Here is a 72,089-nt window from a genome sequence, read left to right as displayed (position 1 = left end):
GTTGACCTCATCCCGGTACCAGAGGAAACTTTCATGATGAAGTACCGAGGCCTGCAGAAATATAAAGGAAAAAAAAGGCATGAGAGATGTCAAAAACTAAATCCAAAGACGAAAGAGTGTAACGACGCCTTACCCGGTTCAGCGCTTGCTGTGCTTCGTTAAACAAGCACGTCGTATCCACCTCGTTCATTTTTGTCTGGTCATTTTCGGTTACCAGGAACCGGAGGTAGTTAGCTACTCTATTGGGGGTGGAAAGAACCCGGGCATCCTACGGGACGGTGATGATTATTGACCGCTTTCGGCCGGGATCCATGCTCGGGGCAGGGAGCCGGTTGATTAATTTTGGGCTCAAGTTCAGCCCGCCAACCTCTGAAGATGGGTCTTTCCTCGGCACCTCCAAATCACCCAACCCGGAGAAGTCTTCCAGGACAGCTGAGTCCATAACTTCAAAAAAGGAACGGAGGGGATCGTCCACACCATGAGCCCCTTCGTTGGACCGCTCCTTTGTCGTTCGAGCCTCTTCGAGCATAGAATCGGTATAAGAAGGCGACTCTGAAATGTCTATTACACCGGGTGTCTCCTTCGGGGCATGACCAGCATACCGGGAAGGCTCGGCTCCGGTCTCCTCATCGACTTCCCTAATCTGAGGGAGGTCGGCCTCATGAGTCTCTGGTTCAACAACCACCCGCTCTTAGGGGGAGATCGGTCTGCGGGCCACGATAATATCATCCTCCTCTGACTCATCCCTGAGCCGATAAAGTAAGCCTGAGTCGGGTACTCGAGAGCCGGAACTCTCGTTTGGCTTGCAGGCCAATCTTCTCCTTGGTTTCTTATTCTCCGAGCTCGGGGAACTCGGAGCCTTTCTTTTCTTCTTCTCTCCTGCAGCAGCCCCGGGCTGTCCCGAAGCGGAGGGATCAACGGACAAGTCCTCGTCCCCCACTGAAGGCCTAAGCTCAATGGTCTTAGGCAAGCTTGCGAAAAGAACAAAAAGGAAATGAGAATGTGATGCTAAAAGGGGAGCCTAATGTTACTTATCCGGGAAAGAAATCTTACCATGAGAACGAGCCTCCCAACGACCCTTCGAGAGCTCGCGCCATGAGCGCTCAGAATAAGGCATTTGCGAGCAAATGCCCTCGATCCACTCCTTGAGCCGAGTAATGGCATTTGGGACTCGAGCAAGGGTTGCACCACAACAAATACCGATGAGAAAAAGGGAGATAAAATATAAAATCGACATTTAAAAGAAAGTTATGCTTATGTGATACATTCTGCTTCTCGGGGAATGGCCTGAACTCGGCAGGGATCAAGTCTGCAGTCCTCACCCGGACAAAACGTCCCTGCCAGCCCCGATCACGGTTCTCATCGATGCTTGACAATGGGGCGTTGCTGGCCCGTCATACGAGCTTTATCAGTCCCCCTCGGAAGATTCGGGGACTGTACATGCAGAGTAGATGATCGATGGTGAACAAGAAGGAGTCGATTTTGTTCACAAAGAATCGGAGGAGGATTACGATCCTCCACAACGATGGGTAGATCTGACTGAGGCACACTTCATACCTCCTACAGAAGTCCAGAATAACCGGGTCTACCGGGCCCAGTGTGAAGGGGTAAGTGTAAACACTTAGATACCCATCCACATGGGTAGTAATATCGTCATCAGGCCCAGGGATTACTATGTCCTTATCCACCCAGCCGCAGTCCTTACGAACCACGGGAAGGAGGGCCTTGGTAATGGGGCAAATGTACCTAGATATCGCCTCACATCGGCCGTGCACCGATGAGGGTTTTTCGACCTTAAAGTCGTCCGCGACCGAACACCCCCCGGGGACAAACATTTTCAAGGGAGGCTCGGCTTCCGATTCATCGGTAGCCGCGCCTGGAGCGGACCTTTCGAGGTCAACCACATCGGGAGCGGTCTCCTCGACTTCGCCAGTCGGCTGTGAAGAAGAAGTAGCAACTTTTTGGAAAACAGTCTTAGAAGTCTTCGCCATTGTTATCTAGAAAAAAGTTAGAATAAGAGAGGAGGAAGATTGGGAGATGAAGGGTAAAAGCTTGCTGAGAAAATCAAACGTGCTGGTTTGGGTAAAAGATAAACGAAAACTTGCAATTTGCTGAAAACTCTTGAGGAACAAAGGTAAAAATCTTAGGGTATGAAAAGAGGCACTGATATCCTGAAGGTACGAGGGTAGAAGCTTGGTCAAAAAGTAAAAAATGAACGAAGGAGGGGAGTATTTATAGAGGCTTCGCGTCGTTTCGTGTCCAGGGACAGCCTGCCGACGGCTGACACGCGTTTGAAGTCATTATGACACGATTGACGGGACGTTTCGAATCTTTTGTCGTTTCTGTTACGGCGTGTTGGAGAAGGAATCGAGGTGTTCATGTCGTTTCTCGTCGTTTCCGTAAACTTACTCTCTGAGAAACGAGAGGACTATATGTATACGGGTGAAACCAAGCCCATGAGACGTCTCGGCTTCCGATGGAGCAAACAGAGTAAGAGGCGTAACGACAAAGAACCGGAATCAAGACAAGGAGCCCCTCGAGTCGAGGTCCGGGCAAAATGCCCCGCCTCGGGAGTATCGGGGCCATGGCCCCGAGTTCAGTTCGAATCCCAAAGGCCTCGGAGAGCACTACCAGGTAACCGAGCACGACCAACAAAAGGTCGTGATGTCCGTGACCAGCCATATATAACGGCGTGGATCTCGACACGTATCGACAGAGAACCGGTGATTAGTTAAACAAAAGATTTTTTACCTTTTATAGAATTGTACTTAGGGTAAAACTCTCATACTATATAAAGGGGGGCTGATTATTCATCAAACACACTATAACACACATATCAAGGCAATATACTCTAATTTTCTTTGTTATTCAAAGTTCTTATTCTTGTTCATCAGTGTTTCGTTATTGTGAGTCCGGGATCGAGGGCAAACATTTCATTAAGGCTGTTATTGAATCCAGAATCACCCTCCTTAAGCGGTTTGACAATCTATTACGTCCTTCATCTGTTTACTCTAACGCAATTTATCGTTTGTATTGAATTGATCGACGTATCCTTGAAACAACATACAAATTTAATTGTTATTCGTTTTTTAGGGTAAACATATACCAAAAAATAAAAGCCTATCAATGCAACAAGGTAGTTGAGCAAGCCAAGTTTTACCATTCCATTCATAACAAATTATTAACAATCATTAATCAAAGTCATTTGTTGCTGAAAAGGGTCACTGGTTCCAAGAAGTACAACAGTTAAAACATAAACGCGAAAAGGTATCCCCAAATCTCTGAACATAAGCCAGAAGTCGTGAACTGTGTCGTCTCATTGAAGGTAATTTGCCTGAAGTCAGTTGCAGCCACCCAACTGCCAAAGAGTAAAATAATTAGACAGTTGAACTTACTGAATTGAAACGCACAAGGAGAGGCAAATAACATATGAAAATGTCAATTCAAAACTATTTATTAAGAGTTGATATTTTACCAAAATGGAATCAATTTCCTCCTGAGACACTGGTGTTCTTTTGGGTTGGTCAGAAGCCTTCCCTGCAACAGACATGCTAGTTGGGGACCTTGAGAAAAACGTTCGAGGAGCTTCTTCAGCTGCTGAAGTTTTCTGATGTTGGGAATTCTGGGATGTGGAACCTGCAGAACAAACGAACCTCTCGTTTAGAAAAAGAAAATATAAAGAGTACAAGCAAGCAACCAGATACCCAGCTAAAAGCTAAACGCAGTAGTAATCAATATAACCTATTATATCCAGCTAAAATCTAAACGCATTAGTAATCAATATAACCTATCATATCAAGCTAAAAGCTAAACGCATTAGTAATCAATATAACCCATTGTCCATCTTAAACAAACAATATCCACAAGTCGCACTACTTTACCCAGTTCTGTGATGACAGAAAATAATTCCAAGAGGGAAAAAAACAGGTCCGTTATGCATCATTTAATTGAAAAAACTAAACTAAGATATTAGTTACAAGCAAGCATGAGCAATGAAGAGCAAAAGACTTAGGCAGCAAGAAGAAGAATAAAAACAGTTCCTACTCCAGGATTAAAACGATCAAACAGAAATAGGAACAATGGTATATTATTAAACACTGCCACAATGGGTTGTGGTCAGTTACACCACAAGACTTCTAGACAGGCAGCTAGCAGTGGTGCATTTGGAATTTTGCTACAACAGGATAAACCAGAGTCTGATTTGTAGTGAACAGACTGGAGTATGTTCTTGGATCAAATAAATTTTAATAAGCTTCAGTTGTTGTTTCAGAAGAAACAAAAGGTAATAGTTCTCTGGACTTGCAAGCCTATACGACAATCAATTTCCTGCCTTGGACTAACAATTTAATTTGCTTTAGGAAATAATAGAAACATTCAAGGATTGATCAGAACTCTTAGAAGTTAGAACATAACCAACCTACCTTTCAGGCTACATATTCATGAGATGCTGGAGGGTTAGGTAAATACTACCAATTTTAAGTGGAGAAGGGTAGAGGGGAGGACCCATCATCCACCAAGTTTCGAACCGTGCACCACTCCTAGATTTTTTTGGTTATAAAAAAAAAACTAATACATATCAGAACTATTTTTTGGGGGTAATGTTGATCCGAGACATCTTGCGCGCACCTCAAGTAATTCACAAGGTAGCTGTTACTTTCAACCAGCACAGATACTTGAATCTCGTCTATGAGCTAAAGCTTAGACAAATGGGAAGAAATCAACTAGCATATTTTAGTACATATTAGGAGTTGTATCTTCAGATCGTAGCACAAATGCATATTTGATGAGGCAAAATACAACCTTGATCTTCTGTTTAGTGCGTGAGGAGAAGCCTCAATGTCCAAAGGAAGATATTGAGCTTCAGCCACACATACCATTACATAATACATGTAAAAGTTTGGTGAGAGCAAAGAGCAAACTTGATCTTCTGCTCGTTTTATTAGGAGAAGTCCTCAATGTGCAAAGGAGGCTATTAGACTGAGACCAATGATCAGCATTTTGGCACAAGAAACAATGGTGATTATTTGGGGTGCAAGTGCACAAACTAAAACTACCAGCAACCTGTGAAATCACAGTAGGACGTGAAACTGTTCACTACAACTCCTTGGACTACACGCAAATTGGTGAATTTTGACAATCCTGCCTAAATTGGTGAATGATGTTATCTAAGGTGTGGCAAGTAAAGCACCACCGGAGCTGCAGTTGATTAAGAGCCTCCAAGGCACTGCTAGATATAGCACAACAGGGCAGGTTTGTAGGAGGATATGCTGAGAGTTAAGGGCCAGCTTAAGTTAGTAACCCTACAAGTTTCACCCAACTTACTAACAGCCATTAATCTCCATCAGCATTCAAGGGCCATATTCTAGCTACAGCTAAGACGAAACTATGAATACGAAGTCAAAAGAACTAAGTGATACAGAACACTAATGAGCAAGGAGTAGATCAATCAGACTTTCCATAATAAAAGCATCAGTATAATGAATCTTATTAATTGTTTCCAATATGGCAGCCTTTGTACTCGACAACATAGCACTAAAAAGTATACCTTTGCGCAGTTTTCGAGAAAATAGTTTTTTATTAAGTTCAAGAAAACATTATTTAGGTGTTTCTGATGGCTCAGTGTAATTCCATTGTTAAGCCATTATTTGCGTGAAGTTTATGTGGCCCCAAACCAAAGTGGTGTTATAGATCATTTCTTGCATTTGAATATTTTCAATTCTATCTAGCTCTTCATCAACCTGTCCTCTAGTCCAGTAGTCCCTCAATTTTGGCAAACACATCTTCCTTCAGTTTTCAAAATTTGCTTCAGTGGCATCAAACTTTCCTGCCAAAAGTTCCATAATTTGTCTCATTCCGCCGAAATAAGCAGGTGGTTGTTGTCTCCTGTTTCTCAAAAGTAGTTCCTCCTCTCTTATTTTTGGGCCATGAGGTTTTGCAATTTTTGACCAGAAATGTTTGTTAATCATCTTGCTATAACGGGTCATAGATTTCAGATTTGGATTTACCCAACTTCCCTGGCCAACCAAGTTATGGTTGATGGAAACCACAAACTCCCCACAGTAGGGTCAAACCTACACATCCTGATATTAGCATTGATAATGTTACCAACATCTAGAGGCATCCTTGAACAGATGACATATAACAGAGCCACTCTGTTCAAGTATACCGCTAAGATCTTAGTATTCGGAATCAGCGTGCTACTTATTAAACTGAAGAAAGGTCTTGCCATGTACATAAATTCTTTCCTTTTAGGCATACCTTGTCTCCAGATGTCTTGTAACCCCAATTTGCTCCAAATGAGCATAGCCTATGGTCTATTTCATCCACGTCAGATTTGTTAATGAGAGCCAAAGTTTGGCTATCATCTGCTGGTTGTGGGAGATGGCATAGCTTATTGATGGCTTGGGTAAAGTAGTCAATTCTTCTTCCTCTAACAGTAGAGAAATTAGAGTTTATGTCCAGGTTTTTGTAAAATACTCACATAATTTCTAGGCAATAAGGTCCTAGTTGTTTAGCAAGCTCACCCCAATAATAGAAATTTCGAACTTGAGCAAAGAATTCATCTTCTTCCACATATGCTCATAAAAAAGTGAATGGAAGAGAAAGAAAGATGCTTCTTATTTGTTAAACTACTCGCTATTGATCTTAATTTGCAGTTTTTCTTTGGATGGCGATGGTATTTGGGCCAGCTTGCACACACCTCGACTATTCTACCGGGTATCTGCTACCTCTCACCAGCACAGTTATCGGGTAACTCTGACCACCAAGACTTAGGCAGAGGGGAAAAAATAACGTGATACCTCCTGTTTCAACCTGAGACCTCAAGGTTCTAGTTTTTGAATAACAAAGATACAAATTTTAGTATTTTTCTAGAATCATAGACAATTTCTAATTTCGACCAAATCTGATAACCAAATACTCATCACTGCAAGCAAAATTAGGTATCCTAAACCACCATCCCCCCCCCTCCTTCCTCGCCAACAACTTCTTTCACAGTTATATCATTAATTGAAACAAAACACAACTATAAGGTAAACAAAATAAATCAATCAACTTTGCTTCAATCCCAAACTAATTGAGATCGGATACGAAAAATCTATACTATACCGCTCTAAAACGTAAGCCGAAAAAAAAGAGGCTCAAACAAGTGAAGAATCCATCAAAATATTCATAAATACAGAGAAAAATTACACGGGCGAACGAGTAGAAATAGAAGATATAAGGATGATGAAATACCAGAAGGCTTAGAGTGCCTCTGTGGAAATTTGATGCGTGGGATTCTCTTCATTGCTTGAGCTCCGCTCATTTTGCTCTCTTCTTCGATTCGTCTCTTCTATCCTTTCGAGGGTATAAGAGAAAGGTATAAAGACAAAAACTGTTGTGATTAGACTTTTTAACAGCGGAAATTGAGAAAAGTATATGTCGCAATTGTCTCAGCGATAATAAGTCGCAATCAGTAATGCGATTTATTATTATACGTTGCAATTGGAGAACCGATTTATAATTAGCAATTGGAGGATGCGATTTATAATTCGCAATTACACATGCTCTTTTATAAATCGCAATTAAAATATGCAATTTATAAGTCGCAATTACAAAATACAATTTATAAATGTAAGCCCATTTCACCAAGTTCGATTTATAAGAGCATTTATAAAATGAGATTTATAATTCAACAACAACCTACCTAGTGAATTTCTATAAGTAGGATTTAAGTAGGGTATAATGTATTCAATGTCGTAGGTTCAAATCCTACATAGCGTAATTTTTTTCTTCTTAGATCGAATTAGAAAAAAATAGATTCATTCAGTAACTTTCACAACAATCGGAATTTGACCTCCTGTGCTTGTGAATTAAAGATAGAAGGAGGTCAATTAAAAAGAGATGTTAATTAATCAAAGGTCCAACTAATCACAACGCCTATATTGTAAATATGCAGTTACGAATAATCCAGCCAAAGTAATAGGAATTAGACCTAACACGATTCCAAATAAGAAGTCATTTTCTTGCTTTTGTTGTCAGCTCATGATCTAAATGAGTCGCACATACACCCTTGTACATGTTCCTCGGTGCTGAGGGCACCCCCGAAGAATCTCTCATGTAGAGAACTTGTTTCTCATAGACTCTCGGCTCAATTAAGCACAGTTAGTAAATAAATGAATAACAAATGAGGAAAACATTATGAAAAAGAGACGGAGGCAACAACAAGATAGTAACATACCATAATAGAAGCAACAACATGTAATAATAGGGATCCTAGGTGTCACGACCCAAAATCCATAAAGGTCGTGATGGTGCCGGACACCGCTGTTAGACAAGCCAACAATAAATACTAAATAAATTCTTATTTTATTATTTTTGAAGTTATAGTTGTTCCCCTCAATTAAATAGCAGAAGATGATGTTTACAAAATACGTAATAATATCTTTAAAAATTTCCAATACAGTGCAACCCATAATCATCCCAAACCCCGGTGTCACAAGTGCATGAGCATTTACTAGGGAATTAAAAATAAAATACAGTATCTGTCCAGAATACAAATTAGACAGGAAAATATAATATTTCTGAAGGAGACTCTGTTGGCTGCGGATCGTAATACATAATGCAACTCACATATATCCCCACAATTATTAGCCATACCTTTGCGCCCACAAGACCGCTAGACAAATATGTACCTACACAATAAAATGTGCAGCAAGTGCAACATGAGTACGTAAACAACGTGTACCCAGTAAGTATCAAGCCTAATCTCAAAGTGGTAGAGACGAGATGACCGACTTTGACACTCACTAAGGGTCAATAATAATAAATGAAATAAATTATAATTATTCAAGTCAGCATGATTCATAAAATTTACAATAATTTATTTAACCAGCAGAAATAATTAAATTCCTTCAAATGCAACAATTCTCAATGTATTAATTAAATTCCTTCAAATCAAATAATTTCCAATTTATAAATTTGTCTCATTTACAAGAATAACAAATAATTCCTTAACAAGCACGAATAACAATTTCTTCCATATTCCAAAGATCTCCAATTTATCAATTAGCTTTGCAAGCTGAAATAAACCATCAAAGTATCGTGTAATTATGATTATTAAGCACGATTTCTGCCGAGCTCGTACGGCCCGATCTAGAGTTTTGTGTACACTGTCGAGGGACGAGCGACACGATCCATAGATGCATCTATTCTGCCCAGGCGTTCGGCCCGATCCACAAGAAAGGAGGACATATTCTTATGTACCTCCGGAATGAGAGTATTTATTTCAAGATTGATTCGAGAGGATAAACAATTTATTTCAATAATTAATTAATCTAAACAAAAATTAAGCATATGAAAATTTCATCTTTTACTACCTTTCATAACAATTCACAATATATACATCGAATAATTTAATTAATAAAGAATACAATTTACACAAGTAATTCATGCTTTGAGTCTTAAACTACCCACACTTTAGCATTAATAGTAGCTACGCATGGACTCTCGTCACCTCGTGTGTATGTAGCCCATGCAATTAGCAACATTTATTTAATTTAATCCCTATGAGGTATTTTCCCCCTCACAAGATTAGACAAGAGACTTACCTTGTCTCAATGCCCCACTTCCGATCACGATGTCGTGTAAAAATTCCAATTCGGTGCCGAAAATCCAAAACTATCCAAAAGTTATATGAAATAATTAATACATGTTAAATAATTCAAAATTTATCTATTAGATAAATTACCCTATCCAAAATGGTAAAATTTCTAAAATTCACTCCGGGCCCACGTGCCCGGATTTCAAAAATTTTCGGAGGGAATCTTTACCCATAATCTCAAGAACTCAAATATATCATTTCCATCCAATCCCATAGTAATTTTCGTGGTTAAAATCCAAAAATACCAATTTCTATGTTATTCTTCAAAACCCCAAATTTTTACTAATTTTCATGAATTTTCATGCCTAAATTCGTATATAAACCAAGTATTTAACTTGCAATAGGTAGGAATCACTTACCTTGACATAAACGATGAAAATGGAGCTCCAAATCGCTCCTAGGTCGGCTCCCATGGAGGAAATGAGATGAAATGAGCCAAACCCATTTTTCAAACTTATACACTGCCCAGACGACCCTTCATCGCGTTCGCGAGACCCTCATCGCGTTCGCGATGAACAAAATTCTCAGAAGTCATTTTCAAACTCTTCTCAGATAGCCTCTAGTATAATAGTTATAACTTTTTGTACAAACCTCCAAATCACAAATGGTTTGTCTTTGTGAAAACTAGACATCAAGGGCTATAACTTTCATATGTTGATCATCTCCTAATTTCTTATAGATTTTAAGATATAAGCTGTCAAAATGAGCCCTGTGAAATACAAATTTCTTCATCTTTCCGGACAACCTATAGTGTACCAGCCATAACTTTTTGTACACAAATCCAAATGCTAAACGGTTTACCTTTCTGAAAACTAGACATAAAGAGCTACAATTTTATTTTTGGATCATCCCCAAATTACTTATAGATTATGAGATATGAGCCTCCAAAGTCAGACCTGCGGAACAGAGATTTTCTTCTTCGCGAACGCGAAGAACAAAATCCCAGAAGCTAAATCCTTCTTCGCGAACGAGAGAGGATCCTCGCGAACGCGAAGAACAACACCAAACACCAGCATCAGCTATTGCAAAACAGTCCGAAATGATCTGAAACCACCCCGAAACACACCCGAGGCCCCCGGGACCCCGTCCAATCATACCAACCAGTCCCATAACATAACATAAACTTGCTCGAGGCCTCAAATTATAGCAAACAACATCGAAAACATGAATCTCACTCCAATTCAAGCTTAATGAACTTTAAAACTTCAAACTTCTATATTCGATTCCGGAACCTATCAAATCACGTCCGATTGACCTTAAATTTTGCACACAAGTAACATTCGATATTACGGACCTACTCCAACTTCCGGAATCGGAATCCGACCCCGATATCAATAAGTCCATTTCAGGTCAAAACTTCTCAAAAACATTCAAATTTCTAGCTTTAGCCAAATGACTCAAAAATGACCTACGGACCTCCGAATCCACTTCCGGACGCGCTCCCAATTCCAGAATCACCATACGGAGCTATTTCCATACTCGAAATCCCAAATAGACATCGATAACCTTGAAATGCACTTCAACCCAAATTTATGGAATTCTTCCAAAATGCTAACTTCCACAATAGGTGCCGAAACACTCACGGGTTATCCAAAAATCCCATACGGACATACGCCCAAGTCCGAAATCATCATACGAACCTGTTAGAACCTTCAAATCCCGATTCCAATATCGTTTACTCAAAAATCCAACTTTAGTCAATTCTTCCAACTTAAAGCTTATGAAATGAGAATTTTCTTTCCAAATCAACTCTTAACTTCCGAAATTTCAATTCCAACCACGCGTGCAAGTCATAATACCTGAAGTGAAGCTACTCGTGGTCTCAAAATGCTGAACGACGCGCTAGGGCTCAAAACGACTGGTCGGGTCGTTACATTCTCTCCCACTTAAACATGCGTTCATCCTCGAACGTGCTAAGGTCTGCTTTGGGGTTGTCCGAAATTACTGTTTAATACCTCGTGCACTTACCCGTGCTGCCACAACTCAGTTGAGCACACTAGCTTGAGCCAGTATGAAGATTCTCCCTTTTTACTTAGCCAAATAAACCTTAGAGTCCAATTCCAACATCCGGAATTCTCTGCTAGGCATGTTCCCATCATACGAACACCGTATCAATCACTACACGATACACTGATACATGATTGCATACCTTTGTTGAATTCAGACTATGCACTGCATAACTCACATGACCATAATAACATCCTCTGATAACAATAGCTGCAATTCCACGAATCTGATTCTCACAATGCTCCGCATGACATATATAAGTCTTGTTCCAACTCTTGCAATACCGCCACGACGAAAGAGATATGTAAAAATTCATAACTACCTGCTGAATCAATCAAATCATGGGGTCGCCCCTCCTGACAAGGACCATTACCTCCTTCTGAACTGAATAGCGATATTTGTTCCTTATTATACCTTATATAAATCTGATTGTACTTATTTCCGGTCCAATAGTCTCATCTCACCTAGTATAAGCTGTTCGGGCAATAAGCCACCGCAGACGCTGCCAAAAGTCTCATATGGTGCCACAATGTGCCAATAAGCTACAAACCCAAACGTGCTACCTAAGGAAAAATGAACTCTGGAAAGGATTACTCAACCCACGTAACTAATTAGACAACTGAAAAGGTATCATGAACCTTTCTCAGAAAATGGGACACAAAACACACAAAATAGAATATACGGGACTGTACTCAACATCACAGTGTTGCGGCGTGCAACCCGATCCACACATGATACCGTTGCGGCGTGCAACCCAATCCAAACGACATACCCGTGGCGGTGTGCCACCCGATTCGCACAAAAGAATCTATAAGAAAATACTCACCGAGCTAGAATGCTCATTACTACAAAATATTCGAATATCGGACACAAGTAGGCTCAGTGCATAATATCATCCATGGAAGGACCGACAACGCCATATGCTACAAAATTCAAGCACGACTAATGTGCGATATATGATCTTAATCTCGAGAGCCATCCGGCTCACATGGCACCATCGCTACGCGGAACCTCAACACATAAGAAATTTATCAAGCTGTTTCGCAACTCACATGGCACAATATAGTATTACATGAAATAATCGACGATGAAACGACATCCAACATCCGAATACTCTTCCATAAGGAGCGTTTATGCTGAAATAAACACATCCGGCATGATATAGAGCCCATATTCATATTCAAATCCATCCACAGACCTCAAGCCGATTCTGATCGCATCGTACTAGGCTAATAACCTTTCAAGGATCCATAATAACCCCTTTTCCCATAACACACAAGAACAATCATCATAACCGAAACAAACTTCCACAGTCCACAACCGAATAAATCGAGCGCCCTTCAATCATAAATTCTCGAATCAATGATATTACCACAATCTTCATACTTGATTTCAATATTCACTCAATCAAGTGACTACATGTCACTCTTATACAATTTTTTCGTGAGACACACTCCCACGACCTTCCGCACCAGGTAACAAGTCTGCACATCCATGCTACCGGTTACACTAATGTTGTAAAGCATATCAAGAATCCACAAATCAATACACAAGGTCTCTTACACCTGACATCGATCTTAGGTGATGCCGAAAACAATACCATCTTGCTTTAAACATCTAAATCTATTTTCCTACTCATTCGAGCTCATGACATCCTTGTCAACACCTAACCGAAATCTTGAATCCTCAACTTTCGAATCCCATACTACTTAATGCACTTAATTACGCCAATGCGAAAGAGTGCAAGAATTCCATCATAACTCCCGAACCACTAATAAGGTAAATACTTCATCATATAGAAACCTTATACTTAACTTATTTCAGGACCATTGCAATATGCAACTGGATCCTCATATCCGCAGAAACATACAGGCCACAAGTAGTGGTCTAAACCACCATAACTCTTCTGGGATCCCGCTACACATAACATGCCCTAATACTTGAATTCCTCCAAATAAAATCAATTATGGCGGCCGTCAAGCCTCGCACGTACCGCCACAAATCACATGCATAATTCAATGCGCTGAAGGAATTAATCATTGTGACCATCATGCCAATTCAACCATTATTAGTCGATCCGTCTTTTCTCAATTTATTCTCAACTTGCCTTAGAAATAATAATAAATTCATTCATTATATCACGAACTCAAATCCGCACTCATCCTGAGTGACCTTATTTCATGAGACCTCGTTGTTTCAAAATCCACAAATCATCTCATACCCCTCCTTGTGCGCTCTTTTTCATCTTCAACTGGTACACCCATTCTGATACTTCTTTTATGAATTCGAAGTTATTTTCTTTCGTTTCTCAAATGCTACACCACAACCTGAAGATAACGTAGAGTACTCCAAGCCCCGTTTCATAATATGCTGCAAAAGCTCGATACTCAACCATACTATGGACTCGAGATCCTTAGACACCGCACTTTAAATTTTTGAACCCGCTAAGACTGTTATTGAGAGTCACTTATTCTGACTTGTTCCCAAACATGATCAACTCCAAGGCCCTGCTAGCACGTGGACACTTTCTCAAGGAAACACCCGACTGTCTCACTTTCCCTGTGCATTACATCTACACGAAGCATAAACGTTGAGTCTTCCAAAAATATGAATATGAATTGATAAGGCTAAATATGGCACACATTCCCCAAATCCTTTGCTCAGATTACCACTGGTGTTTTCTTTCCTTAGTTGCAATGACCCACCAATACACCGATAACCAGGAACCTCACAAATAGACAACCATGCAATCCAATTGTAGATGGTGCGACTCTCCCACTTAGCTTGAAGCTACAATTACATAGCTCTGGAACCCACCAAGATTCTTTCTTCATCGTCGACATGATCATGCATACGCAACTTGCCAAATTTCTCGAAATCCTTCTATTAACCTTTAATAAACACTTCGAACCACTAGCCACATTTAAATATTAAATCTATTACCGGGTAGCCAGTAGAATTCTTAGCAGAAGCTTTTTCAATACCACACAACCGCTAACTTGCTCACAGGAGATAACCCACATGTGAAAATTACATACCAACATATTCCAACGCCACTGCACTGGGTGCAAATACTACTAAATCAGTAGATCATCCTAAGTCCGAGCTCATTCACCAACTGCACTAGTCCATTCACTCCTCATGAACGTCAACTAAAGTTGCGACAATACATTTCAATTCAAAGTCATGTTGTATCCCTCTTCATATCAAGCAACTCCCTCTTATTGTATCCAATCTTCCTAAATATAGCAGCTAATATTACAACTTAAGTCCGTAGACCTAGTCACTGTCCATCCTAAATCCCAAATCACTTCAAACTTTCCTCAAGCCATGTAGTTATCCTACAACATAACTCATATTCTACCTTGCCACTCTTCTTTAAGCAACTACTTGACTTTTGTTTCTCACACTTGGCCTCCTAGGAACTTAACCACCACAAGACACTTTCCACATGTCCTTCCTCATCCTTTGCTGCCCAGTTGTTGCCTTAACTAAAAATTCATCTCTGTAGCACTTGAACCAATAGCTCGTTACCAGCTTTAAACCTTTATGACGATCATCCTTCTCGAGACATCAATACTAGGAACGCTGCTTCGATCCTGAATCACTACACACCGCGATCTCTAACGACTGCTTCCCCTATACCAATTCATAACACCCCGTCGTGAAGGCGAGTTGAAGAAAACCATAATACCGGCGAACCTTAACGCATTTTACAAGGCGATGACACCACATCAAAATTGAGAATTCTACCACACTCGAAAATATCAAGCTTCGTTACTCCATCAACCCCAAAACTGAACATTCATAGTCCGATTGCCTTTTCTCCGCTGGAATTAAAATATGGAACCTATGAATCATGTACTGAGAAAACCTTCTTTCAAGTCGTTTACTGCCCTGACACATAGACGGGCATTTTATCATTTCATAAACACTGTGCGATAACAACGCACGAATCGTCATAACAATCAATGCCAAATCTCAAAATCTTAGGTAGTACCGATACTTAATGTGAAATGACAGAGCGGCCTTTCGCAAGGCGACGACAATAGCCCAGTTAGTTACACAAGGAGATGCATCTTGTACTACATCTGTAGTATCATTAAAAATTTCCTCGATCCCCAATTTATAACAAGAGCTTCACGTCGCATAAGATTGAGTAGGAAGGAAATGAAGGCATAAGCCTCAAAAGAATCAAATCGCACGATGAGGAATAAAAAAGGGAGTTCCTAACAGCCCTATAGCCTCTCGAAGATAAGTACAAATGTCTCCGTACCGATCCACAAGACTCTACTAGACTTGCTCATGACTCGTGAGACCTAAGTGAACCTAGTGCTCTGATACCGTGTTGTCACGACCCAAAATCCATAAAGGCCATGATGGCGCCGGACACTGCTGTCAGACAAGCCAGCAATAAATACTAAATAAATTCTTATTTTAATATTTTTGAAGTCATAGGTGTTCCCCTCAATTAAACAGAAGATAAAATTTACAAAATGCGTAATAATATCTTTAAAAATTTCCAATACAGTGCACCCATAATCATCCCAAAACCCGGTGTCACAAGTACACGAGTATTTACTAGAGAATTAAAAATAAAATACAGTATCTGTTAAGAATACAAATTAGACAGGAAAATATAATATTTCTGAAGGAGACTGTGTTGGCTGCGCATCGTAATACAAAATTCAGCTCACATATGTCCCCACAATTATTAACCACACCTCTGTGCCCACAAGGCCACTAGACAAATATGTACCTGCACAATAAAATGTGCAGCAAGTGCAACATGAGTACGTAAATAACGTGTACCCAGTAAGTATCAAGCCTAATCTCGAAGTGGTACAGACGAGATGGCCGACTTTGACACTCACTAAGGGTCAATAATAATAAATGGAATAAATTATAATTATTCAAGTCAGCATGATTCAAAGAATTTACAATAATTTATTTAACCAGCAGAAATAATTAAATTCCTTCAAATGCAACAATTCTCAATGTATTAATTAAATTCCTTCAAATCAAATAATTTCCAATTTATAAATTTGTCTCATTTACTAGAATAACAAATAATTCCTTAACAAGCAGGAATAACAATTTTTCCATATTCCAAAGATCTCCAATTTATCAATTAGCTTTGCAAGCTGAAATAAACCATCAAAGTATCGTGTAATTATGATTATTAAGCACGATTTCTGCCGAGCTCGTACGGCCCGATCTAGAGTTTTGTGTACACTGTCGAGGGACGAGCGACACGATCCATAGATGCATCTATTCTGCCCAGGCGTTCGGCCCGATCCACAAGAAAGGAGGACATATTCTTATGTACCTCCGGAATGAGAGTATTTATTTCAAGATTGATTCGAGAAGATAAACAATTTATTTCAACAATTAATTAATCTAAACAAAAATTAAGCATATAAAAATTTCATCTTGTAATACCTTTCATAACAATTCACAATATATACATCGAATAATTTAATTAATAAAGAATACAATTTACACAAGTAATTCATGCTTTGAGTCCTAAACTACCCATACTTTAGCATTAATAGTAGCTACGCATGAACTCTCATCACCTCGTGCGTACGTAGCCCCGCAATTAGCAATAATTATTTAATTTAATCCCTATGGGGTATTTCACCCCTCACAAGATTAGACAAGAGACTTACCTTGTCTCAATGCCCACTTCCGATCACGATGTCGTGTAAAAATCCCAATTCGGTGCCGAAAATCCGAAACTATCCAAAAGTTATATGAAATAATTAATACATGTTAAATAAGTTAAAATTTATCTATTAAATAAATTATCCTATCCAAAATGGTAAAATTCCTAAAATTCATCCCGGGCCCACATGCCCGAAGTTCGGATATTTTTGGAGGGAATCGTTACCCATACTCTCAAGAACTCAAATATACCATTTCCATCCAATCCCATAGTAATTTTCGTGGTTAAAATTCAAAAATACCAATTTCTAAGTTTTTCTTCAAAACCCCAAATTTCTACTAATGTCCATGAATTTTCACGCCTAAATTCGTATATAAACCAAGTATTTAACTTGCAATAGGTAGGAATCACTTACCTTGACATAAATGATGAAAATGGAGCTCCAAAATCGCTCCTAGGTCGGCTCCCATGGAGGAAATGAGCCAAATCCATTTTTTCAAACTTAAACACTTCCCAGGCGACCCTTCATCGCGTTCGCGAGACCCCCATCGCGTTCGCGATGAACAAAATTCTGAGAAGCCATTTTCAAACTCTTCTGAGACAGTCCCTAGTATAATGGTCATAACGTTTTGTACAAAACTCCAAATCACAAATGGGTTGACTTTCTTGAAACTAGACATCAAGGGCTATAAATGCATATGTTGACCATATCCCAATTTCTTATATATTTTGAGATATAAGCTGTCAAAGTCAGACATGTGAAATACAAATTTCTTCATCTTCCCGGACAACCTATAGTGTACCAGCCATAACTTTTTGTACGGCAAATCCATATGCTAAACGGTTTACTTTTTTGAAAACTAGACACAAAGGGCTACAGTTTTTATTTTTGGATCATCTCCAAATTCCTTATAGATTGTGAGATATGAGCCTCCGAAGTCAGACCTATGGAACAAAGATTGTTTTCGCGAATGCTAGCATCTCTTCGCGAACGCGAAGAACAAAATCCTAGAAGCCAAATCCTTCTTCGCGAACGAGAGAGTATCCTCGCGAACGCGAAGAACAACACCAGACACCAGCATCAGCTATTGCAAAACAGTCTGAAATGATCCGAAATCACCCCGAAATACACTTGAGGCCCCCGGACCCCGTCCAATCATATCAACTAGTCCCATAACATAACACAAACTTGCTCGAGGCCTCCAATCACATCAAACAACATCGAAATCATAAATCGCACCCCAATTCAAGATTAATGAACTTTAGAACTTCAAGCTTCTACATTCGATTCTGGAACCTATCAAATCACATCCGTTTGACCTCAAATTTTGCACATAAGTCATATTCGATATTACAGACCTACTCCAACTTCCGGAATCAGAATCCGACCCCGATATCAAAAAGTCCACTTCGGGTCAAAACTTCTCAAAAATCTTCAAATTTCTAGCTTTAGCCAAATGACTTCAAAATGACCTACGGACCTCCGAATCCACTTCTGGACGCGCTTCCAATTCCAGAATCACCATACAGAGCTATTCCCATACTCGGAATCCCAAACAGATATCGATAACCTTGAAATGCACTTCAACCCAAATTTATGAAATTCTTCCAAAATGCTAACTTCCACAATAGGTGCCGAAACACTCACGGGTTGTCCAAAACCCGATACGGACATACGCTCAAATCCGAAATCATCTTACAAACTTGTTAGAACCTTCAAATCCTGATTCCGATATCGTTTACTCAAAATCCAACTTTAGTCAATTCTTCCAACTTAAAGCTTTTGAAATGAGAATTTTCTTTCCAAATCAACTCCGAACTTCCGAAATTTCAATTCCGACCACGCGTGCAAGTCATAATACCTGAAGTGAAGCTACTCGTGGTCTCAAAATGCTGAACGACGCGCTGGGGCTCAAAATGACTAGTCGGGTCATTACACTAGGATAGCCAGAACAAGAATAATACTAAAGTTATCGGTATGGAAAGGCCGGATGCTATATTACCTACTAACCTTTTGATAACAACAAGGTCGGGGATCCAAACTAGAGTAAGAATTTGAGAATTAAATGCGGAAGCAATAATAATAAGGAATTGAGCAACTAGAAATAAAGTGCAGAAAATAAAGGATATGGGAAAATTCAAGGAAAGAATTCCAAGACCTTCAAAGAACGCAAGTTCTATAGCCTTGACAAGATCCAAGCAACAATGTTTTAATTTATTTACGAAATCAAACGCCTTTACTTAAAAACAAATCAAAATAATAGATTCAGATCTTGACCCCTTTACGAGTAACTCGAGACAACAATTAATAACTCGTATTAATCGCCTTCTAAGAATACCACGAAGTAATCAATGATATCACAATAAATAAGTTATCTTACTACCTTGAACTAAAAACTAGTAAATGTTGAAAGATAAATCTCAAAGCATAAGTAACAAAGGTTCAAAAGAACTCTCAAAGTATAATAGTCTTAATTAATAATGAAGTCCTTAATGAGTGAGAAGAACTCCTTATTTTTAGAAGTAAAAGTCCTTAAAATTAGGTAGGGGTTGTTAAGGTGTAACAAAAGTTATCAAAATTAGGTAGGGGGCTGCTAAGGGGTAACAAAAGTCATCAAAATTAGGTAGGGTGGTTGTTAAGAAATAAGAAAAGTCACAAAATTAGGTAGGGGGCGGCCAAATACCTTTGGGACAGATTTGGCCTTAAAACTACTAGTTTGGGCCATTGATTTGGACTCCAATTGGGCTCCTTTTGAAACACTCAATTTTGGACTTCTTTTAAGCTCATTTTGACCCCTTTTGGTGGACTTCAAGGGCTGATTTAGTGACCCAATCTTCCTCCTCTTGGACATCAATTTGGGCCACCAAATAATTGTAAAACTTGGACAATTCATCTCCTTTGGGCTTGAGCTCTTCCTCTACAATTAAAAACTTCTTTATTCTCCATTGAAGTCCAACAACTCTTTAGCTTGAGATCTCGTAAATGACTTTCTTGGAGCTTCCAAAACTCTATGTGTCCTTGATGCTATCACCTAGCCAATTCACATCCTTTATCCTTAACCTCTTCCTCCCAATTAACAACTTCTTTATTTGCACTTGAAGTCTAATGGCCTTGTTTTGCAACTCTTTAGCTTGACATCTTGTTAAAGGCCATCTTTGAGATTCTAAAGTTTTGTCCTTGTCCTTAAATAGAGTTGAGCTTCCTAGGATGCTATCACCTTCTACCCTAATCATTGACTTTCACAACCTTCTATTAAGGATCATGTCCGCAACAAGCTGAAGATGCGTTATATCATGTCTAATCACCTCTACCCAATATTTCTTAGGTCTTCCTCTACCCCTCATGAAACCCATCATGTACAACCTCTCACACCTACTTATTGGGGCATCCAAGCATATCCTCTTACATGCTCGTACCATCTCATCCCACTTCCTGCATCTTCTCCTCCACAGAGGCCACCCTCACCTTGTCCTAAATATCTTTATTCCTGACCTTGTCTCTCCTAGTACACCCACGCATCCATCTCAAAATCCTTATTTTCGCTACTTTCATCCTCTAGATATGCGATTTCTTAGCTGGCTAATACTATACCCCATATAATAAAGTCGGCCCAATCACCACTATGTAGAACTTGCTTTTAAGTCTTGATGGTACCTTTTTATCATATAAAACACCAGAAGCAAGCCATCATTTCATCCAACCTACTCCAATACGGTGTGTGAGATCCTCATCAATTTTTCGGTTACCTTGGTTTCCATATCCAAGATACTTGAAACTACCCCTCTGGGGATGACTTATGAATCAAGCCTTACTTCCATATGTCCTCATGAGTAACGCCATTGAACTTGCATTCCATGTAATCAGTTTTAGTCCTGCTCAACGTGAACCCTTTAATTTTTAGGGTTTGTCTCCAAACCTCTAGCATAAAGTTAACTTTGTCTCTCCTCTCGTCAATCAGGACTACGTCATCAATAACTAACATGCACCATGACACCTCCCCCTTGATGTGCCACGTCAATACATCCGTCACCAAGGCGAACAAGAAATGGCTAAGAACTAAACCCTGATGCAACCCCATCACGACCAGAAAGTATCTCGAGTCACTTTTCACAGCCCTAAACCTTGTCTTTGCTCTATTGTACATTTCCTTAATCGTGATTTATAAGTCCCAAATGCGATTTACTTGTTTTCTATATTTTCTTTCCACCACTTTAGACTTTCGTATTAGTTACATATAAAATCTTCGATAGTAAATGATATAAAAAAAGTTCTTCTCGAATGGTAACTCCTTATTTATCAACGATTATCAATTTCTCTAATAAATGTAGAAATTCATTGTTGCTCTTTATTAGCTAAATATAAATTTTCCAATCGAAAATGACTTAACAAAAAGTATTTCTCATCGAATTGTAACTCCTTATATAATTAAAAATTGTTGCTCTTTGATAAATATAGAAATCCAAGTGTGCTTAATATTGTTTTATCGATTGAATTTTTCTAGGCCTTTTTTTTTTTGGTTTTCCACCCGGTGTCCGGTATCCACATTGGGGCCGGATTCGCGCGAGGAAATCACACATTGGAGGGTAAAGCGCTCCCTAACAAAGGCGACTCCATACTCAGGGACTCAAATCCGAGACCTCTGGTTAGCCCTTTAATAAATTATGTGTTATGCTACATTGAGCAATAACTGAATACTATGTATGCGAAATTTTTCTGTTTTTTAAAGGTCATTATCTATTCAAGAATTATAAATGAAGAGCTCAAATTTTGAGAAAAAAATTATATGTAACTAATAATGACGGCAGGTTATTTTCTTCCAATTGGATTGTTTAGTTTGAAACTTATAAGTAACCGGTTATATGTAACAAAATATTAATAGGCGAATAACCAGTTATATGTAACAAAATAGGTTACATATTTAAATTGTAACTGGTTGCAGCTTAGCATTTCTACGATTAAACTTATTGCATTGTACCTTATTATACCTCTTTCAGAAAATGAAATTGATATTTATAATTATACATTATTATGAACAAAAACTTGGCACCAAAATAATTGAGCAAGAAACTCATGTATGTACTAATGTATCCTAGAAAATGTATAATGTATGAGTTTATATACGTTTTATTCAGATGGTATTAAAATTACATATTTAGATCATTTAAAAATCCCTATAATTTAGGGTGTGTTTGGTATGAAGGAAAATATATTTCGGAAATGTTTTTCAATTTTCTCATGTTTGATTAGCTTAAATGTTTTGGAAAATATTTTTCTCCAAGTGGAAGAAAATGTTTTCACAATCAAGAGAAGGAAAATATTTTTCAAAGCTCTTTTCAATCTTCCTCACTCTATTCCCCATCCCTACCAACCCACCCTACCCCACCCCTAACGCCACCACCCCCATCCCTACCCCCGTCCACCCTCCACCCCTACCCACCTCCAACCCCACACCCTTACCCTCGACCCCCCACCACCACCCTTAATAGAAAAAATATTAAAGGTACTTTCTTTTCATGTTGTGGATTGAGTGTTTTTTTTTTCTATTTTAACAAAATGAATATTTTCTTTTCATGACGTAAAAAATAGTATTTTCTTTCACTTCAATAAAAAAAGTACTTTCTTTTTATGATGTAGAAAAAATATTTTCTTTCATTTCAATAAAATGAGTATTTTTTTTCATGATGTAGAAAAAGTATTTTCTTTCATTTCAACAAAATGAATATTTTCTTTTTATGATGTAGAAAAAGTATTTTGTTTTGTTTTAACAAAATATAGTCAAAAGCATTTTCTTTCATTTCAACAAAATGAGTATTTTCTTTTCATGATGTAGAAAAATTATTTTCTTCCGTTTCAATAAAATGTAATTAAATTTTTTTTTTTATTTCAACAAAATGTAGTAAAGACGTGTTTTTTTTATTTCAACAAAATGAGTATTTTCTTTTCATGATGAAGAAAAAGTATTTTATTTCATTTCAATAAATGAATACTTTTTCATATTATAGAAAGATTATTTTTATTTTATTTCAACAAGAAAAAAAGTATTTTCTCTTTAATCATGGAGCACAAATTTCAATGTTTTTATGTGAAAAAGTATATCAGAATATTAGTTCCTTTGGATTTATGTAGTTCCTTGGGGTTTGTGTGAATTTTGAAAAGAATAATTAAATTCTTAAAGAAAACAAAGTTGGGGGGTTTGGGGAGGGGGGAGTACAGGAAATATGAGAATTTTGGGAAAGGTGTGTTGAGGAGAGTAGCATAGAAAATTATTTTCCTAAAAATATTTTATATTCTCTAATCAAACACTAGAAAATATTTTCCGAAAAAAGTTTTTCATTCACCAATCAAACATGGGAATTAAGTGATAACACAATTCATTTTCCAAGGAAAATATTTTCCTTCATACCAAATACACCCTTAAAGTGTTTGATTTTGTAATGAAGGGTGTGTGAGTATAATTGAGTTATATTACAGGGGTGTTTAGTGTAATATTTATAAAAAGATAGTTTACGCCAGGGCTAGTTTTGTATTATCACTTCTACTGGCTGACACCATCTTGCTCCTAAAACCCCCAAAAAACCGAAAAACCCTGCCCATTTTAGCAGTTCCTGTAATTAACTGTAAGCTGTTATTCTCTATGTTTTGAATTGTCAATAGAAATAATTGGGATCTGAAATTATATTTTTGAATATTTCTTTCATATTCTTCAATTTTAGGTATTTTCTCTGTATCATAGTTACTGAATGATTATAGAGTTTTAATCCTTTCTGGTGTTTGATTTACTAACTTGTTCAGCAAAAAAATTGAATATTTTTTTAAGACAATATATAGATATACATATATGCTGGATCCGCCTATGTCTTTATTAGATATTTTCTGTGCATCATATTTGCTGAGTGGCCGAAGGGGAGCCTTGGCGTAACTGGTAAAGTTGCTGCCATGTGACCAGGAGGTCACAGTTCGAGCCGTGGAAACAACCTCTGGCAGAAATGCAGTGTAAGACTGCATACAATAGACTCTTGTGGTCCAGCCCTTTCCCGACCGGTGCACACCGGTAGTTTAGTACATCACGGCTGCCCTTTATAGTTGAATGATTATAAAAATTCAATTTTTTTTCTTATTTTTTGTGAATGTGGTGTCTGAGCCAGCACAAATATCGGGTAACTCTAACACCCACTTGGGAAGAATTATGAAGGTTTAATCTTTGGTGTTTGATGTACTAATTTGTGCAGCTATAAATTTCATTTTTTTTGAAGGAAGCAGATTCAAATGGCTTATAGAAGGAACTTAACAACAAGAGCTAAGTTTCTTTATCAGCAACAAAGAGTTATTACTCCAGCATTTTGTTACCCACATGATGATGATAAAAAAACTCAAGAACCCATTTGTAAAAATCCAAGATTTTCCACTTTTTTACAACCCCATTATGTGAAAAGTGGAATTAACAGTTTAAATGGGCCCAAAAGCCCATTTCAAGATCGAAGATTTCGCCCTTCACAACACATGATTTGTATGAGTTTGGGCTCAATGTTCACTAGGAATATGTCTAGTAGTGTTAGTGGCGGTGGAACAGAGAAGATAGAGCACATAAGTGAAGTTGCTGAGCTGGCAGATAAGGCTGTCGAGGTTGTAACTTCTCAAGTTCCAGCATTGAATGAGGTGGCAGTTGCTGCTGCTGAGTCGTATTTGCCCGTGCAGGCGTTGCAGTACTTGATTGATTATGTTCATATTTTTACTGGATTTGATTGGTAAGATTAATTTTTATTTCTATTTGGATAATATTGGCATGAGATGATTTTGAACGGAGTAACATGCTCAGTGGGGATTTATATAGCCGACCCCAACTTGTTTGGGACTGAGTAGTAGTAGTAGTTGTTGTTGTTGATTGGTAAGAATAGCATGATATATTGCTTGTTGTTTCAATTGATGTAGTAGTAAAAAGGAAAGAGTTTGGTATAGTTATTCCTCTTTGGATAAATTTTAGGCAGGGGCGGATGTAGAGTGTAAGTTATGGGTAGCTTTGGCTCGATCTTATATATGTGTTATAAAATTGATTAAAGAAGTAGAAATAATTGATTTCGATCCTAGTAAATCAAATAATTTCTGGTATTGAATCCCAAACTCGAAACTGTTATGTTCAAATCCTTGATCTGTCTCTGAATTTTTAGGTGAGAAAGAGAGGGATAATATAGTTTATGAATCTTTTTACTTGTATTTCATATATAAAAGTATGTGCATGTGTGTTTAGTGTAATAAAACGTTGGGGTTTAATTTGAGACGATATTTTGAATTTATAGTATGTCATGTTGATTGATTTGGTTTTTGGACATTTATTAATCGGGAGATGGACATATGTTTGCTGGAACTCTTACTATAGAACTGTTTAATTCTAAACGCTTGAAGGCATTGCATATATTGAAGTTTTTTCTTTTCTTTTTGTAACTTTTGATGTGTTTTTAATTTCGGTTTCGAGAGATTTGCTCCTAAGAATTTTGACAGATATAGGAAATGTTTCTTCTGAAATACTTAGGAAACCTTAACATTCATAGTTTGTTTCTCTCTTTTGGTTGTGCCGTTGTAATGTAACATTCGCGAGTTACAATCAACTTGTGCTTTATAGTGTCACGAAATGACTGACCACTTCATTTTGGAAATATATTTCAGGTGGGCATCAATAATTGCTACAACTATTATTATTCGATGTATAACCCTTCCATTAATGATTAATCAGCTCAAAGCCACTTCAAAATTGGCGGTAAGTTTCTAATGGATCTTAACGTTACTGTCATGGTCATATAAAATGCACTGGTCTTTATCAGACAGATAGCTCAGGTGTGCATGTACATGAGTTGTTTCATAAACCTACTTGCTCGAGCTTGACTTGGATTTAGCTTATAGCTTAACCAACTCATGATAACACTATAACAGCGCTCAGGCTCGACTTGATCACTATTATCTTTGCTTGTTACTTGTTCAAGTCAGCTAGAAAGTACAAAATTCGTGGTAAACAGGTTCTGTTCGACATACATATGCTGTACAAAATGAAAATTTTGTCTTCGCAAAGTCTAGGGAGAAGGTGGTTATGCTGTTTTGTTTGTCTGAAGCAGACAGTGACAACTGATTTCTTTTCTCGTAGCCCTAACTATATCAACTTCTTCACCAGCTTAAAAAAAAATACAGTAATATTTTAGTACGCAGAGTTGCTATATAAATTCTTAATCTTTGAATGTCTTTGGTCTTTGTTAACGTGTATTGACATTTTCCAGAATTGTACTGGATGTGCTTGATATCTTAATCTGATGTACAATAATTTTAGAAATTGTGTTGAAAATGTACTGAGCAATCATGTTGTAGCCTTATAGGTCAAGCTCAAATTAATTGCCCCAAGATTAAGTCGATTATAAACTACAAAGCTTGATGTAGATTCTCTACTTTCTATTATATTGTTTTGTATATGGTATTTGTCCCAAATCAAATAATATTATTACTTTATCAAAAAATATACCAACTAGAAAGTTTAACTCAAGTTAAGTCAGCTCAGGCCAAGCATTTTATTTCTTAAAAAAAAGGCAATCTGGTGCACGAAGCATCTTGTGTACACGCAAGGTCCGGGAAGGCCGCACCCCAAGAGCCAAGAAAGCAAGAAAGTGTAATGTAGGCAGCCAGCATCACTTCCTGATTCTAGGGTTCGAAACTGTTCAGGCGTTTCATTCAACTTTTATTGAAGTTTGACTATTTTTACTGGCTGTCTACTTGCCACAACCCTTATCCTTAAATTGATGTGAGACCCGCTATGCGAAGTTCACTTAGGCAGACGCGGAGCTTTCTGTAAACTTTTAGATACTATTCGAAAATGTTGAAGTAACCAAACCATTTGCTCATCAGAATCTAGTCCCTCGTTCTGCATCTCTTACACAAGCCCAATGCAAAAAAGAAAAGAATTATAGTTGTTTCCCGTTAATTTATAGTCTATCTTTGCTAATTTTGGGTTTCTTCACAATTCATCCTTTTTCTTTTCTTCGTTTTTTGGTGAAAATTCACAAATCATCCATTTATTAACATGCATGTCTTTTGCAGCTTGTGAAGCCAAAGTTGGATGCGATTAACCAAGAGATGCAAGATAGGGTAAGTTTGATATGATTCTCTTCCGATCGCCATTGACATACATTATTTGGTCTTGTTGTACTGATTACTCCCTCCGGTCCACAATAAGTGACCAATTTGCTTTGGGCACACCCATTTAGGAAATACAAAATTCTAGACAAAAATAGTTAGTGTGACTAAACTACCCTTAATTAAATGTTGCAACATAGTTAATGTGAGGAGTAAAAGACTTTTTAGGGATATGTACTTAAGGGTAATTTTGGAAAAACAAATTGAATTTTTTCTTGATTATATAAATGGACACTTATTTTGAACCAAAATAAAAATGCAAATTGGTCACTTATTGTGGACCGGAGGGAGTATTACACATTGCCATTCTGTTTTAGTACAAGATTCTTATACTCGAACCCTCTGTATTATCATCTCTAGTTACTAGTTCCAAATAGATTATATATCTATCTAACTTAGCCAATATATCAACGCGTTCCATACTCTTTGTGACCAATGGTGGCGCCATAATTTTCAATAAGGGGTGTTAAAAAAAAAGAAAAAATTAAATACACGGAAAAGCCAAGGTGATTCAACATATAGTATATATATGCATGAAACAAAATCTTTTACCTAGCAATACAGTGCAATTTTCCAGCGAAGGTGTGTCAGCTGCACCCCTGGAGCCACTGTTTGTGACAAACTATATAAAACTCCCATGATATTTTTCGTTCTAATTAAGCTAGTCTGCTAGAATTACCTAGTTAAACTTCTTACCTTTTACTAGGGTATGGCTCCGGCAGCTGTCGCTGAAGGTCAACAAAAAATGAAAGCAGCAATGAATGAGTAAGCAACTTCTCATTAAATCATATGTATGACTTGTTTGGAGAAGAACTAAAATGCAAATCCATAGTTTCATTGGAGTCCTTAATTATCTTATGTATGCTCAACATATAATTGGCCTCATAATTGACTGAAATGTTTCGACATGATGGATGTCTTTTCAATCTATGACATTCTTGCAGATATGGAGTTTCACCCTTCACTCCCTTAAAAGGAATTCTAATACAAGGGCCAATCTTTGTTAGTTTCTTTATGGCTGTAAGTTTATCCACTTTCTGCTATCTATAATGTCCTTTTTTTCTCTCTCCCTTCCATATTCATTACTAAAAAGTTAAATTTATCGCCTAAAATTCAGATTTCAAACATGGTGGAAAAAGTCCCTTCTTTCAAACAGGGGGGAGTGCTTTGGTTTACTGATCTAACTACTCCAGATAGTATGTACATCTTCCCTGTTTTGACTGCATTGACATTCTGGATAACGGTGGAGGTGAGTTGTGCTTTTGTTCATTTCGGTGTATTATTTTGTGGTGCCCCTTTTTCTATTCTCTAACAAATCCTGTTGTCTCTGTCTAGATATCTTTACACCAATACAATTTCTGACCCTTTTTGTTAACCAGAGTTTGTTCTTTCTCAGTGCAATGCGCAAGAAGGGTTGGAAGGAAATGCTCATGCTAAAACTATAAAAAATGTCTCACGAGCCTTTGCTGCTTTAACTATCCCATTTACTGCTGGTTTTCCTAAGGTACATAATCCAAACCAACTCATGCATAATGATTTATCATGTATTTATCCATTCCTATTACGCTAGTGAAGAATATGAGGTAGAACTTTTGTACATCAGAAGTACATGATGTGCTTTCGCTTCAAATTGGCGTTGTGTCTGACTGTTATCAGAGGTAGATCCATGATTTGAACTTTATGGGTTCAAATTTAGAATTCTACCACATCGCGTACTGGGTTCAAAGTTTATTTTTGCACTTATTTAGCTGGATTTTTAACACATATACAAGGCCTATACCGAAGTTACTAGGTTCAGATGAACCCGTAGCTTTTTCATTGGCTCCGCCCCTTGTTGTTATCTTCTTCTTTTTTCCGGGTTTCCTGATTGAGTACATGCATTATCTGTTGGTTTTTTTGATTGTTAAGGATATCCTTAAACATTCCTTTCATAACTTGACCTACATTATAGGTCAAGTTATAAGCATTCTTAACTTCTTAATTGCTCAAAGATAACTTCACTATATTTACCTTACACAAGGTATTAGAATATGGGATTGGTGCACCCAAAGGTTCTACCTTTATCGGCTGGCTCTCTCTTCTAGTGGTACTAAATGATCGTATCATAAGCGTTTTGCATGTCAAAAGTCATAATCGAGACCCAACTAATTTATTATGGGTGTCTATCATGTTTAACACAATTGTTGTTCGTGTTGGACCATGTGAACCCAGAGGCGGAACTAGGATTTTAACTTTATGGATTCTGAATTGTGGAACGACAACTTCAATTGCTAATAACTGGGTTCTAAATTTACTATTTGTACATATTTAATGAATTTCTTAACACAAATGCACTGTTTGACCAAAAACTACTAGGTTCAGCCGAACCCGTAGCCGCACTTCTAGCTCCGTGCCTCCACCCTTGTGTGAACCTATGGTTAACCTTTATGTGCTATGTAATGCTTGTAAATGCTATGTGCTCGTGGTATGTGCTTGTGTTCGGAGTTGATTTGAGTTCTTGCCTTCTTGGTTGGTTATTCTTTCATTGGTTATAGTGATATGTCGATCATTGTTTTTTTTTTTCCAGGCAGTATTCTGTTATTGGATGACCTCAAATCTTTTTTCACTCTCCTACGGATTGGGTTAGTATTATGATTCATTTCCTGCACAAGCATACATGTCTTGCAATTTTTAGTTGTTGAAATTGTCGTTAACATGTTTCACTTTTCATCTTGTGTCTTCTTTGTGTGCCAGTGATTAAAAATCCTGCAGTTAAGAAGTTACTTCGCATTCCTATAATACCTGTCAGTCCTCCATCTGAACAAAAACCGGGACTCTCATTTTTCGATACTCTCAAGAAATTTGCTGCAGCGCAAGAGCACTTAGTGGCACAAAAGCACGCTCAGTCATCATTTCCCCAGGCATCAAAACCCACAAGTCAAGGTCTATCATCATCATCATCGTCGTCGTCTTCTGTTCTTGGTAAAAGGATCGAAAGTTTAGAGAAACAAGTAAAAAGAAGAAAGAACAACAAGAAGAGACGTTGAACCGTTGTTGATTGAAGGAGAAAAATTGGTCTAGCAAATTGATAATTATAGGTTATTATTAGTTGCGCATATACACCATTGAAATCTATGTTGCTCAGACTTTCCAAAAGTGCTGTTGCACCCGTGTCGGATCTTCAAAAAATACCAACAACATTTTTGAAGAGTTCGAGCAACATAGATTGAAATAATTGGGGCAGAAGCTCATTTTTCACTAGTTATGTTTCTTGAGAATTATAGGGTAGGGGAGCGAGCAGTGTGTAATTTTTTTCAAAGTACTTCATAGAGATGTAATATTTTTTGTTTTGTTTCATTTTTCATACGAATATAGGCATTTGAGAAAAGATTATAGTCTAAGAAATTTTGTAACGATGACCAGAATACTGCAGCACTAGATGTCATCAGTAGTTTGCTGTAATTAGCAAATCAATTTTGACTTGCAACCACAAGTTTTAATTCTTCTTTATTAATCTGGTTGAAAGTTGTTTATGTTATTCAATTTGTTCCTCGCAGATTGCAACTAGAAAGACAATCGTCTTGCTTATTTGCTTGATCATTGGTAACGATTGATGTGAATTCAAGTGTTTTGAAATAAAATTTATATATTTGAAAATAACCAAAGAAAAAAAAAAAATCATAAGTTGCAATATAAATTAATAATTTAAAATACTTCTTCCGTCCAAGTTTACTTGTTCATTATACTAAAAATAAATATCCACTTTTACTTGTTCAATTTAGAAAACTAATGAATAATTTATCATATTATACCTATTTTTACCCTTATCGTTTTTCAATATTTTGGATTTATAATAGTCAAAATTAGTTATTTAATAATAATAACTAGGGGGTGATATAATAAAATTACAATATTATTTATTGTTTGAGTGTGTCAATCATTTTTCAATATTTTGGTAATTAGGGGTGATATAATAAAATTACTATATTATTTATTGTTTCGGTGTGTCAAGTCAATAATAAATAAGTAAACTTGAATCGAGTGAATATAGTACTTTAAAAATTGATGGTCAAAGAATAACTTCTTTGACTTCCCAAATATTAATAGCGCCACTTAAAACTAGGGAATTTTAATTACTAAAACTTAGGTAATCTCTCGCTCACTTTAATTAATTTTTGGATAACTTCACACATATTAAGAAATTCACCTTTTAGTATTAATTAACAACGAAATTGACCATATTAATATTAATTTGTTCATTGAAAATATAAAAAAATCCTCCTCTAAGGACAACTTTAAAAAAAATTTAATTTTTTCTTGATATCTAAAAAAAAAATTAAATATTATGGACCACGTAAATTAATTAATGTGGATGGATGGATTAACGTCAAATAGTTTAAACTGCATGGGAGGAATATACTCTGCATACAGTTATATATATCGCACAAAATACTGAAAAGCTTTCCGTGAGACCCGTAATTCTGATAACCGTAACTTCCCTTTCTCCATTGAAACTACATTTTCACGTAAACAAAAAACAATCTCATTTCTCCAAAATTAATCCTCAGAAATTTGACACAAATTTATGAAAATTTGTATATGTTTTAATTAATCGGTGTACCCACATTTGCAATCTTCTTGTATAAATTTTAATAACGGAGTGAAAAGCTATATATATATATATATATATATATATATATATATATATATATATATATATATATATTTGACAGTTTGTGAGAATTATTGAGGGATCGGAGATGGCGGAGAGGTTTATAATCGAGGTTGAACCGGCTAAGCCAGCTAAAGACGGAAAACCGTCAGTTGGACCGGTTTATCGGAGTTTATTCGCTAAGGGCGGGTTTCCACCTCCGATTGAAGGCTTAGATAGCTGTTGGGATATTTTCCGGTAACGAAAAAAAACAGTAATTTACTGCAAAATTTTGATTAAACTGCTTGTGGATTTTACGTTATAATTTGATTGACTAAATGTTACTTAATATCTACGTTGAATTTATTGGATTAGTTCGCAAAAAAGGTGTAGTATTTTAGTTTCATACATTTGATCATTGGTGTAGTTCTCAGATTGATATTTGAATTTTTTCGTACTTAGATATGTAGTCCGATTTTATTTCATACACTAAGTGGCAGTGTAGCATTTTTATATATTTGATGAGCAGAATGATTTTTGACCTTTCACTTTTTTTTTCCTTCAAAATCTTCACACAAAAGTAGCTATCTGTGCCTTTTGGCTGTTAATTATGTGCATAATAAGAGGCTTGCTTCAAGCAGAAATATCATTCAGTTCATGCTAATTGAATGCATGCATAAATTGTGCCATTCAATTATGCTACCTTACATGCATATGGTGACTACACTTTTAATCTCAGCTATTAGTTGCCAGTTTCACTTGAAAATCTTTCAAAGAAACTCTAATTATGACACTATTAGTTTTGTGGTTTTCAGAGAGGCTGCTTAGAATTATGCCACACTTTCTACTCCTTCTTCAGTGAAGATATCTTCTAAGTAAATTAGTCATAATTTTCAAAAGCATATCACTTCCAATGTGCCTTATTTTAATACTAAGCTATGGCTTTAGCAATTTGAGCTGTAATTGGCTATTTGCATAATACTTTTTAACTTAGAATAAAAAAAGTAAAAAATGGCAGTCCGGTGCACTAAGCTTCCGCTATGCGTGGGGTCCGGTGAAGGACAGGACCACAAAGGTCTATTGTACGCAGCCTTATCCTGCATTTCTGCAAGAGGCAGAAAGCTTGTAAAAGTTTGCTGTCTGATATTGGAACTTATAGATGCTTTCTTGTTCTATGTCACAGTATGTCAGTGGAGAAATATCCCAACAACCGAATGCTTGGCCGCCGTAAGATTGTGGATGGAAAGGTATGTTTTACTACACATTAGTTTCAAATCCTACTTTCAAAGGACTTTAGTTTTCTGAACTAATGTTAGCTGTTTCTTGTATTTGTTGCTCTTATCTTCAGCCCGGAAAGTATGTGTGGACGACTTACAAAGAAATATATGACATTGTCATAAAAGTAGGAAATGCCATCCAGAACTGTGGTGTAGAACAAGTAAGTTTCCAACTCTCTTTATCCTCTGTTTATTTTGATAGTTCCACTTATCGATTTCTGTTGCCTGTTTATTATTGTTCATCCCCTTGATTTTCTTTACTTTTTCAATTTGACTTCTGATTTAGGGAGGAAAATGTGGTATTTATGGTGCCAACTGCCCTGAGTGGATTATAAGCATGGAGGTATTGCTCTTTCTGTTGCTTATTTTGTGTATGTCTGAAGCGTTTCATGTTGTCCTCCTTTTTCTTCTTTTTGTTTTCTCTGTTTTTCGCTTTTTAGTTTTCTGCATTGTGAATGTACATCTACGAGAGAGGACTTCCATTACTGTTCTTCTAGGTCACGTTTTATTGGTAAAACTGTTATGTTTATAAATTGATGTTTATACATGGACATCTATATTCTATAACATGACAACCTTTGGATTGTACGTCTATTAATCAGTGTTTAGCTGGCTATCTTTTCGATTCTGAAGATGCCCGTGAAAATATTTGGCATCTGAATGATAAAGTCATTCTTTTTTCCTTTTTGCTTTAAATCCTAACATCTTTTGAATGACCACTTGCCTTTTATAACAAGATGCTTTTATTACTCTTCTTTTTTCCAAGTCCACTTTCAATCTTTCTGGGTTCCTATCTTCGCTGCTCACTATTTCTGCTATTGTTTTGTTATAACATCTATTGTTTGCCCGGATAGATGTTAGAAATTAAACCTTGTCTGTAATTCTTATTGACTCTGATAGCAACTTATTAATGCAGGCATGCAATGCTCATGGACTCTACTGTGTCCCTCTGTACGACACTTTAGGTATGTATTCTTCTTCTGTGATAATAGTGGCTCTGTGCTCTTCCTTGTGAATAGACTTAATCATCCTTGGTGTTACTCTTATGGATAATCGAAATGTTCTGGGCTCGTTCAAATGAGATGCGTGATCGTGCAGTTTGACTACCAAGAGGCTATCACATTTACCAGTCATGCTGATGTAATAACTAGTATATAATGATAATCTTTTTTATGTCTTAAGGTGCTGGTGCAGTGGAATTTATCATTTCCCATGCTGAGGTTTCAATTGCTTTTGTTGAGGAGAAAAAGGTTCCCGAGGTATAGACATGACATCCTAGGAGGTCAACTTTAAATAGACAGTCTTATATTAACTATTCAAACATCAAGTCTTGGATTCCATAAGCATGTTGATCCCCAAGCTACATATATATGACTTTCTACTGTGGAAGTGAAATTAACTCGCCCGTGCAGGATAAAGAATGATCTGCTTGAACTTCTATGCTGTTTTAAAAAGATTTAAATGTTTCAGACTTGGACATCATTTTTTATAGAACTTTCGATTATTATAGCTTTCAGAAATAAATTGTTCCAATAAATAGGATAATGACTAGAATGTTTCAAGAGATTGTTGTTTCAGAAGTTTATTAATGTTGAAGTTGGAGCTATGTTGTTGAAAATTCAGGGATGTGCTTCTTACTAAAATGTGCTCTTATTCTTTTTCAGCTTTTGAAAACATTTCCAAATGCAGCGAAGTACTTGAAGAGTAAGTCAATTGTAATTTAGTTTTCTTTTTTCAGAAGTGTGAAATATGTCATCTTATGGCAAATTGTTTCCTGTTCTTAATCACCAGCGGTTGTGAGTTTTGGGCATGTTACTCCTCAACAAAAGGAAGAGGTTGAAAAGTTTGGAGCGGCTCTCTTTTCCTGGGATGAGTTTCTACAACTAGTAAGACTTCTCTTTTCAAAGGATACGTATATTTTCTTGGGTTTATACTGATTGATGCACCCCTTTCCTACCTTTTTGAACATCACATACTTATATGACTTCAATATTCCCTATAAGTTAAACATCACACCTCTCACTATGTGCAGGGAAGCAAAAATCAGTATGACCTTCCAGTGAAAAAGAAGACTGATATTTGCACAATAATGTATACTAGTGGAACGACTGGAGAACCCAAGGGTGTGATGATTTCGAATAATAGCATTGTTACTCTTATAGCTGGAGTGAAGCGTTTTCTTGAGAGTGTACATGAGGCGGTGAGATATATGTTCTTTCTATTTTCATGTGCTTCGAAGTAAAGGATAGCCAAAGTTTTAATCTCCCTTTTGAAAATGTGTTTCTTTGATCTAACGTTTTCGTATTGCAGTTGAACGTGAATGATGTATATCTCTCATATCTTCCCTTGGCGCATATCTTTGATCGGGTGATTGAAGAATGTTTCATTAGTCATGGTGCCTCAATTGGATTTTGGCGAGGGGTAAGATCTCCACATCTTCTATGAAAATTATGACAGAGCTTATCTTATGCACTTCTTATCATGTTTGCAGGATGTCAAGTTACTAACTGAAGACATTGGAGAGCTGAAACCAACTGTCTTCTGTGCAGTACCTCGGGTATTAGACAGAATATATTCAGGTAATATCTTTACTGCTCCCTTACAATTGATTCATCTAAAGTGTCAAACCTTTTCTCCTAATCACTAATATAGACCTCCCTTTCTAATGAAATCCGTGTGTTGGACTGGAGTATCACTGCACTTTAGATATGACTAACTGCAGAAATCGCGTAGACATAAAATAAATAAATACTGTGGAATTTTCTTCTTTCTACTGGTGTACTTTTGACTTTGTGCATTTTTGTAAGTTAAAATTGTGTGCGCATTTGACTAATTGCAATGATCATTCTCAGGTTTGCAACAGAAAATTTCTTCAGGGGGTCGGCTAAGGAGCACCCTGTTCAATATTGCATATGCTCGGTAAGTTCTGTTCCATGTTTCTCATTTCAATTAGAGTAGTTAAGAGATGGAAAACTTTTTTGTTGATGCAAACATCAGTGTCTTAAACTCGATCTCTGAGCTTTCTAAGGCGCTTCATTTGTCTTTATGATGATCGAAAGTAATCAAAAAAGTTCAAAAAAGTCTTTATGATGATCGAAAAAATATTAAGTTGTCCCATCTGCTGCCAAGAAAGGTACTGCATCTATGGTTGGAAAAAGATGCATCTGATGATAGCGCCTTTTGATATTTGTCCATACCTTTTTACTTATATGGCTAAAATATGGGTGTTTCACATTGTGGGATTTATACCTGTACAGTTGTACAATTCTAGCACTTTCTGTTCTACTTCCAGACACTTAAAGATTAGTACTCTAAGTCAATACGAGTGTTTTCATCTTTGAATCGATTTTCCATAGAAGTGCATTTGGTTGGACTCTGTATAGTTGAGAAGACATTTGGTTCCGTTTTTTTGTTTAGCATGAATATTGAATCTTATTTGAGGTATTTTCTATTGGAGGCTGCATCATACTAACATTTTTTGAAATTCTGCAGCAAACTTCAATATTTGAAGAGTGGGTGTAAATATCACAAAGCATCTCCAATTTCCGACAAAGTTGTTTTCAGTAAGGTGGTGGAGATACTCTAGTAGCAGCTACTATATCTTCTCTTTTTGCTTCCTGTTGTACCAGTAAATATGTAACTTTAGTTGCATTTGCTGATTGCTTAGGTAAAAGATGGGCTAGGAGGCAAAGTGCGCCTTATATTATCTGGAGCAGCACCTCTCTCATCTCATGTAGAAGCTTTTCTGCGAGTTGTTGCATGTGCTCATGTTCTTCAAGGATATGGTATTTTATCGTAACCCTCACGTTAATTCCACTGATGATGTTAAACTTATAGTCATGCTTCATCCCGGAAAATCTCAACGGCCTTAATCTGTTTTTATTTTATTGTTTGTAAAAAGATATGATAAATCTTATGGTTTATGAACTAGTCAGCGACATCATTTTAGTTGTTATGTTTGAGTGTTGACCAGTGTTATCAAAGGCGCGCTTAAAGTGCACATACGCCCTGAAGCGAGGCTCAAAACATGTTGAGCGCTTCGCCTCACTTAGCGGGCGCTTCAGTGTTGTCATCAAGGCTCTAACGCATACTTTTCCTTACCAATGAGCTTTATTCTGAAGAGGCGGCACTAAACAATTGATATTTCACTTTATTGTAAATTTTCTACAATTTCTTTGTCAATATATTTGGTATTCATGCTTATAGATATTAGTCTTGGACTACACATATATGTTTGTAGTTTTTCTCCATTTGCGCCTTTCTTCATTAAAGCCAACACTTTATTTGCGCTTAAAGCCCCAACAGACCTTACAGTTTTTTTGCGCTTTTCGCCTTTAATAACACTGGTGTTGACTATAGCTGAAATAGGTAAATCTGTTGAACTATTCGGCAGTAGCTTCCAATATAGTTTTACAGAAACTGATCTGGCATGGTAATTTAGGTTTCAGCTGAAATAGGTTTCTTTTTATTGCTGAAGTAATTGGATTGTCCTTCCGGATGATTTGCTAGTGTGTGTTCTTGCCAAAGCTGATGATTCAGGATTTATTTTTAGGTCTGACTGAAACATGCGCTGGTACATTTGTATCATTACCCAACCAATTTGATATGCTTGGTACGGTTGGTCCTCCTGTGCCCAATGTGGACGTGTGTTTGGAGTCCGTTCCTGAAATGGAATATGACGCTCTTTCAAGCACACCACGTGGAGAAATATGCGTGAGGGGAGACACTGTGTTTTCTGGTTATTACAAGCGTGAGGACCTTACGAAAGAAGTCATGATTGATGGGTGGTTCCACACAGGTTTTTCTGAATTCTTTTTTTGCGCTTGTATTTATAAATATCCTGCTTGTTAATAAGTTTTAATTGGACTTGTCTCCGGAAAAATCTTTTGTCAGGGGATATTGGTGAGTGGCAACCAAATGGTAGCTTGAAGATAATTGATCGCAAGAAGAATATTTTCAAGCTATCACAAGGTGAATATGTTGCAGTCGAAAATTTGGAGAATATATATGGCAATAATCCTGTTATTGACTCAGTAAGTAGTCCCGTTAGATGCATTCTCTTCTTAACTATAGCAATTTGGTGACTTCATATGTGCATTTTATTTTCTAAACAAATAAGGTAGCACATTTTCATTTGTTATGTTCACTGCCTGTGGTCTATCTGTGTGGACACTATGCTGTTAAAAGGAAGAAGCATTATTCATATAGGCAGTGATATGTAATCTTAAAAGCAGACAAATTGTCTCCCGAGTCAAACTTAATGCCAATGCTTTCTGTAAAATTCTCTTAGCTTTGCCAATCTTTGCACCATGATATCCTAAGAGCTAGTGTTCCAGTTTTGGGCGTAATGTGATAAATATTAATATAGAATAGAGCATATTGTATAAGTGTTAAGCCATCACACGCTGTACATATAAATATTTTTGGGGGCATAATCTAATGAATATTCATAAATAATAGAGCATATTGGTAAAACCTGTTATCCATTTTAGGCTCTACGATACTCATTTTTCTTTTTCCTTGATTGGCTTCAGATATGGATATATGGAAGCAGCTTTGAGTCTTTCCTTGTTGCTGTAGTTAACCCAAACAAACAAGAGGTTGAAAAATGGGCTAAACAGAATGGTGTCTCTGGAGATTTTAATTCCTTATGTGAAAATTCAAAGGTGAAAGAGCACATACTAGGGGAACTCACAAAAGCTGCAAAAGAAAAGAAGGTTAGTTCTCATCGCGGCTGTTTGCATAATGTGATAGGCAGTGGCGGAGCCACATTGAACCAAGTGGTGTCGAGCGACACCCCTTCGCCGGAAAATTAACTATATTGCTAGATAAATTTTTTTATTTTATGTATATTTACAATACGTTGACTCCCCATTGACTTTTCGATGTATCTAATTATTTATATTTTGATACTCTTTGATGAAAATTCTGGCTCCGCCACTGGTGATAGGTGCTCGTGTTGCGTTTGCAGAAAAGAAAAGCCTATGTTAACATGACATTTGTTTTTTGCAGCTGAAGGGCTTTGAGTTCATAAAAGCTCTACACCTTGATCCGGTGCCATTTGACATGGAACGCGACCTTCTGACTCCAACATTTAAGAAGAAAAGACCACAGTTGCTCAAATACTACAAGGTAAATTCTCTTTAATCTCCTGGTGAGAATGTTAATGTCCATGTGCAAATATTTCCATTTCCTCTTTTGGCTTCCTCTTTGTTTTGCTGCGGTTTTATTTGTTCTGTCGTGTCCAAAAAGTATGATTACTCTTTTCAACATCACGGTCTTCGTAAAGCCTTTGTGTACCGTTACATGCTCTTCACATAGATAACAATATAAACTTAATGGACATAAGAAAAGGAGTAGACATGCCCAATAATGTATTTTGTGGTCTTTAGCTCAGGTTTTAAAAAGGAAAGAAACTTCAGTAACTTTAACCTGTAGTTGACATGGAACAACCAAAGACTGTTCTTAGCATTTTCCATGTTTCAATCTGTCAACTTTAATTTGGGTCCTTTTATGTGCAATGCGTTTATGCATTTTTCTCAATGGAGCTTCATTTGCACCTAGTGTTGGCACTTTGCATATAATGAGTGCAACTTCAATACATTGACGGTGTAAAAGAATTTTTGCACCATCGGATCGCTTAAGAGATAACTATAGGTAACTGCTCCATGTAAGTGGTACTAGTTACCTCGAAACACTACTAGAAATTCGCCCATTTTCGATTGCACATCCCATTGGAAAATCATCAGAATTTGATGATTTCCGACGCCGTTCAGACGGATTTTTACCCGTCGGAATACAGCTAGTCGGAAAAGGCTTATGACGGTTGATCTATATTGATACAGCAATAATATATCACTATCATAAATGGGTTTGGGGATGGTAGTGTGTACGGAGACCTTACATCTATCTTGTGAAGATAGAGAAGTTGTTTCCGATAGACCATCGGCTCAAATCTTTTGATAATATTTTGTTGTTAGTTTACATGTTCTTTTCTGATCTGATTTTACTTTGTGCAGGACGTGATTGACACCATGTACAAGGATGCTAAATGAACTTACAAGGCTGAAACTAGCAGCTTTTCTTTTTAACTTCACCTCCCTCTTTTTTGGTTTTTGTACTGTACATATCACTCAAAGATGATGAGATTGTTTTATCAAACTGGATCAGCCTGTAATACAAGGGAAGATATTTTTTATTGGTTTGCTTTAGTTTAAAGCTGAAAATGCAATAACAGGGATTTTTTAAAAACCTAGTACTCCTACTAACTATTTCATTATTCTATTGGATATCTTTGGTAAAAACTTATACGCACAAGATATTTATATCAACATCTACTAATTTACTATTTTTAAGTGATAAATTAAAGTGAAAATATGAATTGATTAATTATAAATTAGTGATAATTATGTTTGTAAAGATATGTGTCATGTATTTATTGGTTTGGTATAAATATCCGATATAAATAGATGTTTACGGACATGGTTGAAGGATGCATTCATTATGTAAACCAGTTACGTGGATCATGCATTCATGAGTTGTACGCTCCATTGGACATATCTTGTTGATGAATGTTTTCGATGAAAAAAAAAAACATTTCTGTGGATTATGTTGGACGGGTCAAAGAATTGTTTGAACTTAGCCGGAAAAGAAGCTAGTCGGCTACTACCGCGAACAATGACGAAACTAGGAATTTCTTCAATGGTGTTCAAATTTGAAAGAAGTGAAAAAAATTCTCGACAAAAGGGTGTTCAATATGTGTTATATACCTCTAAAACGTAATATTTTACCTATATACACAGTGTAATTTTTCGGCGAAGGGTGGTCATTTATGAGCATGTGGCTTCGCCCATGCCGGCGAAGTCCGCTTGCTCCGGAGTTTTATACTATTTATGTCTTCAAGTGCAAAAGAAATAGTTTGTAAATGATTTCATGTTGTTATAGGACAACAAGGCACCAGTGGTCTAGTGGTAGAATAGTACCCTGCCACAGTACAGACCCGAGTTCGATTCCCGGCTGGTGCAATTAGAGCTGTGATGATTATTGCACATGCTGTGAGACTTGGGTCTTCACACCTTTCTGATATAAGATGAAAATCTGTGTTTCTGAGCTCTTCTTTATTTCTTTTTAGTTTCATGCTTTTTATTTTTTTTCCTTAAAACTAGTACTCCTTAATTTTTCAAAATCACAGTAACAGGTTAAACGTAATAATCTTTATACCTAGTGGGTAAGCAAGTTTGCAAGCTCATTAAATTATCACAAGACGCTGTTTTGTGAATGTTTATAACCTATAATGCAATGCAAGTGAAAAAATAAAACACTAGTATTAATTTAGAGCTTAAGACCTAAAACTAATGAGAATGTGATTTTCTATTAGTTATCACTAAACACTGCGGTGTTGTCACTGTTCTTTGAGTCGAGGGTCTATTGAAAACAGTCTTTTTACCTTCACAAAGTAGGGGTAAAGTCTGCGTACACATTACCTTCCCCAAACCTCACTTGTAGATTACACTCGGTTTGTTGTTGTTATTGTTGTTGTTGTTGTTGTTACTCTTCCATATCCTTAATCAGAAGTCTTAAATTCGAGCCTTGAATATCGAGCCGCCCTTGGTAGGCAATACTTTACCTTCTAAAGTAGGACTTTCCAGTATGAATTCAGATTAGTCGGACTCCAAAGTGGATACCAAACATCGAGGGGGAAACAATTTGTCTTGTTGGCTATCTGATCTTCTAATTTCTACACTAAGTGCCCATTTGCCTTTCCCTAAAGGGAATAGTGTTTGAAAAGTGTTAGTTAAAAATTCAGCCGCACCCTGTATTTACACTAAACGAAGTAATTTAACCCTTATCAAGCAGTAAATTTTAAAGTGAAAATACACATAATTTAACTATTTGGTTAAGCATAATGTGTATATAACTTGTACTCACTGATTTGATGCGAGTAAATATTTACCTTCAAATTATATGATTGTTTCGTACTGGATTTCGGTTCGAACATCCAACTCGAATGTTTTAGTCAAAGTGAAAATACATAGTATCATTTAACTATTTGGTTAAGCATAATATGTATATAACTTGTATTCATTTAACTTATTTTCTAAGTCGGTGTAATAGTTTTTAATGAATATTAATGACTTCAATCTAATCTAATTTGCTGCAACAAGTTAAGTATTAATCCAATCAATTATTAATATGTTAACAAAAACCGAGTAGCCACTAGGGCTAGTCCGCTATAGCTTATATGGATAGTTCAATGTGTTCATCGGCGCTTACCCTAAAATTTGGATTAATCAAAGCACATTAGCATGACATACTTTTTTATCCGAATTGGGATTTAAAACGAGACTCGTCCTTCAGAGAATAGCTAAGGCCAATCCGGTAAGATCCAATATAGATTTAACTTTCGATTCACTTGTGAAATTCGAGCGATTTGGGTTTAGTAATAACAAACAATTTAGAGGGGCAAAAAGGTCTGCAAGTGATAAGACCAAAAAGGTCGGTTTCAAAGTTTAGAAAATGATAAATTTTTCTAACCGACCATTGTTGCTTGGGTCCAAAATGTACCTTTTTCAAAAATATTCCAAGAAAAATTGACAGCTCATATATACATGTTTTTTTTAAAAAATAGTGACCCCTTGAATCCTTGATTAGACAATATAGTCATCTCTTCTTCTATTTTACTTCTAACAACAATATTATATGCGGTTTGAAATTCAATGAATAATAATGTAGTTTTCGACCATTCGATGAAAATAAGGTCGTTCGTTTATATTTTTCTGGCCACATAAATACCCAATTTTTTTCTACAATAGGGTTAAAAGTTTTAACATATACATCATATCACTACTAGAAAACTGTCAAAATCCGTCTAGAGCATACCGATTGAAATTGGTCGGAAAAAAAACGATCAAAATCTGTCAGAAACTAAGTACATTGGTCGAAAAATTCAAATAACAAATTGTACATAAATATACCACTACACTCGGTCGGAAAATATGGTCCCACAAAAAAGAAAGTTTGATTTATCTAACACAGTTGAAAATTCTGACCGATTGCAGTCGAAAAATAGTCAATTTTGACCAAAGCCTGGTCAAACTTGCATTCTATCTACCAAAGAAAAGTTTAATTAAAAAAATTATAGAATACCGATCGATGTCGGTCGGAAATTCTAATTTATTTTTTTCCGCCCAGTGTCAATTATTTTTTTTGATAACAAAAAAATATTTTTAACATGATTACCGACCAAAATCCATCGGTATTAGTGGTCAAAATGGTCAAACACTTATAGATTATTGTTATATACAATCTTCCCTCACACACACACACACACATATGTGTGTGTATGTATACACAATTAATTAAATATTATATAGTACATATAATTAATTTGTATCTAAGTCGGTCGGTTTTAAATTAAATAATTTATTTTAAATTTAAAATTATATTATCGACCGATTGCGGTCGGAATTGTTGTGATCAAACGGTCAAAGGCCACTTAAACATACCGACCGAATTTTCCGATCGATTTCGGTCGAAAATTTCCAAATTATACCTACCAGAGACGGGATTCTTCCCAATTTTTCTCTTTTCTCTATATTTCTTCTCCTCCTCTTCCACTCGCGATTCCCCTAAATCCCCACCCAAAATCAACTCCTATCTCTCACCTCACCCAAAAATAAAGCCCCTAGAAGTCTCCCTCACCTCCCTCGCCACTGTTCCTCGTCGGGTCGTCGCCACTACCCCTATAACCACTCAAATTATTAAATTTACTATATTGTTACTAAAGTTTATTATGTGACTTAAACTATAAATTAATTTGAATACTCAATTAATATAACATGCAATTTATTTGTTCTCAGTGTAGATGGAATATCATAGTGGAATGTATAACAGGAATTATTCTAATTGCCGATTTTTTAGGGAGGAATTTATAGAAGGGGTTAATGAATTTATTAGGCATGCAATGTCACTTGAGCCATTTCAGTTTGGAGGGATGATTAGGTGTCCTTGTGTGAAATGCAAGTGTTAGTATATTTTGGGATCGGAGGATGTTAAGACTCATCTTTATAGAAAGGGGTTTTTGGATAATTATTTTTTGTGGACTAGTCATTGAGACGTTGATGGTCCTAATGGTGTATTTCATAACATAGTTGTTGGTGAAAGTAGTATGTTGGTGGGGAATAACGTTCAGCATCCTAGACACCATGAAATGGTTGCAGATGCTTTTGGGATGCACTTCGAGTTTGGACTCCATGAAATTGTTGAACAAGCTCCTAACGAAGAGGCAAAATATTTTTATGAACAGTTAGAGGCCGCTAGTTGTCCACTAAGTGAAGGGAGTATGCATTCTGAGTTGTTTGTTGCAGTTAGATTATTAAGTATCAAATCAGATACCAATATTTCTCAAGCTTTCATTCGCCTTATGAGTGAATTAGTTGACCCAGCTTTCAACTTTCAATATTTCAATAATTTAATGTCCTTCAAGGTCAACTGGCCAATCTTCTTGCTAGTGGTGCTTTTCTGATTCCCCGGTCTCGTGAGTCTTCCAATCCTTCTCGTCGTGATCCTTCGAACCATGCCGACGATGAAGCTTGTAGTAGTGGAGATGGAGATGATGTAGTACAAAACACTCGTTGAATGATGTTTGAAGTTTTAACTTGTGAAATGTTTTGTTGTTGGATTTTTTGAAACACTATAAATATTGTTAATATAGTTTTGATAGTTATTATTGGTTGAATGACAGCAATGTAATGCTGCCATTATAGGTTGTTATTGGTTGTTGGCAGGTAGTGCAGTTGTAAAATAACTGTATTCTGCCAAATTCTTACCTAGAAAACATACCGCATACCGACCACGGTCGGTCGGAAATGTTAAAATAAAATTTTCATAAATTTAAAATTATCGACCGACATCGGTCAGTATCATCAACAATAAAGTTTTTTCAAGTACTGAAATTACCGATCAAAATCGGTCGGATATTTTAATAATAACGACCGAGTTCGGTCGGAAACGTACAATTTTTAAAAACATACATAAATATGCGATGTCGGCCGCTACTTTAAAAATTAATTAAAAATTATTTTCTACAATACCGACCGATTTCGGTCGGTATATTTCGTTTTGTGTCAGATTATTTGGTCAAAGGTGCGTTGAATTTACCGACCGACTCTAGTCAAAAATTTCGACAGACTACGGTCACCAAACTTTAGCGACCACTGTTTTTTCGATGAATTAAAGTCGATCAAAAATCGATCGATTTTTCTTCGATTCCGATCGATTTCCGTTGATTTTTCTGGATGCTTTTTGGTAATTTTCTAGTAGTGTATGTTGCACTCTTCGCATTATATCAAAGATCTTGGGACACTCTTAACTAGAATTCTTCTGCTTTTAACGAGAGATTTTGAAACCGAGTCTTAAAAATAGAAAAACCTTTCCGTATGAAGTGATTTATCTCCAATCAGGAATATTCGATGAAAATACGAATTAATCAAATCAAAACATTTTAGATACACCATATGCTCAATAAACCACAACAAAATCCAAGGGTTATACACCCTTTTCAAATTTATGCTATTTTGGTTCTAATGTACCAATTAGGACAGTCAAAATTAAGAAAACAAAGAAAAAAAATAAAAGGACAATACATCTTACTACTTGAATATAGAAAGACAAAAAAAATTGTATAAACTTATGGAAGAGTTTGCAAGGGGGCCTTTGATGGAGTTGATTGTGAATTTGTAATATTCCAAAATTAAAGTGATCTTATAAGATTTGATGTCTAAGTTCTTTTTATTTTTTTTAATTTCTTAAATGATGTCAATTTCAACAAAATAATACAGCTAAGGCATGAAGCTCGAGGGAGACAATGCCTATGCATTTCCATATCAAAAGAAAACAACATGGAGATTACGATAAGAGGGGACCATATCTTGATTACTGAAGAGTTATACATTTATGCATTTTCAATTTGTTTTGTAATTAGAATTCATAATATTGAAACTAAATTGACAATATGTCTTTCCATGACTAAGTAGACATGAAAATAAATTGACATTAAACTTAACCACTGTTTGAATCTTGAGAATGAAAAATCTTTGGTAAAGAGTGGTTTCATTTTTAAAAGATTTTATGCAGTGCAATTTTGAATTAATCAGATCAATGAATAATCAATACCGAATACCGAACGGTTATAAGAATTTGTTTTTAAATAATGGTCCTTTCCAATACGGAAAGTACATTTGAAAAGGTTGAAATATTGAGGAATAGTACTAATTTGTAATTTGCAAAGAAAGCAACATAAGAATTAGAAATAGCCACTCAATAGTGACACCATTGATACCATCTTTTTATTCCAAGAATTTATTGTTTTCTTAACCGAATTTTAAATGAGACCTATAATTCTTTTTATCGGTTGACAAATTTATCACTTTTAATTATGAATTTATGATATACACGTTTCCCAAGAAAATATTTAACTTTTTTTAAATTAAAAAAAACACTTGTAGGACTTATATCGACTCATCCAACCTTTACCCATTATTTTTCACTCATTTATATTATCTATTTTTCACTCGTAAATATTAAAATCAACAATTGAACCTTATTTATAGCGTGACCGGTATTAGCTTAATAGTTTATTTTGAAGAGAAAGTCACCGCTCACTTGGACGCAAACGTCTAACAAATTCGTCAATTATATATATGAACTGGCAACAAATATCTAATATAAAATAGATGTGCAGAAATAATTTTTTCAAGAAACTCAAAAACAAAAATTCATTGAATTTGATATAATGGAAGTCTAAAGTAAATAAGATAGGACTTAAACTTAAACAAGATAAGGTAATTTGTCTTAAAAATAATAGTATTTGTGGCAACTAAAGTCGGCACAAATATAAATATCTTCGAGCAAGGGACACCCGATAGTATTTATGCTAAGACGATTACTGAGCTCCCAAATCCTCGGTCCGTCCTCCTATAACGGATGTTTGAATAGATAAATTATTTTTGTGGCGACTATAATCGCCCCTAAAAGTGAAAAGTCGCCACTAAATATCGGCACACTAGGTCGCCAACAGAAAAAGCGTCCAACTATGACGACATTTCGACCTTTAGTAGTGACTTTAGTCGTCGCAAAAATAATTTATCATTTCACAAGCAACTCTCTTCGTCACAATAACCTTAACTTTGTGCCAACTTTAGTGGTATAAATGCTAACATTTTGTAGCAATTATAGTCCCCACAAAAGTGAAATAAGTTGCCATTAAAGTAATTATTCATTGGAGATATGCCTAAAATTTATTTTCTTTGAATTTCTCGTAACAAAGTTCAATCTTTTCCAAGTTTCATTTGCTTTCTAGAGTTAACGTTTATATATTACTATGTATTACTCCATCAGTTTCATATATCTTGTATGAATATTTTTTATTTTTTATTCTAAAAGAATGATTTTTTGTTATATTTAAAAAAAAAAATCAACTTTAAACATACCATGATCTTAATAACATGCTCTTATAGTAATTGAAATATCACGACATGTTAATTACCAAAAAAGAAACATCATGACATGTTTAAAATTATACTAATGTTAAGCATTCATTTGGTATGTGTCAATTTTTTAAATATTAAATTCAATATTTAATTAATTACCGTCATATAAAATACAAAAGTTGCAAGTATCTCACAAGAAAATAGATAAATACAATCAAATAGAAATATTACTCTTAAGATTTTGAAACCTTTTTTTCTTCATAGATAAAATTTCAAGAAATAATACATTTGTATGTGCTAATCATGATATCATGATTACGTCAATATTATTTGTTTTTTAATTTGGTCGTTAGATAAGCAATGGAGTAGTGACGTGTCAAATAACCAGGTGGATATGAAAAAAATTGGGACCATTTGAGGGGATCAAATGAGCACTCTTTTTAGTCCGCGTCAGCTCGCTTCTAAGTTGGTTCAAATATGACTCAGTCCCCCTAATACTGCCAAAACTCACCTTTTTGCTAGGCGAGTCTTTAAATTAGTACCCGCCTTGCACTAGGGGCGAGAAAGTTCTTTGTAGGGCGGGACGGGTTGAAAATACATAAAAATAGTGTGTTGGGCGGGACAAGAAAATTCTTTTGTAGAGCAAGATAAAATGATACGTTGGGTGCGGTGAAAATATTCTTTTTTAATACGAGACAGGTTGAAAGCAAATAAAAATGGTGTGTCGGACAGGTCGGGTTGAAAATTTCATGAGTTAAGGCTCAATCGGAATAAGGTGGCAAACGATTTGGGTTGAGTCTTAACTCGTGAATTTTCAACCTGCCATGTCCCACACACTTTTTTATTTGTTTTAGGAACTAATCGTACTTTTAAGATTATGGATTCTTATTTACTAATTATTGCAATTTTATTAAACTTTTACCCATCAATTTATACTTCATATAAAAAAATATTAAGTTAAGATAAATCCGATATCGCAAGTTGTAACATTGCATTCGTCTCTAAGTGGAAGGGGTTTGGGCAAGTTACACATTGGGCCCATCAGCAAAAAACAATTACATTCATTAACCAAATATATACTGATTATGTATAAATTATTTATATATATTATATATTTTTTGACTATTTTCTTTTTTTTGAGTAACTATAGCCAAAAGATGCAAAGGGTACAAATTTGGATTTTGACTTTTGTAAATTGGAAGAGAGGAGTTAGGTCTGGATCACATGCAAATACAGAGAAAAGCTTTTTGGGCCATAAATGAAAGATATGTGGGCCCAATGCTACACGAGCCCTGTCTACACAAGGCCATTCATTTCATTTTCAATGCTAACTTTTCGGGTGAAATTAAAAAATAGTCAAATTTATAAGTGTTAATTAAAAAATAGCAATAATTTTAAAAGTAATCGAAATTTAATTACCTTTTCATGTAAAGATAAATTTGAACGAAAACACTGTTCAAAATCCGAAAAATATTCCAGCATAATATACTAGAGTTCGAATTTTTTACATGTGAACTTCCAGCATAATATACTGGAGTTCCAGCATAATATGCTAGACCAGCATAATATGCCGGAAGTTCATACATAGGTGCTCCAATCTCCAGTATATTATGCTGGAACTTTCCGTGTGCTGGAGTTCCAGCATAATATGCTGGAAGTTCATACACAAGTGCACCAATCTCCAGTATATTATACTGGAACTTTTCGTGTTGTAGCAAAATAATGACTATTTTTCAATGACTTTGCAAACGCTGACTATTTTTCAATTATCAATTCGTGGCTAGCCCGTGCTATTTTACTAACTTTTCGTATTTAATGAAATTAGGCACCCAATTTGATAGCAGCTTATTTTGTGTTTTAACACCACTCAACTCATTTACGTCTTCTTTTCGCTACTCCATCCATCTGTCGACAATCCATTCCAAAGAGAGAGTGTAATTAAAAAAACAAAATTAGATGACGAAATTAATTAATTAATTAATTTGATGTTTTGGTAAAGAGAGGCTTTTTATAGGAGCAATTAGAGATAGGAGATGGAGACGGAGACGGATAAGGTAAGATTTTGATGGCTAGGGAATAAGTGGTTGATTGATGGGTATTTGGAACTTGAGGCTCTTTGAAAAGAGAAACAGAGGATCTGATAGTATTGCACGAGAGATAGCCTACATATGCAATTTACGAGCTACCACTGGGATTAGTAGTATGGTGCAGAATTTTATGTTTTGATATAGATAATTTAGAGTAGGCTTTGTTATTGTTTTATATAGCAGCTGAGTTTATAAGCAGGTTAGCTATGGTTATGTACGGTTACTGGTGATTAATACAAAAAATGGTTAGTTACCCAAAAAAGAAAAAGAAGAAGAAGCAGTGGTAGTATCCACAATTTTTGCAATATTCAAATATACTTATTTTTAATTTTTTAATTCACCTCTATTTATGTACTAACTAATTATATATGTAAGGTGAAACTATGGCTCGAGAACCTTTTTTTGGACTAATTGGATTGGCTTGTCTTTAGAAATCTACTCAATCTTTAGAGGAGAAAAGGCACATTAGATTACCAATACATATATCAGGAAAAAAAGATTGCTATTATCATAATTTATAAGTTGCATTTGACAAGTTAACAATCAACTATAAATCCTTTTCTAAATATTATATAAGTACGGGAATAATAATTACACATATGTTGCACTCGAATTTCAAATGAAACTTATTACCTATAAAAATTATTCTCTCCCATTAGAAAATATTGAAAAGATTTTTGGTGTAATGTTTTCTTAGATATTTGTTTGGCTAATTTCGTGCAAAAGAGAATGTATGGGTTCAAATTTCCAATGAATGATATGTCATTTTGAAGAAGGCCTAGTTTAACTATGACTTTAAGTTATATACACAATGTGTGTATTTGTTTTTTTTAAATATTATCTAGTCATTCAAATGATATCTGCAACTAAATTTCCTTATTTTCAATTGAAAATAAGATAAGTTACCTACTATAATAAGTAAAAGTGATAAGATAATATTTTTTTTTTATACTGACTTGTATTAGGTTAGGCTATTTACATCACACGGGGGTGCGGCCCTTTCCCGAACCCTACATGAATACGGAATACCTTGTGCAACAAGCTGTCCGTTTTAAATGTGTATAATATAAACTCTTTAGCAATTATTATTATTCATGAAAATGGATGCTGCTATTTTTGACTTTTTTTCATAATACAGTAATATGCAGGTTAACTTGTTGGATATGTGCACTGAAACAATATCCAAGTTTGGTGGAATTTTGAAATATTGGGTGTTTAGCATATGGCTTGTCGCTTTTACTTAATTTAGCTTATTACCATCGTGCTCGTTTTTCACACTTTCCTTATTACCATGCAATTTTGAAAACTTTTTTTTTAAATTCTGTCAAAGGCACAACTTGGATTTAAAGCTTATAAGTTCAAGATTTTACTCCGTTTAAGTTACTGGTTCAAAGTTAATAATTTATAGATATTCAACGAATACAGAGGGTTTAGACCAAAGCTACTAAGTTCGACCAAACTCGTATTTCGCATTCTAGCTCCGCCTCCGAATCCTCCCCCACCATAAAAAGGAAAAATGCAAAGAGAACGTTTTTTCACATAGTTCCTAGGTTAAATAATTCAAATTATATGTGTATATTTCAAAATAGAACACATAGTGATTATTTTTTACCGCCAGGGTATAATGTGACAAATACGATCCCTCCACTCTTAATAAGAAATTTTAAGTCATTCATCCTTAGTTAAAGGTCTCAAATTTAAACCTTGAGAATTTTAAAAGAAGCGTTTTCCCTTAAATAGATCTTGCATAAACGTCGGTTAATTAAGCGAGTTTCAAATATAAAATGATTATTTAAAAAAAAATGAAAGCAGATTTCTCCTGCCACAAAGCAGGAGATGTAAAGAAGAAATAAGCTCAACCGTGCAAAAGTCCTCTTATGAGTCATTACTCATTACTGTCAATTTAGCTGACACATTTTTTTTATTAGTCTGTTTAAAAAGAATGACATATTTTTATATTTAAAAATAATTTAACATTGAACTTTTTATTTTATCCATTTTATTCACATATTTTAAAAGTCTTCTTTTATTTCTTAAACTTTGTGTCGAGTCAAATTAGATCATTTAAATAGAAACAACAGAGTAAATACATAAAGTAGCTTTTTGTATCTCATCAATAAATTGGGGTCCACTCTATTTTGGGTCCACACGGAGAATACTAACCATTTGGCAGAGTCAAATAGTCAAACCACCAGTTGTGATTTGTGAATTATGAATGTGATTTCTTCTAACTTCTAAAGTTTCTTTTCAAACTCTGCATTCATTTCTTCTAATTTACAGCCTGTTTATGAGGGATTGTACAAACTTTTCATTCAGATATTTTTCTTTCTTGTTCAATAGAAGCAGTCATTAATGTATCCCGTAGATGCGAGATATAGAAATAATTCCATTTTTTCAAAAGAAGAAGTTAATGGTCGAGTAACAAATAAGAATAGTAGATCATATTCGATGAAAGCAAAAACAAATAAAAAAAAATAGAAATCCATAGTTGTGGATCTCGATCCAAAGGTTTTTTCTTGACCTAGCTACAAGGATGAGGCAGTATAGAAAGAAAAAATATGGAACCTAATAGAAATTACTACTAGTTGGACCAAAGCATTAGGGTTAGCTGTCCACATTACATTCCTTGGGGTGCGACTCTTTCCCTGACCATGCCTGAACGCGGGATGTTTGTACACCGGATTGCCTTTTATTCCGATATTATTTCATTGTTATCTTATGTTGTTCGAGAAAAGATATTTTGGTTCCCATCAGATGTTCGATATCTGTATTTGTGTTGTGATCCAGATTCGCGCTATATGAAAATAATCGTGAAAAATTTAATTTCCTTTTGAGCCATCAAAATAAGAAAAAATCTAGTAGGAAGCGCTTTTATCATTAGTGAGTCTTACGAGACATGAATCTAAATTAGTCGGGCACAATGCGAGTATAAGATCAGTTGGGACAATAAAAAAGTAATTTTGACCCATTCTTTGGTTAAAACATGGATCGTTAAAAAAGATAAAAGTGAAAAGGTAAATCATAAATGTGACTTTTTGAATATAAAAAGTTATGAGCCTTTAAGAAAAAGATCCTTTACTCTGCAGCTATAAATACACCAAAGAAGAGACCAAACTTGGCCACAACACCACAAATATCAAACTCTAAATCTTCATTCTCAAGCCCCAACTTTTAACAAATCCTCATATTTTCTCTAGATCAGTTTACTTCTCTCTTTTAGTTTCTTCAACCTTATTTTTGTTAATTCTCAAGAAAAGGGGCAAATTTTAAGTACCCCTTCCCCCTTTTTCCTTTCTATTTTCTACTACATCACTTGTCTATCTTAGGAACTTAATTTCTTTAAGAGATTTTATAGAGTTCAAGAAACCATGAGCAAAATTCAAGAAAGCATGAGCAAAATTCAAGAAAACATGTCTTACACATATGATGAGGCTGCTCAAATTAGATCTTCCTTATCTCAAATCCTATTAACAAGTAGTACCAACGCTTTAGACTCAATCTTTTCTCATTGCCAAGAATCAAATAATCAAATGCCTACTACTAATCCTATTTTTGAGCCTCTAGGTTCGTCCGTCGGCAACAATAACAACTACGTCCCACTCCCGGACAATTTTGGTTCTTCAGTCTACCTTAGACAAAAAGATTTGTTACAAAAATTTTGGGAAGAAAATAGAACAAATGTTACAATTCCAACAACTTCAACACAAACCCCACATCAAAACAATTCTTTATATTCACAAAATAATATTTGTCCAAGTAAAAAAAAGTTATATAGAGGAGTGAGACAGAGGCACTGGGGAAAATGGGTGGCTGAAATAAGACTACCTCAGAATAGAATGAGAGTTTGGCTTGGAACTTATGAAACTGCTGAGGCTGCAGCTTATGCTTATGATAGAGCTGCATATAAACTTCGAGGCGAATATCCACGATTGAATTTTCCAAATATTCGCGATGATTTGAGTAAGTTAGGATTTGGAGATAGTACAAAGATGAATGCTTTGAAAAATTCAGTGGATGCTAAGATTCAAGCTATGTGCCAGAAGGTTAAAAGGGAGAGAGCTAAAAAGGGTGCCAAGAAAATTGTTGAAAGTGATAAAAAAGTTGCAAAAAGTTTGGATTTGGAGTCATCATCTTGTTCTTCTTCAATTGTTTGTAATGAGAGTTGGAGTAATAGTGATGTGATTTCACAAAGTACTTCTGAAGATAGATTGTGGAAGAGTGAGAATTCGCCTTGTTCTCTTCTTGATGACTGCCATGTGGGGCCCAAGAACGACGATTCCAACTGTCATATCACTGGCATCACACATCAGTTCGAAAGACCAATGGAATTGGAGTTTGAAGATTGTTCTCTTGGGAGAATGCCTTCTTTTGATCCTGAGTTGATATGGTCGATTTTGGCTAATTAGAAGTTATATCGACTTACTCTTCACGTGATTTGAATCTTCGACTTATTCAGAATCTTATCTCGAGATCTATAGAGACTATTTTATGTTGTTGACAATGTAAATGGTTAATTTTGAAGAATGTGTAGTTATTTAGTTATGATTTCTTTTGTCAAGTTGAGCACTATTAGTCTCTCTTGGTCTGACTTTTGTTTCTCTATAGGATGAACAAAGAATATTATTAGTTGTTCATTATCAGTTTTAATGCATCAAATTGTTTGGGAATTTGCTTATTCTAATAAAGTTTGAATCTTTTAAACCCTAGTGTATATTACCCTACTTCTTAGCTTGGAAAGGAATGATCTTTCATAAAGAGATAGTTCGCATTCCTTGTTTATCATCAATCAATCAATAATGCTTTAGTCTCAAATTAGTTAAGATCGGTTATACACATTATTTGTGTCTTCTGTCCGCCTCACATGTCTCTTAACAAATCCAATATGGATTTAACTTATAAAAGAATATTTGTCAAAACTAGTACTAATGGAGATATTGAGAAGTTTGGAGATTGCCTATTGATGGGTTTGAGGACAATATAGAATCTTGGACTTTAGGGAGTTGATTTTTTGACCCGATAGGTTACAGAAAATAGAAAGAATGTTAGAGATAGTGGTGCATGTTTTATCATTAACCTTAGCCATCAAGGCTAGGTCATCGGCAAAGAAAATGTGAGATATAGCAGGACCTATGGAATTAATTTTTATGGGATCCCAGTTGGCACAGTTGATAAACGGCCAAAAATACATATTTTTCGGTGTACTTTCATCTCATAACTTGTATGGTAACGGTAGGTTACATGACATTTTGTAGTGAATTATACTCATTACGTGCATTCTTATGTGTAGGAGCAAGTTGGACGAAAAGTGAGCAAAAGAAGTTGATTCGGCATCAAAGGACAAAAGAAGAATTTTGCTCGTTCACTCTCGCGAGCACACGAGAGAGTGAACGAGCTAGCTGAGGAAAAGCTTGAGAAATACAACGGATTATGGAAAAAAGGCATGGAAGTGCACGAGAAACCTAGAAGGAAAAGAAAAAGAGAAGCACTTCTCTCGTTCACTCTCGAAGAGAAGCACTTCTCTCGTTCATTCTCGCGTGCGCACCAGAGAGTGAACGAGCTAACCTAAAAAGGTTGTTCTGAAGTGGGCTTGTATTATTTCGCCCCATGCAAACCCTATCACATATAAATAGTCCTTAAACTCATTTATGAAGGGGATGTGACGTTTTTAAGGAGTGAATTTCGACCTTAGGAGAGAGAAATCGACCGAAGGAGGCAAGAACACACTAGGAGCAAGGCGGAGAATTCTTCTACGAGTTTTTCACTTCCTTCTTCCTATTTTCATTATTGGTTATCAATTCTAGTATTGTAGTTTTGCATACTATTATGAATAACTAATTTGTTATCTAGGGTTTTGATGGAACCTTTTATAGGATGAATTCTTATTACGTGTTTATATAATTGAGCCGTTGGATTTCTCTACTTGTTCAACTACGTGTTTATTGTTGTTGATTGAATGAGCATCAATTGACTGTGCCTATTTAGTGTGTATTGCTTGGAAAAGGGTACATATTTAGGTAGTTGTTGAACACTATCACTCCTAACGTATGTGAGGAATCAATACGGAGGGTTTAAAAGTGGTATTAGGAATAACGAAACCTTGGTGCGATCTTAGTGAGCGGTGAATTAGTGCCAGCTAGCGTAGTTCGGAAGAATATGTCTAGTAAATTGTTGTTGTTGCTCGGAAGAGAATTACGACACCCGAAGTATTCACGATCGGTAGAGAATACTTAGGCGAAATTATAAAAAACTTAGCGGGGAGAATTCCGACAATTGAAAAAATCATAACTCTAGACCTCCTTAGTCTTGTTAGTTGATAATTTTACTACTTTTTGTATTTGTTAATTACTTAGTTTAAAATAAAAATTACAATCTTTATAACTATGAAATTATTTGAACTTGTATTTCTTAGTAATACTGAACAATTGTAGCTAAACTTTAGTTCTCTGTGAGATTCGACTCCGAACTTTTAGACTGGATTATATTTGCAGCGACCGCTTATCCTTTTTTAGGACTAGAGTTGGGCGTGATCAAATTTTGGCACCGTTGCCGGGGAACTAACGGTGTAGTTGTAGGTGTACATATTGCTAGGTTGCAAGTTTGAACTTTTATTTTTGTTTTCTTGTATTTGACTTTTTTAATTTTTGTTTTACTTGTTGATTTTAGAAACATGGCATCTTGGAATTATGAGAGTTTTGATGTTGGTAATTCTACTTTTGATCTTCCTTATGCATATTGTGGAGAAAATCACCTATGAAAAAATTATTAAAATATTCTTGAGAGCGAGTTATGTGCACCAACTCAATCTTATGTGTGGAATATGTGTGATGATCAAGATGGTCACTTTCATGGTTGTACTTATATTTCTTATCCTCCCCCAACCCCTTACTATGATAGTTCTACTTTTTTTGGTGAAGTTAATAGGAACGCAAAACCTATGAAAGCTGACGTGAGTGAGATCAAAGATATGTTAAAGTGTTTCATGGAACAAAGTAATGAGAAACAACCGCAAATACAAAAGCTATGTGATACTATCCAAAGGCAAGAGGTAACAATTCATAACATGGAGGCACAAGTGAGTCAATTAGTTGAAGCATTTAATGCTCAACAAGCTGATATTGTGGATAGTAGCCAAAAGGAGCATGCATTAGATGCAGAAATTGCGGTACCAATAGAGGAGTCCATAGTAGAACACCAATAATCAATCAAACTAGAATTTGAGGATGTCGATGTTGTAAAAGAGATACTAGAGTCAACCAAGGACATTGAGGATACATATTTAGTTGACTCTAGTGTCATTGGTGTTGAGGACGTAGACAATCTCAATGTTCATGTAGTTGAGCGCATTGGTCCACACTCCAAATATTTTTCCACATTGTATTTGGATGATGATATAGAAATAGAGTCACCCAAGCCACTTGAGGAGTCAAGGAATGAGGAACAATGTGCCTACATTCTGGAATTCTTCTTGCAAAAAATAAAACGGGATTACACACCTCATCTAAAGGCCAAGAAGTGCAGAATACTACATTGTTTCCTTGGGCCAGTTCGATTTGTTCCACCACCTCAGGAGCATAATTATAAGCTTGAAGAAAAACTTGGGGTTCAATTCATAAGCGCGAGGTAGAGACAAAAAGTGATACGCGTCGTGCCGCGACGTTAAATCAAGCGCTTGTTGGGAGGCAACCCAACTTTACTGTTTTATGTTATGTTTATTTTTATTTTTTATTATTGTATTATTATTGCAGCGTTGTTTTTGATTTCTCTAAGAGAATGGGAAGTAAAGCTATTGGAAGAAAGCAAAAGTAAGGGAGATGGTCAGAACTAAGTGTGGGGTGCCCGCACAAAGAACCAAGTTTGGGAGAAGTCTGAGTACACCATGAGCTGCTAATGCATCGGCTTTTGACCTACTAGGGAGTTTATTTTACCCTCTTGTATTTATGGGGGTGCATTGGGGACAATGCATAATTTTAAGTGTGGGGTAAAGAGACTGTTTGGATGTTCCTGTGCTATTTTAGTTGTGTTATTGTATTTGTGTTGAAAAAAAAAAATTATGTAGTAATAATCCCTCTTGGTTTTTCTTATGGCCATAGTTCTTTTCCAAGGGATGACTCTTTGAATCGGATAGTAGTTTTTTTGTAGGCAGAATCTTCATAAAAGTTTTGGACTTTTCCTGACGTTGGATTTGTTAGACAGTTTTTTTGAGGGAGTAAAGTCTAAAGAAAAAGAATGCAAAAAGATTTTTCTTTTTCTTTCTTTTGTAGAATTGATAATGGAATGGAAAAACTTGAGTATCTACGCTTTTTGACATATTTTATGCTGGGGCTTAGAGCTGTAACATTTGAGCTGATTATCTTTTTTGTGTTCTATCTGGCCACATGCCTTGAGAATATATGTGACTTTCTTTTGACGCTTAAGTTCATTTGTTGACTCCTATGATTACTTTCCATGTATTGAATTAATATGATGACTGTGCTTAGTTATTTAACTAGAGTGTCGGGTATGAGCCGTCCGGAGTGAATCATGTGCATTGTGTGATGTGAGGTCTTGATTATATTCTATGTTATCCTGTGTTAGTCTAGAATTTTTCCCGTGTGTTATTCGAAACGAAATAAGTAAGCTTTATGAGTCTTGGAGGTGATGTAGGCGTTTCTTTGATTGTCCATTGAGCTAGTATGACACCATAAATAAAATTAATCCATAGATAGCCCATTTGAGTCTATAGACCTTTTCTTTGGTACCCACATTACAAGACGATTCCCTTTTTGGTCTTAATTAGATCTTTTGAACCTTTACATCCGAAAGCACTTAAGTCGCTAGAAGAGTAAGGTGAGAGTTGAGGTAGCTTTTGAGTGGAACCACAGAAAGGCCAAAAGGTGCATGTATGTTTTGAAAGATCATTAGCCAGGCAACCCAAGTATGGAGAGTGTTGGGAAAAAATGAAAAAAAATAGAAAATACACCTCCTATTCCTCTTAATCCGAGCTAGTGAATGTATAGTTGTGCTTAAAGAAGAAGGGCCAAATTGTATATGATTTCGTGGCATTGCTTGAATTGGTCATGAAGAGTATGTATTTGAAAGTTAAGTGTAGTGTATTAAAGTGCTTAGGATGGTTAGTCACTATACCCAAATATATCCTACCCATCCCTTAACCTATATTACAACCTGGAAAGACCTAATTGATCCTAGACTTCGCAAGCTTAAATTAGTAGAGACATACACTATAGGCAAGCCTATGGAACGACCTCGGGATGCACATGAATTTCTTTGAGAGAGTGAGCGAATTCTTTCGATTTGTAAGTCCTTAAATTGTACTTGAATGCATATTTGAGTGTGTGAACTAATTTCTCTCTTTGGTTTGTGGTGAGGGCACATGATTTACAAATGATTGGTAAAGTCCAGGCATTTTCAGTTGACACAACAAGTTAGCCATAGTAAGGAATATATTGGAGTCATCTCTTGAGGTTAGGATGTTAGAATAAGTCGCATAAATATTTTAAATAGCCTTGGCATGAGTCTACTTTTGATGAAAGATGTCAATAGTTCTTATGTTAAGTTCTAAGTGTTGGTATAAGCCATTGTCATTGGTATGATGCTTGAGTATATTTAGAAAATGTGTTTCTTGCCATTGTGCTTAATTTTGAAAGTTGCTCGGGTTTAAGTGTGGGGTGTTGATAAACGGCCAAAAATATATATTTTTCGGTGTACTTTCATCTCATAACTTGTATGGTAACGGTAGGTTACATGATATTTTGTAGTGAATTATACTCATTACGTGCATTCTTATGTATAGGAGCAAGTTGGACGAAAAGTGAGCAAAAGAAGTTTATTCGACATCAAAGGACAAAAGAAGAATTTTGCTCGTTCACTCTCGCGAGCACACGAGAGAGTGAACGAGCTAGCTGAGGAAAAGCTTGAGGAGGTTAGGATGTTAGAATAAGTCGCACAAATATTTTACATAGCCTTGGCATGAGTCTACTTTTGATGAAAGATGTCAATAGTTCTTATGTTAAGTTCTAAGTGTTGGTATAAGCCATTGTCATTGGTATGATGCTTGAGTATATTTAGAAAATGTGTTTCTTGCCATTGTGCTTAATTTTGAAAGTTGCTCCAGGACGAGCAAGGGTTTAAGTGTGGGGTGTTGATAAACGGCCAAAAATACATATTTTTCGGTGTACTTTCATCTCATAACTTATGTGGTAACGGTAGGTTACATGACATTTTGTAGTGAATTATACTCATTACGTGCATTCTTATGTGTAGGAGCAAGTTGGACGAAAAGTGAGCAAAAGAAGTTGATTCGGCATCAAAGGACAAAAGAAGAATTTTGCTCGTTCACTCTCGCGAGCACACGAGAGAGTGAACGAGCTAGCTGAGGAAAAGCTTGAGAAATACAACGGGTTATGGAAAAAAGGCATGGAAGTGCACGAGAAACCTAGAAGGAAAAGAAAAAGAGAAGCACTTCTCTCGTTCACTCTCGAAGAGAAGCACTTCTCTCGTTCATTCTCGCGTGCGCACCAGAGAGTGAATGAGCTAACCTAAAAAGGTTGTTCTGAAGTGGGCTTGTATTATTTCGCCCTATGCAAACCCTATCACATATAAATAGTCCTTAAACTCACTTATGAAGGGGATGGGACGTTTTTAAGGAGTGAATTTCGACTTAAGGAGAAAGAAATCGACCGAAGGAGGCAAGAACACACTAGGAGCGAGGCAAGAACACTTCTACGAGTTTTTCACTTCCTTCTTCCTATTTTCATTATTGGTTATCAATTCTAGTATTGTAGTTTTGCATACTATTATGAATAACTAATTTGTTATCTAGGGTTTTGATGGAACCTTTTGTAGGATGAATTCTTATTACGTGTTTATATAATTGAGCCGTTGGATTTCTCTACTTATTCAACTACGTATTTATTGTTGTTGATTGAATGTGCATCAATTGGTTGTGCCTATTTAGTGTGTATTGCTTGGAAAATGGTACATATTTAGGTAGTTGTTGAACACTATCACTCCTAACGTATGTGAGGAATCAATACGGAGGGTTTAAAGGTGGGATTAGGAATAACGAAACCTTGGTGCGATCTTAATGAGCAGTGAATTAGTGCCAGCTAGCGTAGTTAGGAAGAATATGTCTAGTAAATTCTTGTAGTTGCTCGGAAGAGAATTACGACACCTGAAGTACTCACGATCGATAGAGAATACTTAGGCGAAATTATAGAAAACATAGCGGGGAGAATTCTGACAATTGGGGAAATCATAACTCTAGACCTCCTTAGTCTTGTTAGTTGATAATTTTACTACTTTTTGTATATGTCAAATTACTTAGTTTAAAATAAAAAGTACAATCTTTATAACTATGAAATTATTTGAACTTGTATTTCTTAGTAATACTGAACAATTGCAGCTAAGCCTTAGTTTTCTGTGAGATTCGACTCCGGACTTTTAGACCGGATTATATTTGCAGCGACTGTTTATCCTTTTTAGGACTAGAGTTGGGCGTGATCAACAGTCTACTTGATGGTTTATATGCCTCGACAACATTTCCTTACAAAGAATGAATATGTAAAGAGATATTGGGTCACCTTGACGGATACCTCTAGTAGGCTTGAAGTAATTGGTGTTAGTACCATTTACAAGGATAGCGATGTTACTAGTGGTTATGCAACTCATAATTAAGGAGATAATTTTTTGTGGGAATTTGAAGTACATAAGGGTTCTATAAATAAAAGACCATTCTCAATCAATAACTTATAACACAATTTAATCTATAAAAGGATATTTGTCTTTTGTTCAGATTCCTAATTTCACTTATTACATGTGATATTAGGAAAAAATTATTTTGCGGAAGGAGGAAGATTTTCTTGAAAGTGTGAAGAAGAACAATGCCACATCTTTCGGATGTGGGATTGAGCTTTCATTTTCATACTTTTTATCCATTTTATTGACCGTTAAGCCGCAATTATAAATATATTTTGTTCTTCCTTTTCTTTTGTTAACGTGGTTAGTGATGACGGCATAGGATACAAAAAGTTCAGTCTCTCTCTTTTGAATCCCAGGAATTGCCTCAGGGAAGAGGCCAGCACCTAAAAAGCCATCTCGATTGGTGTCATTGTTTATCTTTGACTAGTTGTCTAAGAAATCCAAAGAAAAAAAGAAGAAGAAGAAATTGTCCCAAGTCTTGTTGTGAATCAATGTGATCCACTAAGTGCAAAGTAGGTGATGGTGATGCCACAGTAGAGGTTACCTGACTTATAATATAGCAGCAGCTTAAAGAACTTTTGGGGCATCCTCATTTCTTAGACTTGGCACTATTTGATAATGTCACTTCAATTATTTGTCTAGATTAATCTCCTCCCTAAAATACACAAAAGTTATTAGTTTATCTTGCTGTTTTTTGGTAGAGGTAGATCCACGATATATGTGCGCTCACACACTAGTCACTAGGTATATGTGTTGCACATATATAAACCGTGTAAGTTATCACAAACTTGTATCCAACTATAATACATAGTTAATTAGCTCATTTTCGTACACGCTGATCAATAGGTACGTGCGTTCCACGTGTAACCCATGTAAGTTATCAGTAACTTGTATCTAAATGTAATAAATAGTTAATTAACTCATTTTGGTAGAGGACGATTCCCATATATATGCGCACACACACTTATCACTAGGTAAGTGTGTTGCACATGTAATCCGTGTAAGTGATCACAAACTTGTAACCAACTGTAATAAATAGTTAATTAGCTTATTTTGGTAGAGTACAATCCACACTATATGTACACGTACACACTGGCCACTAGGTACGTGTGTTACACGTATAGCCCGTGTAAGTTATCACTTACTCGTATCTAAATATAATAAACAGATAATTAACTAATTTTGGTAGAGAATGATCCACGATATATATGCGTGCACACACTAGCCACTAGGTACGTTCGTTGCACGTGTAGCGAGTATAAGTTATCATAAACTTGTATCTAGAAGTAATAAATAGTTAATATACATATTCTAAAATTTGTTTGATTGAGCTATAAAATAAAAAGTAATGTGTACAACAGTGTTGTAAATAGCGAGCGCTACGTCGCTAATAGCGAGTAGCGTAGCGATGCGAGACTGTGTCGCTTCTTTCATCTGTTGCGTTGCGATTTACATAAAGCGACCGCCTCTGCTTGTGTAGCGAGAGGCGACAGTGTGGCGAGAGGCGACTGAAGCGTCGCTTTTTTAAAATGAAAAAAGAAAAAGGGCAAAGACTTAAGAAAAAAGGTCGTGATTAGGGCTTGACTCTAGAAGTTTCTTTCTTCTTCAACTTCGAACAACAGAGCAGCCAAGTTTCTGAAAAAAGGTCGCGATTAGGGCTCGCGATTACTGTGCCATAGTCTTCTTCATCAAGTTTCTGCCATCTGAAAAACCAGGTATGCTTCTCTGAGTTTCCTTTCTTTCTTCTTCTTCTTTCTTCTTTCTTTCTTCTTCTTTCTATTTGTTTTGCTCTGTTTTTTGTCGAGAACAACAGAAACAGAGTCTGCTTTTGTGCTCTGTTTTTCGAGCAAAATAACAAAGGCTCTTCCCTTCCTCTTTCTTCTTCTCTTTTTTTTTTTGGCTATGTAATTCGACCAACAGCAGAGGCAGAGCAGAGGCAGTAGCTCTTTCTTTTTAGGCTCTGTTTTGTTTGCTCTGTTTTTTCAATTATAGACTTAATAGTCTTATAGAGTAGAATTAATAGCATATAGAATCTATTGAGTTTTTAATTTTTGAATTGATATATTTATAAACATATTATTGTTATTGAGTTTTTATATATATATATATATATATATATATATATATATATATATATATATATATATAATATTTTATGTTTTTGTATAAATTATCGCTTCACATCAAAAAGGCGAACGCTTCGCTGCGCGCCTCTCGCCTCAGTGAAGCGGGCCCTCGTCGCTATTTGTCGCCGCACGCTATCCAAAACACTGGTGTACAAAAAAGTTTAAGACTACAATTTTTACTTTGAGCAATTAACAATTCAGTGCAAATCCACCTTTACTTCACTAAAAACTTGGTGAAATGAAAAAAAAGATTAGAGTAAGTAATTGAAGGTAAACTTGTATATATACTCATAAGGCATCATTTTCTGTATCTCGTAAGTCTCTCCTCATTCAAGAACAAATTTTGACACAAATGCAGTTTGCTCTCAAAGACATCTTTCAAGTCTGCTAGAAAGAGGAGTTAAATGGATTGGACAGTTAAATATCTAACCTTTTCTGGGCCGGTCTGTTGGACCTTGTAATGGACTTTATCCTAAACATAAACTGGACAACTCATGGGCTATTTGCTAAATCTAATCCTTTTAAAGAGAACCTAAATCCCCTCGTTTTGATAATTGAGAAATTTTCGAGGGCCAATTGTACAAAGTGCCAAATTCGGTGGATAATAAGCCTCGGTGGATAATGAGCCGCCCACCCCTCTACCCTCTCAACTTACATATCAAGCTTTTGTACATGATATGGTTCGCTTTGGTAATATGGTTAACACTGACGTGTACCTAATCTTGTTTCTTTTCTGGAAAAAAAAAGAACCTAATGGATCGAACTTGAACTCCGGGTGATTGGACCGCCCCGGCGGGGTCACTCTAACGCAGAGGGCCCTGAGAAGCGCAGGACTTCCGTAACTGATCTTTCACAAGATGCGCTCCTACCACTTAACCAAAACCCCAGGACAGAAGCTGAATCCCCTCTTTCTGCTCTACTTCATACCAATCACTCCCTTTCCTTCCCAAAGAGCCAAACAGGACATGGGATTCAATGCATCAACAATGTCATTACTTTCCTACGGAGCATCACAACAATTATTCAACTAATACCATATTCTGTGGCAGAGGATAACTAGTAAAGAGACAAGAACAGTTATTTTATTTGAATGTCAACTCAAGCTTATTATTACCTTTGTCACAAAATAATTAGGAACCTTATTCTAATATGCTAAACAAAATTGTTCTGTATAAGCCAAGACCTCAATTATGTAGTATGTACTACAATCACATGACAACATATTCAAAAACGTATTCATACAATAGTAATAATAAGAACACTTCCTACTACATCTCCACATGGATGCAAAGTTATTTACAAACAACAAAGGAGCAACATCATCCAAAACAAAACATAAAACAAAAGAAAAACATAATATAACTCATAAAAACATTCTACTATTATACAACACAAAAGCAAAGTTAAATTATAAATATGCTTCAATAAAAGTAGTTATTTTTTCTGAATTGTATCTATCAAAAACAGTTTTTCTAGTTCCGTAGATAAAGCAGAGGTAAGGTATACATACACGTCCTTTCTCTGACACAACTCCTGGGATTACACTTGATTGTTACTGTTGCTTCAATCAAAGTAGTGATGAAAAAACTTGCGAATACTTCTCATGAACCCACCTCTCTTCTTTCCCCTCTTATGCCACTTAGCCTTTTCTTCTTCTTCTTCAGCATCGCGATAATGAAAACGCTTCCTCAATTTCATTCTATCAAAGCTATATTGGTCTTCACCATAATACTTCGCATAAAGCTTTGATCTTTTGTCATCCTCATTATCATCTTCTTTATCAAATCGATGAGCCTGGAATTGATTTTGACGTTTCAATTTCTTTTTACCAAACTTCACGCGATCATCGTCTAGAAACTTCGAGATCTTACCAAGCTTCTCGCGATTGTCGAGAAACTTCGAGATCTTCTCCTCTTTGTGGTCATCGTCTTCGTCATCGTGATGGTAGTGGGGGAAATTGACCCGATCCGCCGGAATTTCACGCACGCCGACACGGTATACAAACTTATCAAAGTCAATGTTTTTGCCGGAAGAGAGTATCATGTCATTGCCATAAGGGATCTGACGCCGTGATACCGGATACAGGTGGTGGAAATGGTGGCGACATAGGCGGAACGGTAGGTTAGATCGGAGCCGGAATCGACGGTTGATCGGCCGGAACTTGACTAAGGTCAATGGCATCGGATGGACGGAGTGAGTCTCTTCGTTATCGGCGCTTTTAGGAAGGCTAAGAATAGGCGCCGAATCGTCGAATTCCGGTAGAGTATAAGGATGTTCGGGGCGGATGACGTCATTTTCTGAAGGGAGTTGGAGGTGCGTGACGTCATTTTCCGGTTGATTTACAGGAATACGAGCAAAGGAAAGCGTAAATAAGAGGAAAAGTACGGCGACGGAGAGTTTCGTCATGGTTAAAAGGTGAAAATTGTTGGAAAAAAATTGGCGTGGTTTACGATATATATATATATAAGGTGTGGTATTCTGGCAGTTTAGAAGTGTATTCGATTGATTCCTATTATTATATAAATACACCAAATCTATATTTATATATTATTATTATTAAAAGAAGAGGAGAAGTCAAGTGGCGGTCTAAAAAAGTCACATTACATAAATAGTTAATAATTAATTATTTAGTTAATAATTAGTTATTGATTATTATATTTAAATTTAAATATTTATAAAATAATAAAATAAATTTATATCTATATATTATTAAAAGGAGAGAAAAAAATCATCTCCTTAAACCAAGTGACAGTCTAGAAAAAAATCGCATGACATAAATAGTTAATAATTAGTTATTTGTTATTATTTTTAAATTTAAATATTTATAAAATAATAAAATAAAATATTTTATAATAAAAACGAAAATAAAAAAAAATTCATTCAAATAGGAGAGTAGTTTCAAGTTGAAGTTTTTAAATTATTTTAAAATAAATAAATTTACAAAAAATAAAAAACTAACAATTTAAAATTTCTTTGTTTTTAATTTTTTTTGTTTTTCTTTTTAAAAATAAAAAGTATATTTAATTAGAATTATTATTGATAATAATAGAATAAAATACAAAATTAAACAATATGTACCTTCTATTATATTATAAAATGAAAGTAGCATACAAAAATTTAAATAAAGTAATATGCTTATAAATATTGAATAATATAATGAAGAAAAATACAGAATTAAAAAGTTATTTGCCTATATAAGTCTCATTAATTTAATAGAAATTTTATTCATTAAAATTCAGATAATATTATTGAGAACAATATCACACCTCCTTTTTCCCGAAGGGATAGGGGATAGGGAGTTTTTCCAATTTAAGTGACATTATTCGAAATGGGATTCTTTATTTATTCAGAGTCGCCACTTGAAATAATTTATGGTGTCCCAAGTCACCGATTTATTTTAGAATCCCAAATCGAGGAAAATTGACTCTTATTTATGGTCTGCGAACACAGAAGACCGGATAAGGAATTCTGTTAACCCGAGAGAAGGTGTGAGGCACTCCCGAGTTCCGTGGTTTTAGCACGGTCGCTCAACTATTAATAATTGGCCTAGTTATCTGATTTAATACATGTTTTAAACCTATATGTGCATTTTTATACCTTTTACCGCTTTTATTAAATTACTACATTTTAAACTTTTATGGAATTAATATGAGACGAGTTACGTTGTCGTACACTCGTTGTTTATACACATCGCAAATCGCGTCATGTGAAACACACCCGCAATCTACAACGTGTTTAATTTTATTTATTATTATTTAAAGTCGTGGTCGAGTCACATAAAACGCACACTCGAATTGAGGATTACGTATCGTGACCATGCCACGGGAACCGTACCCACAGTCACGATGATTTATTATTAATCGCGCCTAAAGCAAGCTACGATGTTCGAATATTATTCAATTACTATTTTTTTTTTTTGACATTATTGTAAGGTCATGAGGTATGTATATTGTTATGGAGGAAATGAAGTAAATTAATTACGGAAAAAAGTTGGCTAGCTTGTGAATGTTTATTTGTTTTGGTCATGTGCAATAATTAGCCCATAAATACGTTAGGGAAGTCCAATTAAAGTCTTACACCAATCATGGCCCAACCTAATCTCTTATAATTTTACTGCTAACCAATATTTGAAACATAAACTAAATTTATGGCTGGAATAGATAGATACAGGCAGGACCAATTTAGTTCACTAAGATAGGAGATCAAAATGAAACTAAAGCATGCTAAAAATGGAAAGTCATTACTTCATTGAATAAACAAGAAAAGTAACAAATTAATACATATTCATCAATAAAATTAACCATATGAACTACTAAAAAGGAAAATAAATTAATCGTAACAAATACTCAACATGAGAACAAATTAATCTTAACACACTCAGATGCGAACTCGATCATATCATACTCAAAGTTAAATTAAAATAGAGTGACCCAAAACATTAATGAGAAAAACAAAATAGAAAGAGAAGTGAACCTTTATATTGATGATTGTGGATTTAAATTACAACCACTCAATGATCGGATAACTCTCAACTGGACCCTTCGGACCACGAAAAACTCGAGCGGCAAATCTCAACTTGCAACCTCAACCGACCTTGTAAAACTAACGATTTAGTGGCTATTTTTTGAGCTTTTTATTTTTTTTTGTTTTTTTTTTTTGGGAGGGGGGTTAATGATGGCTCAAAAGTGGTCAAGGGCTGGTGGTTTTTGGGTGATGAAGCTGCTGGATTTTTCGAAAGAAAGCCGAAGAAAGAATGAAACGAGTAGAAATTTCTTTATCCTAGAAGAAGAAAAATAAAATTTTCTCAATTCTTTCCTCCCTATTTTTCCTTTCTCTCTCTCCTTTTTTTCATCACATTTCTCTTCTATTTATAGAAAAAAATTTCGAAATTTTCAGATTTTTTTTATTTTTTTATTTTTAATTAAAAAGAATTTCCACTTCCCATTTTTCTTATTTTTTTAAAAAGTAATTCCCCATTTTTCTTTACTTTTATTTTTTAATTTCTTACTTTTTTTACTTTTATTATATTTAAATTTCCACTTTTATACTTTTCTTTTTTTATTTCCCACTTATTTTACTTTTTTTTTTTATTTCCCACTTATTTTACTTTTTTTTAAAAACAAATTCAGCTACACTTACTTTTATTTTTTAATTCCAACTTTCTTTTACTTTTTATTTTTTTAAATTTCCACATTCTTTTAATTTTATTTTTTTTAATTTTTCACTTTCTTTTACTTTTTTATTAAACAATTTCTCCTACTTTTACTTTACTTTTTAATTTTATATTTCTACTTTTCCTATTTTTTAATTCCCATCCGAAATTTATTTTAAAAATAATTAAAAAAATTTATATTTATTTTCGGTTTTTTATTCATTTTATTTAAAAATAAAGATAAAAATAATACTAATAGTAATGATTTACCTTTTAAATTATTAATAATACCTTTTAAATTATTAATAATTTTTTCTATGTATAAGTGTAACAAAGCTAAAAAATATATATATATTAAATTCTGAAAATATTTACATAGTAGAAGGTGATAAAAATTCAAATATAGTCAAAAATTAGGTGCTCACAGCTGCCCCTCTTTGCTTGAAAACATGAAGAGTTTTCAGGCAAAGACTAGGTGAGTCACGTGACTAATTTTTGACCAAACCATTATTCAAAAGGAAAAGAAATAAAAGATAGGGTGCAACCGAGTCCTGGTTTTGGACAGCCTACATATCCCGGGTTATAGGGGAATCAAGTCGCGTGTAGTTCAAGGAGAATGGTGGAATGATGAGTTGAGGAGTCGAGTGAGGTTCCGCCGAGGCTCCGGTCGGCGGTCCTGCTATTATATCAAAATAAAAAAAAGAAACTAAACAAGCCTATCAATTATGAGTTACAAGATTTCTATCTATGAGTCTTCAGAAACTTGATGTTGAGTCTTGACTGGTTCTTCATGCAGACTCTGATCTAAACCTTGATGCTCACTAGCTGTAGGTTCTAGTTAATTGTTCTATAGCTTCTTCTAATCAAACCGGAACTCCAATGCTCGTGGTTTCAGTCATGTCTTAGCATTCCACATCTTTTCAATTGCTTTTGCATTTTGGATTCACTTATTTTTTTTTCTTCTTTTTGGTCATCTCAAACCCTGTGCCTCGAGGTAAAACCTACTCAGACACCAAAACAAACAATCGAATGAAATATTTCTGTCCCAGTTTGTACTAGAAAAATTTCGAGAGTTATTGTAACAAAATTCTAAACTACTTCTTTATTGAAAGCAATAAAAGGTCGGGAGTGGTGTACCCTAAAAATGTCATGTTTTTTTTTTTTGGATTGTGTTCTTTTATTGTCAAAAGGATGTCTCAACTAAGGATTAGTGTACCTTATGTTGGAAAAATGTGGCCAGGGAATGGGATACCTTATATTGGCAAAGATATCGGGGAATGGTGTACCCTGCATTTAAGATCAAATCAACTAGGGAGTGGAGACCCTATGTTGGAAAAAGCGACTAGGTAGTGGAGACCCTATGTCAAAAATAAAATCAACTAGGGAGTGGAGACCCTATGTTGGAAAAGACGACTAGGGAGTGGAGCCCCTATGTCTACAATAACATCAACTAGGGAGTGGAGACCCTATGTTGCAAAAGCGACTAGGGAGTGGAGACCCTATGTCTAAAAATATCAACTAGGAAGTGGAGACCCTATGTTAGAAAATAAACTAGGGAGTGGAGACCCTATATCTAAAAATCATCAACTAGGGAATGGGGACCCTATGTTGAAAAATCATCAACTAGGGAGTGGAGACCCTATGTTTGAAAAGAGACTAGGGAGTGGAGACCTTATGTCTAAAATATCATCAACTTGGGAGTGGATACCCTATGTTGGATAATCATCAACTAGGGAGTGGAGACCCTATATTAGAAAAAGAGACTAGGGAGTGGAGACCCTATGTCTAAAATATCAATCAACTAGGGAATGGATACCCTATGTTGGAAAATCATCAACTAGGGAGTGGAGACCCTATGTTGGAAAAGAGACTAGGGAGTGGAGGCCCTATGTCTAAAATATCAATCAACTAGGGAGTGGATACCCTATGTTGGAAAATCATCAACTAGGGAGTGGAGACCCTATGTTGGAAAAGAGACTAGGGAGTGGAGACCCTATGTCTAAAATATCAATCAACTAGGGAGTGGATACCCTATGTTGGAAAAGCGACTAGGGAGTGGAGACCCTATGTCTAAAATAAAATCAACTAGGGAGTGGAGACCCTATGTTGGAAAAGGCGACTAGGGAGTGGAGACCCTATGTCTAAAAATAAAATCAACTAGGGAGTGGAGACCCTATGTTGGAAAAACAGACTAGGGAATGGAGACCCTATGTCTAAAAACATCAACTAGGGAGTGGAGACCCTATGTTGGAAAAGAGACTAGGGAGTGGAGACCCTATGTCTAAAAATTATCAACTAGGGAGTGGAGACCCTATGTTGGAAAATACAACTAGGGATTGGAGACACTATACTACCATGATTTTTTCTTTCTTTCTTTTTAATTTCATATATTTTTTTAAGATAATGAGTGAAATGCGGGAAAGAGTTTGGAGAAGACTTCCCTTTTGCAGTAGTTGCTGCAAAACTGTTTCTATCCTTTGCGTAATTTTGTTTTTGTTGCACCTGCTTCTTGCAAGGTTGCTTTTGGATTGCACCTGTTTCCTATTTTTTTGGAACAAAGAACAATTTGTCAGTTTGAAACGGTGGTTGGTTTTGTGGCCTTGATTGTTTCAGTCACTTGATCTCGGCCCTTTCAGCTGCAACTGGTTGTTTCCTGAATACCGATTGCATTTCTGGCCCCGGAGAACCCTTGGCTTTTCCAAAACTTTACCATGACGGTTGGTCGCGTGGGACTTAACCTTTTTCAGCTTCATTTTGCTTTGTAGGATTTTCACTTCTTTCTTCTAAATTTAACTTCAGAGCATTGGGGAACCTTTGGCTTTTCAAACTTTGCCAAGACGGTTAGCCACGTGGGACTTAATCTTTTCAACTTTATTTTGCCTTTGTGGGCATTTGACTTTGCTTTTCTTATTTCAAGAGTCTTTGACTTCGAGTCATCGATTATCATTACTAGTCAGAGTCGACTTGATGCCCCTGCCGAGGCTGGGTGCCCTTTTGCACATTGGCTTGTATCAAATGAGAACCCTATAAATCAATCTTGCCATCCCTTCTTTGCCTCAGTTTGGAATAAAGTTAGACCGAAAGGGATTCAAAGAAAAACAAATAATAGAATGGATAATGAATTTAGACAAGAGGTATCCCT

General features: G+C 35.8%; 5 protein-coding genes and 1 non-coding gene across 10 annotated transcripts; 4 read left to right on the top strand and 2 right to left on the bottom strand.

Annotated features, from left to right (window-relative positions):
- Positions 1–3,140: 3,140 nt before the first annotated feature.
- Positions 3,141–7,394, bottom strand: LOC107794687 (uncharacterized). Its single transcript, XM_016617199.2, has 3 exons — positions 7,237–7,394; positions 3,476–3,636; positions 3,141–3,358 (listed from the first exon to the last, which is right to left on the bottom strand). Exons 1-3 carry the CDS (start codon positions 7,304–7,306, stop codon positions 3,341–3,343), a joined length of 249 nt encoding a protein of 82 aa, XP_016472685.1. The 5' UTR covers positions 7,307–7,394; the 3' UTR covers positions 3,141–3,340.
- A 16,440-nt stretch (positions 7,395–23,834) lies between these two features.
- LOC107794688 (mitochondrial inner membrane protein OXA1-like) lies at positions 23,835–31,006 on the top strand. Of its 5 annotated transcripts, none has more exons than XM_016617200.2 (10): positions 23,835–23,936; positions 24,573–25,064; positions 25,981–26,071; positions 27,394–27,441; positions 28,196–28,254; positions 28,434–28,509; positions 28,607–28,738; positions 28,886–28,993; positions 30,056–30,110; positions 30,223–31,006. In XM_016617200.2, exons 2-10 carry the CDS (start codon positions 24,586–24,588, stop codon positions 30,513–30,515), a joined length of 1,341 nt encoding a protein of 446 aa, XP_016472686.1. In that variant the 5' UTR covers positions 23,835–23,936; positions 24,573–24,585; the 3' UTR covers positions 30,516–31,006. The 5 variants fall into 5 exon arrangements, with proteins under 5 accessions (XP_016472686.1, XP_016472689.1, XP_075088023.1 ...); XM_016617203.2 differs by having other exon boundaries at positions 23,839–23,936; positions 24,580–25,064; XM_075231922.1 differs by lacking the exon at positions 23,835–23,936 and adding an exon at positions 23,956–24,032.
- A 1,198-nt stretch (positions 31,007–32,204) lies between these two features.
- On the top strand, positions 32,205–40,594 carry LOC107794693 (long chain acyl-CoA synthetase 4-like). The gene is made up of 19 exons (XM_016617211.2): positions 32,205–32,377; positions 33,303–33,366; positions 33,468–33,557; positions 33,683–33,739; positions 34,313–34,361; positions 34,579–34,655; positions 35,061–35,100; positions 35,188–35,282; positions 35,429–35,596; positions 35,707–35,817; positions 35,888–35,975; positions 36,249–36,315; positions 36,889–36,964; positions 37,064–37,181; positions 37,949–38,194; positions 38,290–38,429; positions 38,931–39,113; positions 39,409–39,528; positions 40,416–40,594. The coding sequence occupies exons 1-19, from the start codon at positions 32,229–32,231 to the stop codon at positions 40,449–40,451; spliced, it is 1,974 nt and encodes a 657-aa protein (XP_016472697.2). The 5' UTR covers positions 32,205–32,228; the 3' UTR covers positions 40,452–40,594.
- Positions 40,595–41,424: 830 nt separating this feature from the next.
- On the top strand, positions 41,425–41,509 carry LOC142170064 (small nucleolar RNA snoR114). Its single transcript, XR_012699677.1, has one exon. It is a non-coding gene; the product is annotated as a small nucleolar RNA snoR114 (small nucleolar RNA).
- An 11,573-nt stretch (positions 41,510–53,082) lies between these two features.
- LOC107794689 (ethylene-responsive transcription factor ERF061-like) lies at positions 53,083–54,676 on the top strand. The gene has a single exon (XM_016617204.2). It carries the CDS (start codon positions 53,341–53,343, stop codon positions 54,376–54,378), a length of 1,038 nt encoding a protein of 345 aa, XP_016472690.1. The 5' UTR covers positions 53,083–53,340; the 3' UTR covers positions 54,379–54,676.
- Positions 54,677–64,960: 10,284 nt separating this feature from the next.
- LOC107794690 (uncharacterized) lies at positions 64,961–66,283 on the bottom strand. Its single transcript, XM_016617205.2, has one exon. The coding sequence runs from the start codon at positions 66,199–66,201 to the stop codon at positions 65,359–65,361; it is 843 nt and encodes a 280-aa protein (XP_016472691.1). The 5' UTR covers positions 66,202–66,283; the 3' UTR covers positions 64,961–65,358.
- Positions 66,284–72,089: the final 5,806 nt, after the last annotated feature.

The sequence above is a fragment of the Nicotiana tabacum genome, chromosome 15 (assembly GCF_000715075.1).
Source record: "Nicotiana tabacum cultivar K326 chromosome 15, ASM71507v2, whole genome shotgun sequence".
In the NCBI taxonomy this organism is placed as follows: domain Eukaryota; kingdom Viridiplantae; phylum Streptophyta; class Magnoliopsida; order Solanales; family Solanaceae; genus Nicotiana; species Nicotiana tabacum.
This window is presented reverse-complemented; position numbering and strand designations above follow the sequence as displayed.

What these genes read in the sequence shown, in the direction of transcription:
- LOC107794693 (XM_016617211.2), top strand. Translation starts at nt 32,229, where the DNA reads ATGGCGGAGAGGTTTATAATCGAGGTTGAACCGGCTAAGCCAGCTAAA. An exon ending in AGCTGTTGGGATATTTTCCG is followed by an intron (nt 32,378 to 33,302) that starts GTAACGAAAAAA and finishes TCTATGTCACAG; the next exon opens with TATGTCAGTGGAGAAATATC. An exon ending in AGGAGAAAAAGGTTCCCGAG is followed by an intron (nt 34,656 to 35,060) that starts GTATAGACATGA and finishes ATTCTTTTTCAG; the next exon opens with CTTTTGAAAACATTTCCAAA.
- LOC107794690 (XM_016617205.2), bottom strand. Translation starts at nt 66,201, where the DNA reads ATGACGAAACTCTCCGTCGCCGTACTTTTCCTCTTATTTACGCTTTCC.
- LOC107794688 (XM_075231921.1), top strand. Translation starts at nt 24,447, where the DNA reads ATGTGGTGTCTGAGCCAGCACAAATATCGG. An exon ending in ACCAAGAGATGCAAGATAGG is followed by an intron (nt 27,442 to 28,195) that starts GTAAGTTTGATA and finishes ACCTTTTACTAG; the next exon opens with GGTATGGCTCCGGCAGCTGT. An exon ending in ATGAAAGCAGCAATGAATGA is followed by an intron (nt 28,255 to 28,433) that starts GTAAGCAACTTC and finishes ACATTCTTGCAG; the next exon opens with ATATGGAGTTTCACCCTTCA.
- LOC107794687 (XM_016617199.2), bottom strand. Translation starts at nt 7,306, where the DNA reads ATGAGCGGAGCTCAAGCAATGAAGAGAATCCCACGCATCAAATTTCCA. An exon ending in GAGGCACTCTAAGCCTTCTG is followed by an intron (nt 3,637 to 7,236) that starts GTATTTCATCAT and finishes TTTGTTCTGCAG; the next exon opens with GTTCCACATCCCAGAATTCC.
- LOC107794689 (XM_016617204.2), top strand. Translation starts at nt 53,341, where the DNA reads ATGAGCAAAATTCAAGAAAGCATGAGCAAAATTCAAGAAAACATGTCT.